The sequence below is a fragment of the Lolium rigidum genome, chromosome 1, assembly GCF_022539505.1.
Source record: "Lolium rigidum isolate FL_2022 chromosome 1, APGP_CSIRO_Lrig_0.1, whole genome shotgun sequence".
Classification (NCBI taxonomy): domain Eukaryota; kingdom Viridiplantae; phylum Streptophyta; class Magnoliopsida; order Poales; family Poaceae; genus Lolium; species Lolium rigidum.
The window spans coordinates 351,811,340-351,883,211 of NC_061508.1; the positions used below are offsets into that span (position 1 = coordinate 351,811,340).

The 71,872-nt window shown below is 46.0% G+C and overlaps 3 protein-coding genes and 1 pseudogene across 3 annotated transcripts in view; 3 read left to right on the forward strand and 1 right to left on the reverse strand.

The window, feature by feature from the left end:
• Positions 1-8,271, forward strand: part of LOC124665146 — a 9,602-nt gene extending 1,331 nt beyond the window's left edge. Inside the window, exons 2-17 of the mRNA XM_047202552.1 lie at positions 1-133; positions 234-498; positions 832-1,057; positions 1,150-1,321; positions 1,389-1,562; positions 1,796-2,065; positions 3,834-4,261; positions 4,703-4,709; positions 5,174-5,251; positions 5,337-5,410; positions 5,518-5,572; positions 6,269-6,643; positions 6,757-6,888; positions 6,969-7,114; positions 7,337-7,408; positions 7,572-8,271. The exon at positions 1-133 is cut by the window's left edge and continues 19 nt beyond it. Of these exons, the coding sequence (XP_047058508.1) occupies positions 1-133; positions 234-498; positions 832-1,057; positions 1,150-1,321; positions 1,389-1,562; positions 1,796-2,065; positions 3,834-4,261; positions 4,703-4,709; positions 5,174-5,251; positions 5,337-5,410; positions 5,518-5,572; positions 6,269-6,643; positions 6,757-6,888; positions 6,969-7,114; positions 7,337-7,408; positions 7,572-7,668 (2,704 nt within the window). The 3' untranslated portion in view covers positions 7,669-8,271. The remainder of the gene's footprint in view (positions 134-233; positions 499-831; positions 1,058-1,149; positions 1,322-1,388; positions 1,563-1,795; positions 2,066-3,833; positions 4,262-4,702; positions 4,710-5,173; positions 5,252-5,336; positions 5,411-5,517; positions 5,573-6,268; positions 6,644-6,756; positions 6,889-6,968; positions 7,115-7,336; positions 7,409-7,571) is intronic.
• Positions 8,272-14,433: 6,162 nt separating this feature from the next.
• On the forward strand, positions 14,434-28,647 carry LOC124665155 (annotated as a pseudogene).
• Positions 28,648-34,327: 5,680 nt separating this feature from the next.
• On the forward strand, positions 34,328-48,177 carry LOC124665165 (serine/threonine-protein kinase ATR-like). Its single transcript, XM_047202569.1, is given in 17 exon segments — positions 34,328-34,484; positions 34,569-34,713; positions 35,145-35,248; positions 35,365-35,678; positions 35,762-35,886; positions 36,773-36,917; positions 36,981-37,031; positions 37,131-37,547; positions 37,637-37,712; positions 38,241-38,577; positions 38,802-40,055; positions 40,152-43,458; positions 43,537-43,783; positions 43,786-44,102; positions 45,716-46,342; positions 46,459-46,653; positions 46,769-48,177. Coding segments are annotated over 17 exon segments (7,986 nt in total). The 3' UTR covers positions 46,937-48,177.
• A 340-nt stretch (positions 48,178-48,517) lies between these two features.
• On the reverse strand, positions 48,518-49,942 carry LOC124701920 (transcription factor BHLH3-like). The gene is made up of 3 exons (XM_047234022.1): positions 49,376-49,942; positions 48,902-49,258; positions 48,518-48,801 (listed from the first exon to the last, which is right to left on the reverse strand). The coding sequence occupies exons 1-3, from the start codon at positions 49,940-49,942 to the stop codon at positions 48,721-48,723; spliced, it is 1,005 nt and encodes a 334-aa protein (XP_047089978.1). The 3' UTR covers positions 48,518-48,720.
• Positions 49,943-71,872: the final 21,930 nt, after the last annotated feature.

Sequence of the window (71,872 nt, forward strand, 5' to 3'; positions counted from 1 at the left end):
TGAATTGGAGAAGAAACTGCAAGATCCAAATGCAACACCAATGTCTCTTCCACTAGAATTTTTGAAAATAATCACATGCGATTTTTCCACCGAGTCAGAACTCGGTAGAGGTGGTTATGGAGTGGTCTACAAGGTATGGCCAATTCTCTTATCTCCACTATTAACTGTAAGCAGCAGTGATCACTAAAGGACAGATGTACATGTTATGATGAAAGATTTAACTTACAATACAGGGAGTTCTTCGGAGTGGGAAAATTATTGCTGTCAAGAAGCTGTTCGAAACACTTTTAAAACATGAGGCGTTCCAGAATGAGATCAGTTTTCTTATGGGGATTAAGCACCAGAATGTAGTGCAGTTTGTAGGTTACTGTGCAGAATCAAAATGGGAAGCGATTGAGCAACCAAGTGGGAGTGGGAGACATATTTTGGCTGAAATACAGAAAAGGTTGCTCTGCTTCGAATATGTATCCAACAAAAGCCTCGACAGACATATTGCTGGTACCGTCAATGAACACACTACACATTGTTTATTTCTCTCCGTGTGTCATTTGTAAGACACTTTGTTAGAACAATATTTGTTTTAGCTACTAGCCTAAGGGCGACCGGTCTATATATTGGTACAATACAAACTACATAGCATTTTATTTCACCACTATCAGTTGGCACAATTACACCATATAGAAATGGAGAGAATAGAACATGAAGAGACAAGGAATCTTTTGTTATGGGATGTTATGTCGGCATCTCTTTTTATAGGAAGGAAACACAACCGAAATATTAATTCCGAATGTATTCATAATTTTTTTTTCTTTTGTTTATCAACCTCTACAGATAGATCTTTGGACCTTGAGTGGAATATTAGATACAAGATAATCATTGGGATTTGTAACGGTTTGCATTTCCTTCATGAGAAATGTCGTATCATTCATTTAGATCTCAAGCCTGAAAATATATTGATGGACTCTAATATGAAACCTAAAATTGCGGATTTTGGTCTATCACGGCTCTTTGGGGAACAACAATCGAAAGTTTTCACTGATAATCACGTGGGAACACGGTAAGCTACACCTCTTGCACCTATATTGTTTTCCCTTTTCTCAGCTACTTGTTTACATTTGTAGTGCTTCTCACATAAAATTTCTGTTACAGTGGATATATGGCACCCGAATACATAAACCAAGGCCTAATCACTAAGAAGGCAGACATCTTCAGCCTGGGTGTTATAATTATAGAGATAGTCACAGGTCATAGGGACTACCCAAATTTCCAGCTCGATAGTCCCGAGAGTATTGCTACATCTTGCCAGCATTTCATGGAGGAAGTATGTTGAATTAATCCAGCCTTTGCATATGTCCCATCATTCCATCTCAATGGTTGCAAATATGTAGGTACTTGGTAGTTGGAGGTATAAATTCGAATCCACAGTGAAGTATATAGCAATGGAAAAACTTAACCAGCAAGTAAAGGAATGTATCAGCATAGCCCTAAAATGTGTGGACCCTGTTATGGAGAAAAGACCTACATTGAAGAATGTAATTCAAGTGCTTAATGCAGTATACCAGGTATGATTAGCATTTTATATGATCTCCTAAACTAATTTTATGAAAAGCTTTTACAGGAATACTTCACGCTATACAGTTCTTGTATGTCTATTTCATACTGTATTATGTTCCATCTTTTTCTTGCTATGAAAAACAGTCCAGATTCACAAATATCAAATAAAAAAGTAACTTATTTAAAAGAATCTTAATTTCATTTGTTGAAATGTCTCACTAGTTGTGTCCGTATTACATAGATGGAAGCGAGTAAAGACTTGCCTTCAGAAATGCAGTGCATGGACAAGTCGCAGGTTCTAGACACTAATGCAAGCAACGAACTCATACTGCATAGTATCACTGCAGACATGTCCAACATTAAGACAGGTGATACAGTGGGGAAAGTGAAGAAATCCCAGGAGTGTTTGCTGCCAACGCCGTTGTGGACGTCAAGCACCAGCAGTCAGAATCATCAAGAGGCAGCGAAGGAGTCTAGTGAGCCACAGCAATCAAGTGACAAAACCAGTGAGGTGAGCCAACTAATAATACTAACTTGCCAAAAATGAGTATCTGATTAGTGGTCAGCGCAAATTTTCTTTGTTTGTAGTCAAGTACCAGTAATTGAAAAATATTGTGAGTTAATTATGTAATGATTAATACTATAATATAATTTACATTGTAGTAATCCTATAATATGTAGATTAGACTAGCTTAAGCTTCTTTTTTCTGCACTTATAAATTATCTCCAATTTTCTAGCTCTCTGTCTGAGATTTGAATCACCTAGGTTGATCCTTCTGCAGTCAAGATTAGATTTGTCCTATTCTTCTCCACCATCATCGAGCCAATTTCTCAAGTAGTTTCTCAGAGAAGCACTAACACTAGTTATATTGAGCGGCGTAACAGTACAGGAGTCAGACTTCTCCCTGATAGCACACCAAGCCCAGAATACACCGCCGCTTACACTTGAACTGCTCCACATGGGCCATCACTACAAAGAGATTTGTAGACAAGCTGCTGCTGTCTCCAAACTACTGCAGCCCCATAGGACCGTCACTACAAAGAGATTCAAGGCCACCGTCTGGACACCCAACCACCTTCCACAGCCTGCACCCCCGTGTCTGCTACCCTCAACCACAGAGCCAACAACCAACCGCGGCGAACCCGTCACACCGCAAGGGTCAAGAGATTCAAGGCGACGCCTCCAACAAGGTAGTGACGCTTCCATCACGGCCGCGTGCTCCCGATGAATCTTAGGTTTTTATCCGGAGAATTTGAAGCCACTTGCGTTGGTTGGGATTGAAACTCCACCGCTGCAGCTCACGCAGCGGCGAATGCCCTGCCTGGCCGTGCCCAAAGCTACAGTCGCTGCTCTGGGGCCGACGCCCCAGCATCCTCGCCCGCATCAGAAGCATGCCAGCCGTAGGAGGATCTCCCCAAACCAGCAGCCACCATCCCCTGCATCTCCTCTCAGCATAGGGCCTCCTTGCGCCCGGCCCTGCATCTCCGCACAGCAGAGGGCCTCCTCGTGTCCGCCCCTGCATCCTCACCCTTGAACCTGGCTGAGACTGCTGCTCCCGCTCCGCCAGACGCAGGGCCTGCCTCCTCCAGCGCCAGGTCCAACCGCCCAGCTGCAAAGACAGCCGCCCAGCAACAGCAACTGTAGCCACACCCGGCCCAAGCCGAGCCAGACCGGGCCCGCATTGCCGCCGCAAGACTCCTCCACCGCGGCCTCCATCGTTGTCGTCCCCAGCGCCGCATCCTGCTCCTTCAACCATGGGAACTCGAGCTGCATCCCGCCGCCGTGGGTTCCCCAATCCCGTGAGCAAGCCACTGAGAAGAAACGGGTCCTGCCGCTGCTGGCTCTGTGTGGGCTTTGCCCGGCGGAGCCCACCGGCGATGGCAGAGGAGGAGGTAGGTGGTGGTAGCCGGACGGGATTTCTGCGCCGCCCGTGTTGCCAGGGGAGGGAGCGAAGCAGGGGCTTGTTCGGGATTGTTTTTGAATTATGCTAAGTTGCTAGTATTCTTTTCAGCGAACATGTCCTCTTTTTCTATATCTATAACTTAATGAGATTTATGGATATTTCCCTTGTATTTTGCAACGCACACACATGTCTACATGTGTGGGGCTGTGTTGTGTGTATATGTATACTGTCTTTCTTGTACTTGCAATAGATTTCCATTTCAAATGTTGAAAAGGGCAACTACCGTGCAGAATCAATCATGTTTACACATTAAATTAATAGGAAATTTGCAGGAAATATGCTGGGGTGTTGACAACGTAAACTTTTTTTTTGCAGCTAATCCCGGACTCCAGCATGATTCTTGACATCCACCCGCTTGAGCTCTGGTTTTTTTTTGAAAAATATAAGATTATCCCATGCTCACTTGACATAACAAACAATACAGATGAAAAAATGGCATTTGCGCTTAAAGAGAAGAGCAGTGAAGAGACGTGCTTCTTAAGGAGATGGCCAACGTTTGGCGTCGTGGACCCGAGGACCACTTACACTCTCGTACTGATAATGGAGAAACACTGGGAGCTACCACAACAAAGAAATGTTGATTTAATCCTGCACACCAGTACATATTGCGAATCTTCTTGCGACGAAAATACGTGCATACAACATTTTCAGAATGCGGAACGGTTGGGGATCACTGTGCATCAGGTGACTCTAAAATGTGTTTGTGCGCCTCCTCGAGGAGTGCCAATATTTGAGGTGAGCTTGTTCTAGTAAATTTGTTTTTTGCGATAATTAAAGTATTGGTTACTACGATTGTTCAAACCTTGTTAGGGCAAAACTGCATTAAACACGTAGAGTAAACATGATTGAGTATGTACTGTCTTCCATCGTAATGGCCCCACTGAACACTAAACTGTACATATACCTTGTAGTGCACCAGAATAATGCTCGAACTACTGAAATTGGTCAAGATATAGGATGCTACGGAATACGATTTCTTCAGTATATGTTTTACCTAATAAAACGGAATCTTTCAGCCGGTATCAGAACAAAATTGATATAACCATGTATAGATGAACTGGTGAAGTATGTTTACAAATCAAGCGCCTGCCAATAATCCATGACAAACATAACTGGTCTTAGATAGAAACAAAAGAGGTAGGAGTGTATGGCTTACTATAAATACTTCTTTCTCGTCAATTTAGAAACAAGGTACTTAGTGATTATAGGTCAAACAACTTAGAAATAGTTATTTCTCATCAATTTAGAAATAGTTATTTCCTAGTCGACATTGATAGCCGTCGGATTGAGATCTTAGAGGTTCTCGTTTTCATATTAGATGGTTCTTAGAGGTGACCTAGAAATAGTTATTCTCGGCCACGTCATAAATGGCATATTGTTGGGTATAGAATAATGTACTTTTGGAGTAGAGATGCTTTTACTGAAAGGAAACAACACTGCCAATTTTTTTTGTACCAATCAGTCCAGAAAGTATTCAATACTATTTCTAATCTTAGCAAGTTATTCACAAAGCCATGGTGAATGAGAAAAGTTAATAATATTCTAGTATATTAGATAGTAGAGGATTCAAGGCTATCGAGAAAGATGTCCCAGCTAAATTCATTTTTTTTGGTTGATTGTGTCGTGGCATTGAATTGAAATAATGCTGCTTCAAGGATGAGTTGATATGTACTAATGCTTCCTTTCGTTTCATGCATGGACGATGTAGCAGCCAAATCCCACCTTCAATAAAGGCATGGTTTTGCTTCTTTTTTCTTCCCTGGATCTTCTATCTTTGAGGTGGTTTTTCTAATGTTGACAAGAATATTGTTTGGTCAGATCATATCGATGGCAGATTATTCCACATTTGGACGTATGATCGAGTCCGTGGATGCAAATCAGACTGAGCCATTGTGAGTGTGTAGCGTACAATGAGCAATCATCAGATATTAGTAGCTCTGTTTTCAAGTGAGTGCATTGTATGCGATTATCCCGCACTAAATACCTTCTCTTTGTACAGGATTGCAACAGCTGTTTATACTGGGTATGTTTACATATGGAACTGTGACACGCAGGCAAGTTACCCCATACTGTCTCAGCAGTTATTCAATACTATCTCTTGATTCCCAAGTACCAAGAAAAACCTATGGTTGTTTATGGTAGACGGAAGCCATAACATAAACCTATGTCAGAAGTATTGAACTTCTTTTTGCAGCTATTAGGTCATGTTCAATAGTTTAGACAGCCATCGACTGTAGCACCCTCCAGATCATCTATAGATGGTTCTGTAGACTGCTTGTACAGTGGGGCTGTATTTTCAGGTGTCTGTAAAAGCAACTGACGACTGAGTTCATGGAGCACGATTGAGACACTACTAGTACCGACAGTCTATGGTATAACGAGGAAACAACCGTCGATAGGGAGCGCTTTTCACGCCTATCGACCGTCTGCCGAGTTGCAGACGACCTGGGTCTCTCTCCTCGTTTTTCCACCTCCACCTCAACCAAAATCTTACGTGGATGCTCTTATAGACAGCTGATGTTGGATCATTGTACATGCCCTTAAAGCCTCCTCTGCTCATGGTATAGTTCTAGAATTGCTTCTTACCGCACATTTCAGGGAAACCACCGCAACCATTTTCAGTTAGTAGTGTTATAACTACCGTGGGTAATGCAAATTGTTGTCACAAAAAGCTCAATTTGCATTGAAAAAATGTACAATTATTTGGTTTACGTTGGACTAACAGAAGACTCGTTTATATCTACTGGCAGAAATATGTGGGTTCTATTAAAATCAAAGAGGCACATACTGCAGTTCGGTCTTTTAAATTTATTGCACGTAAGGGATGGCTTGTGGTTGGAACTACCGATGGTTTCATCCGTGTGTACAATTATAAAAAGGAAATGCAAGAAACGACGAGTTTCAAAGCGGGCGATGAAGTGCAGTCACTAGCCATTCATCCAACCAAGGCATTTGTGTTGTCAGCATCTACTACTGGAATAAAGCTTTGGGACTGGGACGGGGGATGGTTCGGCTGGAAATGCATGCGAACTTTTCAGGAACACTCAGGCTCTGTCCGTGCAGTTGCATTTAACCCACAGGACCACAACAGTTTTGCTAGTGCATCTCGAGATTGCACAATAAAGGTTTTGCTTTTTCTCTCTTCTTTCTCCGCTAAGGAAAATTTGACGTAATGAAGATGGAGTATGCATCGTTTTCTACCATGCCTTGATTGCAAGCTCTTACGACTGGTGTTCAGGTTTGGAGTCTTGATTCTCCCAAATCCAAGTATACTCTATATGGGCATTCTAGCTGCGTGTATTCCCTGGATTTCTTCACACGTGATGGTCAGCAGTATTTGATTACTGGCTCAGGGGACAAGACTGCCAAGGTATTCTATTTCATTCAAAATAATATTTATACACTTCGTTTATAACATTATAATAATGTGTGCCTTATTTTTCTAACAAGGTATGGGACATGCACAAGAAAGAGTGTGCCGGTACACTACCTCATAACTCTGCAGTTATCTATGTCCTTTCCCATCCCACACTTCCAGTTCTAGTAACAGGTACAGAACATGGTCATGTTCACTTGTGGAACTCCATTACTTTCAGGTAATCACCAGAGTACGTTATTATGAAAAATGCCTCATAACCCCTTTAGAAGTTTTCTTCCTTACATCTCACTGCACATATTGGAACTAATACTAGTATCATGACTGTGTTACTGAATGTTACAATGAGTGCATGTTTGACAAGCTTTGCTTGCAAACAATTTTTTTCCATGTGATGTATTTACTTTTTATGGTATCTTAGTGACTGCTTCACATTCCCCAGGCTCAAGAGAATACTTGCCATTGGGAGCCCTTCACGGATTGATGGTCTCGCATGTTTCAACGAGTCAGGAAGGTAATCAGTATTTACTGTTCTTCTTGTTTTTTTTTCCTTTTATTGTCTAATAGTAAGATGATTCCCTCATTGTGACCTTAGCTATATCCATGTTGTAGTCATTTACATCATAATTGTTTTCTATGATTCTGGACTAGTAAATCACGTGCTCTTTATCTATTAGGGTTGTGGTTGCACATGATATGGCACTATCAGTGATAGAAATTCAGGATGAAGAAGAACAAGGTGGTAGCAGTGGGCCACGACATCGGCTTCATTAAGCTCTTTATGGGTTGTCGATCTGATAAAGAACAAGGTAGCGATGATGAAGAAGAAGAACAAGTGGTAGCAGCGGCAATGACATCCCCTCTGTTAAGCTACATACGAGAAGAACAAGTGACCCGTAAGTTCGCGTCATAGGTGTTTCCGCCACTACTGACCCGCTACCTGTAGCTTGGTCGACCGATCGAGTTTGGGCATGCATTTTGTCACTCGGGTCAGTGTGTAGCGCTGAGTAGTGCCACATCGAGGAGTGCTGTGTGGAAATACGAGTACTAAGATCAACATACAGTGCCGTCGGTTGATCTGCCGGGGTTTACTCGATCGATTGACACCTTCATTCTCGTCCATGCATGTGTGCACGCTATAAAAATTCCTTGTACAGCAACTAGCGGCTCACCTCCACAGAGAAACGTCAGCGCATCAATATACTCTCTTTTGTGACAATAGTGTATCATATACTTGGTCCGCTTCGCACATGAGTCAAATTGCGAAGACTATGTGTGTTACTCCACGATCACACACAAGTCCGATGATAACTAGCAAAAGTAGCTATTTTATAGTCAACATTGATATTCATCCGATCGAAATCTTCTTGTTCTTTATGCGACACGGATCTCATTTTCATATTGGATCGTTCTTAGCACTGACCTAGCAGCATAATGTTGGGTATATATTAATGTACTCCCTCAGTTCCGCCAAAAATGTCTTAGATATATCCGAATTTAGACAAATTTTAGACAATTTTTTTTTTAAGGTGGACGGGGGACAAACCCCACCGCTTGTTATTATTACCCAAAAAGGCCAAGCAGCCGGTATGTATATACAAGATCAGTGGCGGAGGGTGACGCAAAACAAAGGGAGGGCCAATTGCTTGTTTTCCTAAATAATCACATACATGTCTTGCAAAAAAATGTAACCTCTAAATCAACCGAGAATTTCCATATACAGTTCATGATAATATACATAATTTGTTCACATAAGACCATGTTAGAGCCAAATATCCCAAATAGAGTAAAGAATCTGAATTAATGTGTATGCGTAGCCAAAATAAAAACTTTAAATATCCCAACCAACATAGAATAATCAGGGAATCAAATGTGCAGCCAAGGAATCCAACAGTCTAACTTTATAACGCTTTTTTTCTATTTCGATCACTACATAGCATGAGAATTGAACACTCCATGACTTGATTTCTTCCATAGCATGCTCAATCTGATGTTCCATGACCAGTGTCAATGGAGGCGAACGGCCCCATTGCCATATGCTGACCATAACGATCTGAAATTGCTGCAGCTTCAGGTTAAATGCTTGACGTTACATGGGCCATCTATTTTGGCTGGTTTGAACCAGCGGGCGAAGAATAAAGTGCATGGCCATGGGAATTGGAAGGAAGAAGGAAGACTTTAGATATCGGGAATTTGGGGGATTAGAGAACTGGAGGAGACAGAGCCACACGCATGACACGTACAAGGACGAGGAGGCAAACATCAGTCGTAATAACTCACCAGATGACCAGATGGGCTTAGGCCACATACCCTAGTAAAACATAATTTTCAGTTTGAGAAGACTGGGCCGGAGCCCAGTATGGCCTCCAAGAAGCGCCACCCAGTGTACAAGATGAGAGAAACATGGGGGGAGGGGAGAGAGAAAGTCATACTATAACACGAGAGAGGATGAAGGACCGCAACACGTTGAGGGGCGCTCGATCGGTGAGGCGGAGTCACCACCGCCAAAGGGAGAGGTCATCGCACACCCTCCTCAACGTCGAACTCGTGGAGTGGGTCTCGCCGTTGAAGACGAGGTCGTTGCGGGACTTCCAGGTGGACCAGAGAATCGCCACAATCCCAACACGCCAATTGCTGGCAGGGACAAGGGGGGCGCCTGAAGATCCCATATGGAGAAGCTTCCCGCTAGGATTGGGACGTCCAGACGGGACCAAGTCGTCGCAGAGAGGTGGCAGTCGAAGAATAAGTGCATGCATGTCCACATGCAACACATGTCGGAGGGGGAGCAGCTCTTGTGGAAGAGGTTTGCGCGCCGTGCTCAAGTGGCCGATGGTAGCCAAGTACACGAAGATCTTGATCTTCGTAGGGATCCAGAGGGGCCAGGACACAGAAGCAGAAACATCGGGCGGGCATGCCGACGTGAGGGAGCGGCAGGCCTCACGTGAGCAAAAGCGGGGCGCCGAAGGAGAGTCGATGGAACGTCGATCAGGGCCACCCAGGAGCGAGGTGCAGTCGGTGAGGCGGCGGACCATGTGGAGCTCCGTCTCCGCAACAGCAGTGTGGAGAACCTGTAGGTCCAGGCCCAGGGTGACCACAGAGGCCACGGTGGCGTGCCGGCGGATGCTGTGGGAAAAAAAGGGCGGGGAAGCGCGTCGCAAGCGGCTCGCCGAGCATCCACTTGTCGAGCCAGAAGGACGTGGAGGGGCCGTCCACCACCGCCACCCTGGTGATGGCGTGGTAGTGGGGAAGGCACTCATCGACGATCTTCTCGAGGAACGAGAGGGAAGCGGAGAATTCCCCCAAATCATGAACTGTGTGAGAGTAGAACAAATTCTTCCAAGGCAGTGGGACAATTTTGGTGAGACAAAAGGAGTACTTTTAGAGAAACTATTCATTTATAGAAAAGAAATCAACAGGGCCAAAGCTTGTTGGACCATGCATCTTTTTAATACGGAGGCTGGAGGTCTTAATCTTTTTTCGAAAAAAAAATCAGTCCGGAGACGACTCAATACTCTTTTGAATCTTAGCAAGTCATTCACAAAGCCATGCTAAATAATAAGAAATTAATAGTATTCTATATTGGATAGTAGAGGATTCAAGATTATCTTTTTTTATTTCACTCAATTCTATATTGGATAGTAGAGAATTCAAGATTATCAATAAAGATATCACAGCTAAATTCATTTCACTAGTAGAAAACTGGTCTTCCGTGCAGGTATTTTGTCCCGGCAAAGTCTGGAGCCGGGACAAACAGGCCAGCCACGTCGCCCCGAAATCACCGAGAAGTTACGGGGCCTTTTGTCGCGGTTCTTTAAGGCCTTTTGTCCTGGTTGCAGCCTCCAACCGGGACAAAAGGGTCTGAGGCCTTTTGAGTCTTGCTGGCAGTCCTTTTGTCCCGGATGGAGACACGAGCCGGAACATAAGGTCCGACGGTTCGTTCCTGTGTGGAAATCGATCGTCTCGGCATTACTGCACACGGAAATAGAGAGGAAGCAGAACGATCGCCGCGCCGGAATTTGCATCCCCGCCCATGGGCGGATCCAACCTATAGTCAAGGGGGGCAGCTTCCCCCACTCAATTTTTATTTACCTTGTAATATGCTAAGCTAAAAACTGATTTGCCCCCACTTATAAATATTATTTGCACAAGTTATCATATTTTTGCCCCCTCTCAAAAATTGTCATGGATCCGCCCTTGTCACCGCCGGCGCCATGACCGGCCTTTTCACCTCCCGCTCCCCTATGTACATGCCTTGTTCTTCCTCAGATCTACATAGTCACCAAAACTGCACCATTAGCCCCGTCCGGCCCTCATGGAACCCGAAATGGTCAAGCTCGCGCGCCCTCGACTTCCCTCGATCTGAAGTCTACTACGATGTCATGGAGAAGATGAGGTCACGTACACCCTCCGTGCGAAGAGGGTGGAGAGGTGGATCCCCGTCGTCAAGAGGGATTTCCTCGACGCCGCGGAAATCAAGGTTAGTTTTCCATGGCTTTTGTTATCAAAAGATATGTAGATTAAAATTTAGATAGATCATAAAGCATCCAAAATCCCAATGGCAATTTTTTTCTGTGTTTGAAGGTCGTGGGCTTGGACTGCGAGTTCACCGACCCTTGCAAGGGTAACCAACGCACCGATGTCCTGTAACTCTCCATCGCGCAACATACTCTGGTCTTCCATATTGTGCATGCCGATGAAGTGCCACAACTGCTCATCAATTTCCTTGCGGACAAGAATATCGGATTCTGTGGCGCGGCAATCCACAATGATGTGGATATGTTGCAGACCTACGGAATTATTATTCCGTCTACGATCAACCTGCAGCAGATTCTCCAGAACCCCGTCCCAAGAAAGCAGACTCCGAGTTTGTATGATTTGGCAAATCATTATATTGGGACGGGTCTCGAGCATAAGAAGTTTAATTATAAAAAGAACAAGCCGCCGAAGATCGGAATTAGAAGAAGCAGCACTGATTTTTGGATGTGGCGATTTTCCCTTGAGCCATAAGGAACTGCAGTATGCCGCTCTCGACGCTCGCCTCGGCTTCGAGCTGGGTAGGAGGCATTTCCGGGCACTTGGCTACAATAGCCATATGGATCGCCTCGGACTAATATTTATGAGTAGATGCATGGTGGTGTGATGTGTCGTGTCGTGTGTGCCTTCTATGTATGAATCATCGCGATCAATATATTAAATCTTTCTATTATATAGTTATTTAAATTCCTCGCATATAGTACTGCGGGTATAACCAATCAATTTCAAACTAAGTTCATATATTGCACTTTACTATACTGATACAATGTTAAATATGGAGAAAGAAATATTATTTGATAAGATCTTTCTGAAGTGTTACTTCTTCTTAACACTTGATAATAATGCCATATTATATGAATAATGCATATATTATTTGATAATAATATTAATAAATGAATAAAAATAAAATTATCCCATATTCAAATTCCTCACACTTTTCTAATAGTTATGCATATATTATTTGTCCACTTGTAGTTTAAAGATTGAAAGAAATTCAAATTCCTCACATTGGAATGCTATATTATTATTTTATGGTAGTATTTACAACAAGGTACAACCACATTCGCTGGAGAAAATGAAAAATAAAAAATTAAAAATTAAAAATTAAAAATTTAAAAAACCTTTTGTCTCGGTTGTTATTACGAGCCGGGACAAAAGATCCTCCAACCCAAACACCTGCATCGCAGCCACGTGGTGGACTTTATGTCCCAGCTGGTAACTAGGCCGGGACAAAAGGGTTGACCTTTTGTCCCGCCTCCGTTGTCCCGGGTGGCCGACCGGGACAAAAGCCTCTAACGGCCCGCGACAATAGGCCTATTTTCCACTAACGCGTCTTTTCAAAGGTTAAAGGTCTTGCATGTTTGATAGCTTGTGGAAGGTAATCAGCATTTCATGTTCTTATATTTTTTTCTTTACTGTCTAAGATCATTATTGCTATTGCCTTCTTAGTTATATCCATGTTGTAGTCATTTACATCATAAACTAGTAAATCACGTGCACTTTATCTATTAGGGTTGTGGTTGCACATGAGAATGCACTATCAGTGATTGAAATTAATGATGAATAAGAACAAGGCGTCAACAAGGAGAATTATGTACCATCGGCAGATTAGAGCAATTCAAAGCCAATTGTGGACTGCGAGTACTTTGGTAAAACACATTTTCTTCTTAAAAGCGGCACATATAGAGCATCTATGCAGTTGATCATTGCTTCTGCGTTTTATTTGGTACAACACTTCTACCTTATTAAGACCATGTCTACCGGCGCCCCTCAAATAGGCGTCTCGGCAGCTGCTCTCTACTTAGGAAGAGTTGTCCCATACCGGCGACTCTAAACCGGCGCCCCCAATAGCAACCAAAACAATCCCGGAAGAGTTGTCCCATACCGGCACTCTAAACCGGCGCCCCCAATAGCAACCAAAACAATCCCAAAATTAAAACTAGGCAGATTTCATTAATATTTGTACAAAGTTTGACATTAAAAAAAAAAGGTAAAACCTAATCTAATGAGGGTCATCGAACGCGCTGAGTCTAGGCTATCGGCGCCGTCACCACTGTTGCCTTCGGAGGACAATATATGTGCAAACAACTAAGTTGTTGTTAGGGACTTATTCTTATGTGCCCACCTATGTAGTAAGCTATGGGCAAGTTGTTTTCAGGTTTGTTCTTCGTTGTAGTATTCAACTGGGTGTCTGGATGCAACTAAATTTTCTGCGGACAGTTGTATTTATTTTGCTTCGTGGACCTGTGATTTTTTTTTTTTGCTACAAATCTATCTAAATTGCTTCAGTGTTCCATTGGTGTTCAGGACCTAGGGGTTTCATGGGGTGATGGAGGGGAGGGAGAGGGAAAGGACATGGGGTTGCATTTGGTTTCCTTGGGAGCCCTCAGTTTTTGTGCTTTCATGTCTTCATTTGTTCAGGTGGTGACGATCAATCAATGAGCTAGGAATCCGTTGTGATACTTATATATAGGAGGCAGAAAAGTTGTACGTATGGAGGCTCGCAGCAGACCAACCTTGGCCTAGGTGAGGGGCCGGGGTGGGCTGGGATTGGATGATGAAAACCTGTTTTTGCGTACCAAGAAGGTGGACGTCAGACACGAAAGGGAAGTGAGCACCATGTGGAATGCTTTTTTGGAGCAGCAGGAAGCGCGCCGGCGAAAAACCTGCCCGGACAAACGAGCACCGCCGGAGGCCGGCCGGCAAGACCAGGCCTGGGCTAGACGCGTCCTAATCCTAAAATAATGGAGAGTGGGAGGACGGGATTACAGGCCGGGGATCCAAAGCTGTAGCTGCTAAATTATGCCCATTTGGCATATCCTGCGCGCCTTCGATTGCTTGCTTAGTTAGCTTCAGATTCAGGTTAAAACCCATATCATTCCGTGGTGCCAATAACACGTAGACGAAGGTCCTGACACTGCCATGGCCCTCCGCTGCCTGAGCACCACTGAGGCGTGCTCACACTACATCGACAGGGTCCTCTTTCCAGTCCAATCCATGGAGAAAGACAGGAAGGACACCGGCCCCCCGCCGGTGTCGTGGGTGGAGAGTTCACTTGAGGCGGCGCGCCCGTACGCGATGCTCGCTCGTCTGGACAAGCCCATCGGCACCTGGCTCTTCGCTTGGCCCTGCATGTGGTATGCTTACTAGTTAACTACACTACCAGTGCTGCTGATATTACTATCTGTGAACACCGTTTTTCAATAGAATTGGGGTCACGCTTGAAAACGCAAATATCTGACCCAACCGGCAAAGAGGAAGGACAGTAAGGACGCCGCTAAAACTACCTACAATGAGTGTATCATATGTAGTTTCATGCATTTCCTGCATGCAAAAAAGCTAACATGGCATAGCAATTGATAATAGTAGTACTCGTAGATAGATACCGTATCATGATACGTAGAACTACAAAATTCAATATCAAATAGATCTTCTACGTACATATGTATTGAGATTCTATAAATTAATAATGAGTATATGATATCATGCATTGTAGAGTATCATGTGCATGATATTAATGATACTAGTATTTGATACAACCCATTGTGACCGGTCTAAGAATCCTCCGGGGCTCAACACTTCCAAGATCAGTCCCAGTTGTTTGATCAAATCGTTTTGGGCCGTTTGATCAGTTTCTATGTCTATTTTGTCTCAAATTCCGCTTTTGCTACACTGTAGGAAAAAAATAACTTGCTTTTGCTGCATTGAAGAAAAAACGGTTCGACTAAAAGTAAAAAGAAGAAGACCCATCGGACAAGGGATTTCACTGGAGACCTTTTTGCAAAAAACAATTATTCTGTTGTAGCAAACCCGATCTCATCGAGACTTCGCTGGAGACCTTTTAGCAAAACATTTATGGTACTATAGCAAACCCGATGTCATTGGAGAATCGACAGACACCTCGTAGAAAAATTCATGTACTAAAGTACTCCGATGTCTCTAACGAGTAGCAAAACAGCAAAACGAATTTTGTTACGATGTCTCTAACGAGGTCCTTGCTATTGTAGCAAAATAAACATTATACTAATACACCAAAAGCTCGCAGCAAGAAATTTTATACTAATATAGCAAAACTACATAACAGCTGTAGCAAAAAATATATAGTACATGCGATGCAAATCCACATGATGTATATATGGCGAATAACATAGAATAGTTGTAGAAAAAGAATCCTTCATATGATGCAAGAACAAAGAATTGTTGTAGCACAAAACTTTCCCCTATGATGCAAATCCACAGAGTTGTGGTAGCAACACCGACTCCCGCTCGCAACACCCGGCTCCGTTAGGCGCATGGGTGTGTTGGCCGTTGTCCTTGGGGTCATCGAGGGGAGCATAGCCGACATCGGTCAGTGCAGGTGTAGCCCATGGCCAGCAGCAGCCAGAAATCCTCGCATGCGGCGAGGGTGTCCACGTAGACCTCGGGTGCGAGGGAGGGGATGAGCTCAACGGTGCCTGGACGGATCCTCTCCTTGCCGATGTTGTGCGCCTTAACGGTCTGAGAAAGGGAGATGTGTGATAGGGGAGATGCAGGTGGACCTCGCGGCTGCAGCCCACAAATGATTCGGTAGGCGACGCCATGGCCGCACCTCGCATCGGCGTGTGGAGTACAAGACGTAGAGTGCACCGGGATGAGCTCGTGAGCCTCGTTTCCTCCTGGAGGAAGCTCCGGCCGGGGGAGCATCGGCGTCGGCCAAAACTCTCCTCTCCCCGTGTCTAGCCAAGCCTACGCCCCGTGTGTGAACCTCGCGATGGAGATAAACAAAAGAAAGAAGATAGAAGTGTCCGGACGTATCCTCCGAGGCTGCTCTAAGAGCAGCTCCAGTCGCGTCCCCCAAACAACGTTCGAAAAAATGATGGATCCAGCGTTTGGGGGATACCGCAAGGTGCTGTCGCTTTTGGAGGACGTCTGTTTCCAGCCGCATCCCCCAAACGAGGCCCCAAAACAATTAAAGAGTAGGAAAATAAAAAATAAAAATTTATTATGTTTTACAACTTCGAATGAAATTACCAGTTGATCTACCCTAGCCTACTCGTCGTCCTTCGGGGCACTCGATGGCCCCGCCCCGTTGTCACCTTCTCCTATGCGCCGAACTTGATGAGATCCCATTTCCCACAGGTGTGCCACCTGGAGCTGCCACCTGGAGCTAGACGCACATCACCATCGCCCACTCCATGTAATTTGTTAGGGTGAGCGTCAGGTACTAGGCACTACCCGAGCTTTCCCGCATGACTATCTTGCCGCCACCCGCGAAGCTGTGGCCACTCCATTGGGAAGAAGACACGGAGGGACGTCGACACTGGTTCACCGGCAGTTGCGAGTCTGGGAGCCGCTCCCCTTGTCAAATGCCGCCTTCACTTTTTCCGATAGTGTCCTTGACATAATGCTCTAATACCAGATGATGTTGCCAAAAAATACATGCACTCGCTCGCACTGTCTCTAATCTCAACCGCACACGATGGACACGATGGAGTTTTTTGTGCTGCGTGCAGTAATGCATCTTTTCTATATCATTCACCTTATTTTTGCGGTCAAGGAATGACCCGACAAAACGAACTTATCGGGCGTGCCATCCCACGTCCACTCGCCATGCTGGCTACACCTGGATATAAGTTCTAGAACATTACTTCTTAAAATACATTGTTGATTGCTCTTGCTAATTGTTTGGTTGCACTTTCATACAGGAGCAATAGAGCCTGCTGTCCTTTTTACTATTTATTCTTACCATGTTGTACATTACCAAGTAACAAGAGAAATCATCTAAATGTTTCATAACTCAAAACATGGTACCATCTTATGGTTTGTTAAAGCTTCATAGGAGACATTTTTAATGCATTTTGGCATTTTTTGTACATTTAGTTCAAACCAGATTTGTCTCCTGATTTGAAAAGCTCCTATAACCTTTGCTTTGTAGGTCAATAACAATCGCGGCAATGCCGGGGGAGCTCCCTGACTTGAAAATGCTCGCACTCTTCGGATGTTTAGCTATCCCCATGAGGGGAGCTGGTTGCACAGTCAATGATCTTCTCGACCGCGACATTGATAAGAAGGTTATTTGTGTATCTCCTTTATAATTTCTTCTAGTTGCATACAACACCCTTCAGAATTTCCCTGTTATTGGAAATACATTGAAGTTTTTCGAACCATGGATATACATAAAAGGATCAAATGCAGCTATAAATGTATTATATGATTACTTTTGAACTAATAATTTAGCACAATTAAGTGTCATATGTCATGATAAATAGGTTAAGTAATAGACTAAACAAAAAACTTAGTTAAACTCGTATAGAGAAATATTCTAACCAAGGTTCAAAAAATATTGGATATATTCTATGGAGATGCAAGTAGGTCACCATTAAGTACCCTGTACCCTAATGAGCTGTGAAAAATAAAGTAACTTTTCCAAAGTGATCATTTGATGGCATAAGTTAGCTCAATTTTTTAAACTGAAGTTGATAGAAGGTACTCTAACGATGACCCACTTGCATATATAAATGTCTCTACGTTGCATTACTTCACTCAAGTGGCTCAAGCGAAGAAGTGATGATGGACATGTTCCTCTTGTAGGTTGAGCGCACCAAAATCAGGCCTCTTGCATCAGGCGTTCTAACTCCTTCTCAAGGATTGTGCTTCCTCGGATATCAGCTACTACTTGTATTGGGTTTTGTTCTCCAACTGAACAACTTTAGGTAATCCCTTCTCCTTGCTCGTGCGAATGGAATGAAATTTATCTATTCCGAATGATCCAAAGTCCACCTAAGAAACAATCTATCATATGGCATTGTGTGGAATTCATATAAAGAAGCCCTACAAGTCTAATGTATGTCTACTGATCCATTTGGACATACTGATTTCCAAAAAAATCCAATGAAATGATAGTTTGTCAGATACATTTTGCTTCTATAATTATACAATACCACCTCAAAATTTGTCACGTTTCCTATGTAGCCGTGTTCTCTGGCTATCTTGGCTTCCATTGGTGTTTTCATATCCCTTGATGAAGAGGTTCACATTTTGGGTATGTGATAAGGTTTTACTAATGTAATGTTGCTTACAGAGAGTGAACACTTAAATTACTTCCAATGCAATTTCTAACAGCCTCAGGCATATCTCGGCTTCACATTCAACTGGGGAGCTTTGTTAGGATGGGCTGCTATCAAAGATAGTTTAGAGCCCACTGTCATCCTTCCATTGTACATTGCTGGGATATGTTGGACATTGGTGTACGATACCATATATGCACACCAGGTGTTCTTCCATATCAAATTGAGCAAACACATCTTATTTGGTTGACGTGGTATCTTATCATCATATGATAATGCATGTCAGGACAAACAAGATGACCTCAAACTAGGAGTTAAATCCACAGCCTTATGGTTTGGAGATTCAACCAAGCACTGGATTAGCCTCTTTGGTACTGCATTGATTGGTGGTTTAGCACTTAGTGGCTATAATGCCGAACTTGGTTAGTGATCATTATCAGACTGGTATTTATTTTATTTTTAAGTAACATGTATTGACTTCTTACATTAATCATGTTCCACAGCTTGGCCATACTACTATTTTCTGACAGCTGCAGCACTTACGGTTGGCATGGCAGATTTCAACTGTTGACTTATCTAACCGCGCAGATTGCAACATGAAGTATGATTTTCTAAATTGAAATCATTGTGATTTAGAACAAATGATATGACAATTGCTTTCTTACACCGCTCTGATGTTCTTGACCTGACTAAGTTGCATCCTTACTATGCAGATTTGTCTCAAATAAGTGGTTCGGAGCCTTGGTATTCAGTGGGATAGTTTTCGGTCGACTTGCATCATTCTCGATACATCAGGCGTGATGTGCTGCTAAGTGCAGTGTGTGGTCCAAAATGAGCATTTCTAAGTTCACCATTTAATAACATCGAAGTAAAGAAGATTTGTCAAAATTTACGGCATTTGGCTATCCACTTCTCCCCGAAAGAAGCACGTCGTCCGATGCCTGCCCGAGAGGTAGCGGCGGAGTTACAGCAAAATGGTCCAGGGTGCACAACATTTCTAGGTACAAGAAATGCAAAAAAAAAAATTTGTAAAGTAGGCAAAAACTTGAGAGCATACGGTTTCATAAAAAGAAGGAGTCAATGAAATTGTATCAGAACAGAGAAGTGGAAAGCAAAGTACTAATAAAATAGAGAGTTCACTTGCATTCGATGATTACGGTAAAATAGGAAACTAAAGTTAACATTGACTAACAAAATATGACTTGGTGCTGCCAGCATGCAGCATGGCTTCCTTCACACAAAAATATCATATGTCTGTCTCAGTTATCCCAGTAACCTATAAACTGAACAAACATGGAAAAACTTCAGCAAAAACTCTAGATAGTACATGTACAATGAGCAAATTAATTTACTCAAGTGGATGTGTTACCTTTTATAATTTACGACCTCTCAATTTCATGAAGCGATCAACTACCGGATCATTGGTGACTTTCTTCATTTCTTCTTTATCCACATAGCAAATAAGGTTATCACTCAAACTACCATCATTGAGATTTTCACAATCTTCATTGCCAAGAAGCATCTCTCAACTGTGGCAGTGGCAACAGGCAATACTAGTACAAGCTTCAATAGCCGGTTAACCAAAGGATGGCATAAATGCTTTCTTGTTTCAACTAATATACGGGAAAGCTCAACAAATATGATGACTAACATCCCTCAATTCTCCGGAATCAAAATCTTTGGGGTAGAGTTTGGCCAAACTCATCAAATTATCTGAATTAAAAATCATGGAATGAGTCTCTTGGACTCAAAGATGTGGACCAAACAAGCAATTTAGAAGTTGTCTCATTGAAGCGACCATCAAGCTCTTGAACTAGCCAGTCAAGAACGTCATTGAAACAATCCACTTGAAAATGGTGCTTGTTGGTAATTCCAGTTCTTTGCCTTTTGTTCTTTGGGTTAACATACGCTTCTTCCATTTCCAACTTCTCAAGATCATATATATTCATCACAAAATGCAAACACTTCATCAAGGAGAGGTCCCCATCCGTGTCCTCTAAGCTCACATAAGTGACTTCTTGTTGATTTCACGCACTTCATTGCATTCACTATGTCTTGATCTTTACGCTGGAGTGCTTGTGGCAAGATGTTTGTTACTATCAAAATAGTCAACATGAGCTGCAAATAGAACACAAAATCAAATGACTGAAAGTACACTAAAAGGCTCAATGCTTGGTCTCTATTTGTTCTGTCCGTGTCCTCCTCTTCCACAAATTTTAACACTTTGACAATTGTTGGGAACAAGTCGACCAAGCTTTTAAGTGTTTTATAATGAGAGCTCCAATGAGTGTCCCCTGGCCTTTTAAGGTATTGCTCTTGGTTTATGTTGAAATATTGGGCCTACACTTAATGGCCCATACTAGATTTCAGATTTTCCTATAAATCTCAAAGTCCACATAGTGGAAGCCTTGTGAGTTTGAGCCCAAGTTGGTGGCAGCTCACTAGGGAGTGGCAAGAGGTGGGAAGTTTAGTCCCACATGGAAAGTTGGGAGGAAGTTAGACCACCTTATAAGGTGGGTTGTTCCACCACTAGTAAGTGAGTGAGAATAGGAGTGCTACACGCGCGCGCTCCTCCTCCTCCTCGCTCGTCTCGACTCGACGCGACGCGACGCGACGCGCGCGCCGCGCTCGTGGTGAGTGGATTGAGCCTCGAGCCGATACTTTCCTTACTTTTTGCAGCTCAGGAAAACGAACAGAGTCCTAGACGGACGCGTCGCAGTTAGTCGGTTCGGGTCGCTCCCGGATCGTGGGCTATCTGTAACCGACTCGAAACGTTCATAATCTCCTGCCCGGCTACCGCATAATAACATCCGATACACGAGTTAGGGTTTCCACCTCTCTCTGCTTGCGCCGCCACCATAGCCTACTCCATCCCGCGCGCCGACGTGCATCGGCGAACGGGAGAGCAGGTCTCCGGAACCGCTCGTCCTTGCGATCCTGTACGGGAGAGGGCGAATTAGGTTTTTGGGAAGCGCTCTGCGCGACTGCTCAAACTCTTCATCACGGGTCGCCTTCCGTCCAAGTCGGGCGGTGCTGCCTACCGCCGTCTTCAACGCCGTCTACTACGACCCGTTGTTCCCGTCATCAACAACGTTGTCATCAACAACGTTACTGCTGCAACATCGTCTGCTACACCTTCACCGCCACCTCCACCAGATCGGTACGTGCGACATATCTCGATCTGTTTAGCGATGGATGTTGTACTGTTTGCTCTGCTACTGTTCATGTTGATCACTGCATCTAGTATGTTCGAGTTTCACATGTTAGTAGTTATTGTTGTCATGCTTAATATTCTGGAATTAATCATGGAAATTGTACCTAATTATCCAACAATCCAAAAACCTAATTGTAGGCAATTTCCTGAGTTAACAATGGCTGGTTTTTCCGATGCACTGAGGCCGGATAAGTTTACCGGTGTGCACTTTAAGAGGTGGCAGGTTAAGGCCATGCTCTGGCTTACTCATCTGAAAGTGTTTGAAGTTACTGATGGTTTACCTGAAGGAACTATATCTGACCAAGATCAGAACAAGTTCAAGGAAAACAATACTCTCTTCGTCGGATGCGTTCTGAGTATTCTTGCAGATCGTCTGTGTGATGTGTACATGCACATAACAGACGGTAAAGAGCTATGGGATGCACTCGAATGCTAAATTCGGTGCAACCGATGCAGGCAGTGAACTGTACATCATGGAGAGCTTCCATGACATCAGGATGGTAAACAACCGTTCGGTAGTCGAACAAGCTCATGAGATACAATGCATTGCGAAAGAGCTTGAACTCCTTAAGTGTGCCTTACCTGACAAGTTTGTGGCTGGATGCATCATCGCTAAGTTGCCCCCTTCATGGAGGAACTTTGCCACAACTCTCAAACACAAGAGACAAGAGATATCAGTTGAAAATCTGATAGCGTCTCTTGATGTTGAGGAGAAAGCTCGGGCTAAGGATAATACCGAGAAAGGAGAGGGTCGAGTCTAGCGCCAACATGGTGCGGAAGAAACCCTACAGCAAGAACAAAGGGAATAACAAGCCCTCCTTCAATAAGCCTATGAAGACTACAACCTTCAAGAAGAAGAAGATGATAAACAAAGCAGATCTGAGCTGCTTTACCTGTGGAGAGACTGGCCACTTTTCTAAGGACTGTCCAGAGAGGGTAGACCGCAAGAAAAAGGCGAGGCAAGTCAACACGGTGACCGCTAGCAATGCTGATGGGTACGGTAATCTCTTACTGTTCCTTCGGTATTTCAATCTCCATGTTGGTGGATTGATACAGGTGCTAATGTTCATGTGTGTGCTGACATATCCATGTTCACTTCTTACCAGGTCGCCCGGGATTCTTCCGTCTTGATGGGGAATGGGTCACATGCTTCGTTCGTGGTGTTGGCACGGTAGATCCGAAGTTCACTTCGGGGAAGATCGTGCAGTCGAGGAACGTGCAGCATGTCCCTACTATGAACAAGAATCTCGTTAGCGGCTCCCTTCTATGCGAGAGATGGGTTTAAGGTTGTTTTAGAGTCGAATAAAGTAGTTGTTTCCAACTTTGGACAATTTATTGGTAAAGGCTATGAGTGCGGAGGCTTGTTCCGCTTTTCGCTTTCGATTTCAGTAATAAGTCCGTGAACCATATTTGTGGCAATGTTAGTGATGATACCGGTGTTTGGCATTCTCGTTTATGTCACATTAATTTTGGTTTAATGTCTCGGCTATCCAGTTTAAGTTTAATTCCGAATTTCACCATTGCCAAAGGTTCTAAGTGCCATAGTTGTGTGCAATCAAAGCAACCTCGGAAGCCTCACAAGGCGGCCGAGGACGAAACTTGGCACCTCTAGAACTCATACATTCCGATCTATGCGAGATGAATGGTGTGTTGACAAAAGGTGGAAAGAGATATTTCATGACATTGATTGATGATGCGACTAGATTTTGCTATGTTTATTTGTTGCGAACTAAAGATGAAGCTTTAGACTACTTTAAAATTTAGAAGGCCGAAGTTGAAAATCAACTAGAGAGAAAGATCAAGCGTCTTAGGTCGGATCGTGGTGGCGAATATTTTCCTAAAATCTTTGATGAATTCTGTGAGGAACATGGCATTATTCATGAGAGGACGCCTCCCTATTCACCCCAATCAAACGGGGTTGCCGAGAGGAAAAACCGCACGCTGACCGACTTGGTGAATTCCATGTTAGCCACTCGCTGGTTTATCTAAGGCATGGTGGGGGAGGCTTTATTGACTTCATGTCATGTCCTGAATAGAGTTCCTAACAAGAATAAAGATAAAACCCCTTACGAGGAGTGGGCTGGGAGAAAACCATCACTTTCGTATTTGCGCACATGGGGATGTTTGGCGAAAGTCAATATTCCAATTACTAAGAAGCGCAAACTTGGACCAAAGACAGTGGATTGTATCTTTCTAGGTTATGCTCCTCGGAGTGTAGGATATAGATTTTTAGTAGTTCAATCCGAGGTACCCGATATGCATGTTGATACTATTATGGAATCTCGTGATGCAACATTTTTTGAGAATATGTTTCCTATGAAAGATATGTTTCCTTGAGATAATTCCCGAGTCTAGTACATCTAATGAGTATTTTGAACAATCACATGAGAATGTTACTGAGAAGGATGACAATGAAGCTCCTAAACGGAGCAAGAGACGAAGGATTGAAAAATCCTTTGGTGATGATTTCATTGTGTACCTTGTGGATGATACTCCCACGTCCATTGCGGAGGCATATGCATCTCCGGATGCGGATGATCTGGAAAGAAGTCTGTCCATAATGAGATGGACTCGATTCTTTCTAATGGAACTTGGGAGCTATCGGAACGACCCCATGGATGCAAGCCTGTGGGCTGCAAATGGGTGTTCAAGAAGAAGCTAAGACCCGATGGTACTATTGAGAAGTACAAGGCGCGGCTTGTAGCTAAAGGCTACACACGAGAGAGAAGGCGAAGATTACTTCGATACCTATTCACCTGTCGCTAGACTTACCACCATTCGAGTATTACCGTCCATGGCTGCCTCCTATGGTCTTATCGTTCATCAAATGGACGTAAAGACAGCCTTTTCTTAATGGAGAGTTGGAAGATGAAATCTATATGGATCAGCTTCGATGGGTTTGTAGTAAAAGGTGAAGAAAGAAAGGTGTGCAAGTTGCTGAAATCTTTATATGGCCTCGAAACAAGCACCTAAGCAATGGCATGAGAAGTTTGACGTAACTTTGACTTCGTAGGCTTTGTTGTCAATGAGGCTGACAAGTGCGTTTACTATCGCTATGGTGGGGGCGAAGGTGTTATACTCGTGTTTGTATGTGGATGATATTCTGATATTTGGTACAAACATGAAAGTAATACACGAGGTCAAGTCTTTCTTGTCAAAGTGCTTTGATATGAAAGATCCGGGAGAAGCCGATGTGATTACGAACATCAAGCTTATTAAGAACGAGAGTGGGATTACTCTAACACAATCCCATTATGTTGAGAAGATCTTGAGCCGGTTCGGCTATATTGATAGCAAGTCTTCTCCAACACCTTATGATCCCGAGTGTGACATTACGCAAGAACCGGAGGATTGCCGTAGATCAACCGAGATACTCTCGATTGTTGGCTCACTCATGTACTTAGCGAGCGCGACTAGACCGGACATCTCTTTTGCTGTTAGCAAGTTGAGTAGGTTCATGTCAAACCCGGGTACTGATCATTGGCATGCACTTGATAGGGTCATGCGCTATCTATGTGGTAAATGAGTTATGGGATTCACTATTCAGGGCACCCAGCTGTGCTTGAAGGATATAGTGATTCAAATTGGATCTCAGATGTAGCTGATCTGTACGCCACAAGTGGGTATGTATTTACCTTTGGAGGTGGCGCAGTATCATGGAGATCTTGCAAGCAAACCATATTGACGAGGTCAACTATGGAAGCAGAACTTCATTGCTTTAGACACAACCACTCGTTGAATCGGAATGGTTGCGTGAGCTCTTGATGGACTTGCTCGTGGTTGAAAAACCTGTTCCGGCAATCCTTTTGAATTGTGACAATCAAACCGTAATTGTCAAAGTGAACAATTCTAAGGATAACGCGAAGTCATCAAGACACGTCAAGAGACGTTTGAAGTCCGTCGGAAATTGCGAAACTCCGGAGTAATAACTGTTACATATATTCAAACAGACAAAAACCTGGCAGATCCCTTTACAAAGGGACTATCACGTAATGTGATAGAAAGTGCATCGAGGAGATGGGTTTGAGACCCGTTGATGTTACACCATAGTGGTAACCCAACCTTTGTGATCGGAGATCCCGTGAATTAGGACCTAGGAAGAACAAACTAATGGTTTAATTGAGGAGAGTATTATGTAACCCTCTCTATGTGAAGATGCACAACTCTCAATTGCTGTAAGGCAGGTTGGTAAAAGCCTTAATGTGTTTATGTTGGCTATTTTAGCAAAGATGTTGTCCTACTGAGCATTCTTGAAATAACACACCTATATGAGTCCGATTGTTAAACGTCGCAATCTATGAGATTTGGGTGATCTCTAGTAAACTCATGAAGAGACCACGAAGTATGACGCATATGCTTCACCCGCGGGGTAGGCTACTGGCAGCCATGTACTGGTCATGACTTTGAGTGAAACCTTGTTCACGCAAAACTTGCAATTCAAGGCTTAGTCCATTGTTCAAGTGTGAATGGATGTAGCTTAAGGTTCTAGGCGGAAGTTCAACTTAACGGTCTCCGCTGAAACACCTGGTATATAAACAAGCGAGTGAGTATTGGTAAATCTCTAAATGGGGATTTGAGATCCGGTGGGGGATTGTTGAAATATTGGGCCTACACTTAATGGCCCATACTAGATTTCAGATTTTCCTATAAATCTCAAAGCCCACATAGTGGAAGCCTTGTGAGTTTGAGCCCAAGTTGGTGGCAGCTCACTAGGGAGTGGCATGAGGTGGGAAGTTTAGTCCCACATGGAAAGTTGGGAGGAAGTTAGACCACCTTATAAGGTGGGTTGTTCCACCACTAGTAAGTGAGTGAGAATAGGAGTGCTACACGCGCGCGCTCCTCCTCCTCCTCGCTCGCTCGTCTCGACTCGACTCGACTCGACACGACGCGCGCGCCGCGCTCGTGGTGAGTGGATTGAGCCTCGTGGGCTATCTGTAACCGACTCGAAACGTTCGTGCGACGTGGGCGTGGCCCACGTTGCCTAGGGTTTCCCGAGCCTATATAATCTCCTGCCCGGCTACCGCATAATAACATCCGATACACGAGTTAGGGTTTCCACCTCTCTCTGCTTGCGCCGACACCATAGCCTACTCCATCCCGCGCGCCGACGTGCATCGGCGAACGGGAGAGCAGGTCTCCGGAACCGCTCGTCCTTGCGATCCTGTACGGGAGAGGGCGAATTAGGTTTTTGGGAAGCGCTCTGCGCGACTGTTCAAACTCTTCATCACGGGTCGCCTTCCGTCCAAGTCGGGCGGTGCTGCCTACCGCCGTCTTCAACGCCGTCTACTACGACCCGTTGTTCCCGTCATCAACAACGTTGTCATCAACAACGTTACTGCTGCAACATCGTCGCTACACCTTCACCGCCACCTCCACCGGATCGGTACGTGCGACATATCTCGATCCGTTTAGCGATGGATGTTGTACTTGTTTGCTCTGCTCATTGTTCATGTTGATCACTGCATCTAGTATGTTCGAGTTTCACATGTTAGTAGTTACTGTCGTCATGCTTAATATTCTGGAATTAATCATGGAAATTGTACCTAATTATCCAACAATCCAAAAACCTAATTGTAGGCAATTTCCTGAGTTAACAATGGCTGGTTTTTCCGATGCACTGAGGCCGGATAAGTTTACCGGTGTGCACTTTAAGAGGTGGCAGGTTAAGGCCATGCTCTGGCTTACTCATCTGAAAGTGTTTGAAGTTACTGATGGTTTACCTGAAGGAACTATATCTGACCAAGATCAGAACATGTTTGCTGACTCATGCGTGGAACATTTGGTGTCACCAGTATCTGATCATTGTCCAGTGCTTATTCGTTTGATGCAGGAGAACAAGGAAAAGGCGCGCCAACCCCGACGACACTATGAGGTATGGTGGGAGAGGGATGCTGAGTTACCAGAGCTGATTGTAAAGGCATGGGACGAGTCAGGTGAGAAACGTGACCTGGGGAGCATACGTAAGAGCCTGGACAATATTATGGTGTGCTTCAAGCATGGAGCAAAAAGAAATTTGGCAACCTTATACATGAGCTCGGTAAATGCAGGAAGGAGCTAGAGACACTCATGCGTACAAACGGGGACCGAGATGACATTAGGAAAGTATCAGATCATATGAATGAACTTCTATATCGCGAAGAGATGTTGTGGCTGCAAAGGTCACGGATTAACTGGTTAAAGGAAGGCGACCGCAATACAAAATATTTTCACCAAAAAGCTGTTTGGCGAGCAAGGAAAAATAAAATTAAGCGGCTTAAAGATGCGGATGGAGTATGGCAGGAAGTTCCATCAGATATGGAAAGAATGGCAACATCATATTTTAAAGAGCTTTTCACTCGAGACCCTAACTTAAACTTTGATGAATTGCTTGGCTTGCTGCAGGAACGGGTGACAGGAGATATGAATGACAGCCTATGCAAAGAGTTCTCTGAGGAGGAGATTGGAGATGCCTTATTCCAAATAGGGCCTCTAAAAGCTCCTGGTATCGATGGCTTTCCAGCGTGTTTTTATCAACGAAACTGGGATACCATGAAGGCTGAGGTGGTGAATGCAGTTAGACTCTTCTTCCTAACAGGTCAAATGCCTGAGGAGGTAAACGATACAGCCATTGTGTTAATTCCTAAAACTGAACACCCTGAAACCCTGAAGGATTTCCGGCCTATTAGTTTATGTTCAGTTCTCTATAAGATCATCGCCAAGTGTTTAGTTAATAGGCTGCGACCAATTTTGGGCGACATCATCTCCATTAACCAAAGTGCCTTTGTTCCGGGGCGACTTATTACGGATAATGCACTGGTAGCTTTCGAGTGTATTCATTTCATTGAGAACAACAATAACCAGGAGAATAATTTTTGCGCCTACAAGTTGGACCTGTCCAAAGCTTATGATAGGGTCGACTGGGGTTTTCTCAGGAAAGCGATGGAAAGAATGGGTTTTGCTCACGGTGGGTGGACTGGATAATGTCATGCGTCACCACCTGTGAAGTACTCGGTGAAATTCAATGGGACCCTTCTGGATTCGTTTTCCCCTTCTCGAGGTCTTCGACAAGGTGACCCCCTCTCTCCCTTCTTATTTCTTTTTGTCGCTGATGGTCTTTCGGCCTTGTTGCAAAGGGAAGTACAGGACCAACACATCCGACCGCTCCGGGTTTGTAGGCGAGCACTGGTGTCTCACATCTCCTCTTTGCGGATGATAGCTTATTGTTTTTCCGTGCAAATGCGGAGGAGGCGACGAGGGTCGGCATGGTTCTGTCCAAATATGCTAATAGCACCGGGCAACCGATTAACCCAAGTAAATGCTCCATCCTTTTTGGAGATTCATGTGGCCGGGCCGTGAGAGAGGAAGTAAAGCAAGTGTTACGGGTGACACAAGAGACTTTTGAGACTAAATACCTTGGGCTGCCAACACCGGAGGGACGAATGAATAAAGGGAAATTCAAGAGCTTGCAAGAAAAGTTACTCGAAGCGTCGATACAAGTGGGCTGAAAATTATTTGTCACAAGGAGGCAAAGAAGTTCTGATTAAAGCAATAGCGCAAGCTATACCGTGTATGTTATGGGTATCTTCAAGCTTCCCTTTGGCTTGCTAGATGAACTCACGAAAATGATACGTAACTTCCGGTGGGGAGCGGAAAAGGGAAGCGAAAGACACACTCGGATTTCATGGGACGAGTATGTTGCGACCCAAGGACCAAGGAGGAATCGGGTTTAAGGACATGCGTCTTTTTAACCAAGCGCTCTTGGCTCGACGAGCTCGGGAGGCTGTTACAGCAGCCGGATACTCTCTGTGCGCAGGTCCTCAAAGCAAAATACTTCCCACAGGGGCTTCTCACGGATACGGTCTTCCCAGGCAATGCCTCTGCAACATGGCGTGCCATCGAGTATGGCTTGGAGCTGCTGAAGAAAGGCACAATCTGGAGAATTTGTAATGGAGCGAGTGTGCGAGCATGGCGCCAACCTTGGATCCCGCGGGAATCACACCTGCGGCCTATCACAAGGCAAGGGAGATGCAGGCTGCGGTGGGTATCCGATTTTTTGAGTCCTGACGGAACATGGAATATAGAGCTCCTTCAACGTTGGTTCTTACCAATTGATGTCCATGAGATTCTGAAAATTCGGCCGTCCACCAGAAACGAAGCAGATTTCATAGCCTGGAACCCTGAGAAGTCTGGGGTTTTCACCTGTAAGAAGTGCCTATCGTTTAGGGCTGGAGGAAATGCTTCGGATGGATGGACGTCAAACGACGAGTGTACGGCCGCGCGGGACTGTGCTGACTGGAAGTTGATATGGCAATGCCCAATTCCACCAAAGGTCCGTATTTTCGCTTGGAAACTAGCGAGAAATGCACTCGCAACGCAACTGAATATGCATAAAAGGGGTATGGAGACACCTGGACACCTGTTTGATATGCGGCATCGAACCTGAAAGCACTTTCCATGCCATGATCAAATGCCCACATGCACGACAACTCTGGGGAGCCATGAGTGAAGTGTGGGATATGCCAGGAAAGGAAGTGCTGTTTGAGCACAACCCGGACTGGTTCCTCCATGCCCTCAAACTTTCCAATGACAACCAGAGAGCTCCTCTCTTGATGACCTTGTGGCGTATATGGCATATACACAATGAGATTACGCACAACAAGAAACCTGCACCGACTGAAGCGTCCAAGCGATTCCTTCTGAGCTATATGGACTCTCTGAAACTTATTGAGCAACACCCGGTAATAGATGTTGTTAAGGGGAAACAGGTTATTGACCAGGGGAAAGGACCTGTGAGGCGACCGCGGTGCGAGCAGGTGCATACCTCTGTCAAACATCGATGGCGGCCACCTGAGGAGGGTTATGTCAAGCTCAATGTGGACGGTGCATTCTCACCAGATGGAAAGGCTGGGGCAGGTATGATACTCCGGAATGCTGAAGGAAGGGTGCTCTTCGCAGCTTGCGGACAGCTGCGTCCATGCGCGGATGCACTAGATGCGGAGCTGGCCGCCATGGAGGAGGGTTTGGGCTTCGCGCTGAACCGGACAACCGAACCTATCATCGTGGAGACAGATCGCGCCGAGGCGATCAAGCTAATCTCTTCCGGGTCTCCGAACCTGTCGATGTATGCCAATAGAGTTAGTGTTATTAGGGAGAGAGTTAAGGAAAGAGAGATAGGAATAAAGAAGATTAATCGCGAGGCAAACCAGGCAAGCCACGGATTAGCTTCGATAGGGAAAGGACAGAATAGAACTGAATTTTGGTTCCAGAACTTCCCGCCAGAAATCGCTGATGCGATTAAGGCTGACTGTAATATTCCTACATAATCAATAAAATCTCTTTTTCCCCGCAAAAAAAAAACGAGAGCTTTATTCCGGTTCAACCTTGGCGGAGAGCCTCCAGCCTGGGAAGGTGAGTTCAGGTTGCTCGCCACATACACCATGTGGTTTATCTTTTCGTGGGAAGGTGAGTTCTAGAGGGAACGAGGGGTACGATCGGAATACATGACTCTTTTTTTTTTTTGAGAAAAACTCTAACCCCCTTTATTCATTTCTACCCAGAATGTTTACAGGAAATGAAAGAAACAGAGGTATAACTCCCAACCAAACATGGCGACCTGCTGCAAGCGACGTTGCCGAACGCGCTAGACTATGAGCTTCGCCATTCGACCGCCGGCTCTCATGACGGAAACAGAAACCTCCCCGCTGTTCAGCCGACGTCTTGATCTCCTTGAGCACATGACTAAAGAGGCTCAGGTTATTGCTCTTCAGGCCTTGAATCACTTCCATGCAGTCCGAAGCCACCGTGACCCCTTCCACTCCCAGGTCCGCCGTGAGCGCCAAGGCCTCGCGACAAGCCATAGCTTCGAGGCAGCCAGGATGTGTAATCTCCTCAAAAACCACCGTCGAGGCACCGAGATAAACACCTGCATGGGAGCGGCAGACAGCCGCCACAGCTCCTCTATTTGATATCTTTGCAACAGCGCCGACCGTATTCACCTTGCTCTGGTTCAACGGAGGAGGGATCCATCTTGGTGCCACCGGAGGGTGCACCTTCGCTGCAACCCTAGCTCTCAAGTATAATAAGCAAGTTGGGCTTCACAATTGTGGGCTGCAGGCCATCTCAGTGGTGGACACGTATTGGGCTCAGGGGTGCACACACGGTGGAAAATAGCTGACCACCAAGGAACTTTTTGCACGACCCGGGGTTACAATGTATTGGGCTGCCGGAAAACGTCACAGATGGGCGTGACATTTCAGAATTTCGTTACGCCCAACCAAACCAGCCCAGCACAGGCTCGGTCACCCATGACATACTTTTTTTTTAATCACGGATAACATCACGGCAGACGCACCACGTGGTGAACAACATCGCGGCAATCGTTAGCATTGTTTTCTTACATCACATGTTCTGTAACTAACATCATCAAGATCGTCACAGATGTCGTTATAACCATAGGCTGCCGCCATCACGTCTGCAACAAATTGTTTTCGTCACCATTAAGAGGAAGGTTAAACCATTAAAATAACTGGGTTTTGCAGTTTTTATTGAAAAAATGGCCGCGGACAGATCCCTTAAAATCGCCTGACCCTTAGATATTTTTAAAGGGCATCGTGAACACATGCCTGAGGCCTTGTATCTAAAGTTGCGGAGGCAAATGTGTCGGTACCATTTATACCAGTCAACGCTAGTGGTTAGCAAATTTCAGCTCACGCCCCATTGTGGAACTCGTTGGACATTCGCTAGAACCTGGTCAACTTCAATGCGGTGGCAAAAATTCTCCCAAATTCACATCGAGCTTGTCCACGGTCACGCACGGTTGGAGCTCGTCCTCGACCATGCACATCGGGAGCTCATCCCCAACCACGGGCAGCGGGAGCTAGTCCTAGTTTACGCGCGGGAGGCCGTCCTCGTCCAAGCCATGCGCCCAGAATGCTCGTCCACGTCCACGTGCGGCATTCCATTCTCGTCCTTTTCCACGACCATGGAGGGCGCTCGTCCTCGTCCTCGACCATGCAACTGTGATGGAGAGTGTCGGAGGCTGGCGCAAGGGCAAGGGCGCGAAGGTGGCAAGAGGTAGGGAAGGCGGGCACCATAGATAGGGGCCGATGGGGGCAAGTTGGTGGTTGGCGGTGAATTGGACACGGAGAAGATGGGAGGAAATATGAGAGAGAGAACAAAAAACAAAATGCTCTTTTTCGTTTACAATCCAGTTTTTGGGTATCAGTTCTGGCAAGTCTATTTGAGACAGTAAAAAAAGTATATAGTGCTATGTATAGACGTTTTTAAAGGTCCAATTTTTAACGGGTATGAGGGAGTTGCTCTAACTGTCCGTGGACCAATCAAAGACAGCCATTGGACCAATCATATGGTGAAACATGGACCAATCAGAGACGAACATGTGGACCAACTAGAGGACGACAAATGTACCAATCAAAGATATACATATGCGTCAACCAGGGGAATACACGTGTCCTTCGTTTTTTTTTTCATTTCTTTTAGTCATTGGTGCTAACCAATGATTTGACGCCATGGGATCCTGTCCGGGACGTTTTACTATGAAGTTTTCCTTTTCTTTACAGTGGCTAACCGATGACTAAGTGTCTGAGACGTTTTTACCGTGCTGCATTTCTTTTTTGTCGGTTGCCACATGTCTTTTACCTAGGATGTTTTCACTGTGATGTTTTCTTTTTCGTCATGGTGGCTAACCAATGATTGCTTGACGTGTGTCTCGTATGCACGGCGTTTTCACCGTAAAGATTTCTTGTTGGTCACAGTGGCTAACCAATGATGACATTTCTTGCTCATCTCATAGCACTACTAGGGAAAGGCCTACCGCCGACGAACCAAGATTCCCTACCACTGCCACCACCTAGGTATGCCGGCGGTAGCTAGTTTTCCATCGACGTACCACCCTGGTGCGCTGGTAATAGCACCCTGGTGTGCAGGTATCTCCTACAGCCAGTGGCGCACATGCGTGCACTGACAATATCTACTCTGGTGAGCTGATGGTATTTTTATCTGATATTTTAGACATTTCTATGTATTTATCCTAAAACCTATTAATGTGGGATATAATTTTGAAGATCTCGATGCGATAGTCTCAAAAGTGAAAGTGGTTCGTAATTTAGACTCACCATTCTCAAGATATTTCATAAAAAAAAAAAAAGGAAAACTGAGACAACTCACCCTACCCTCCACATGTCCTCTTTCCTCCGGTATCCCCACCTTCCTTCCCCGTGCGACATGTGGCAAGCAGGACCACCCCTTCTCAGAAATTTTTCTAACATCACAGTACCATATGTCGCGTATGCGAAGTTCGGTCTTTTTTTCTAAGAATTCGTCGGATTTTTTTTTGAGGGGAAATAATTCGTCGGATATATTGGAAGGTTGTCCGTTGCTAGTCTTTGTATTGGGCCACTCGTTTAGCCCAACATTAGGAGCTGACAAAAGCCCACAAACGACGGAAACTCTCCGAAAAAAAAGAAAAAGGAAAGAAAAAAAAAGAAGAAAGCAAAGACGGCTGCGCTCCGCTGCCGTTCTCGGAATCCGTTTCGAAATTAGGGAGGGAAAACGGCGGAGCGCCGCCGCCGCCGCCGCCGCCGCCGAACCCTCTCCTCTCCCGCCGCCCCGGCCGCTCCGGCGGCTGCAACCACCGCCCGCCATGTCGAACTTCTCGAGCCACATCAAGGAGCTCCGGGAGCTCATCGCGGGCTCCTCCTCCTCCGCCGCCGCCGGCCCGGCCTCCGCGCACTTCGAGGCCAAGCTCCGGGAGGTGCTCCCCAGCCTCCTCCGCGACCACGTCCTCCCCTCCCCCACCGGTCCGTCTCCCCCCTCCCCGTTCCATTCCCGTCGCTCGCATGACGGCGGCGATGGGGCCGACTGACATTCTGTGGTCGATGCAGCGAACGAGAGGGAGACCACTGCGGTGCTGAAGCTGCTCACGTACACGGCGCGCCGGTTCCCCGGGGTCTTCTTCAACGGCCGCCCCGCCGAGGTCGTCCGTGTCATCGGCCGCATCCTCCCCTTCTTCGCGGACCCCGACTACCAGTAAGCACTTCCTCCCCCCTTTCCCCTATAAACCCTAGCCCAATAGCCCCCGACACTGAAAATTACAAGGATTTTAGGATTTGATTGCGAGGTTCTGTTGTAGCCACATGTTAGAGATTCGTTGCTTGGTTCCATATGTGTGAGACATGGGGGTGAATTTAGTTGGTGCCGTGTTCAAGTGAAACCCGTTGGGCCTGGGTTGTTTCTTCGCAGGGGAAAATGCTGGCTGCTTGAACAACCGATAGATGTGTCGATCTAGTAATGTTGGGTGTCTTCAAGGGATAATTGGGACCTGCACATTTAGTTTGCTTAGTTTATTTGTCCTAATGGTGCTAGTTTTCAGGGCATTCGTGTAAATCACGAGCATGCATATCACTTATGTCACATGCTACATGTTGTTTACATCTGGATGGTCTCTTCCACTGTTGCAGGTCAATCATATTCGACACGGTTTGGTCTCTTCTCTCACTTCTCCGCACGGGTGACAGAGAAGCATACAGGCAGTTCTTCTTGGATTTGATGATTGCAGTTGAAGGCCTGTGTTTCTGTTCCCTTAATTAGTTACAACTGTCAATGTAATAAATTGTACGATTTCAGCTTGTTAGGTTATGCAGAGAGGATTGAAATTGAATTTCTTGTCAATTGTAACAGATCTAGAATACGTAGCATCAAATAACACAGAGAGTGGATGTCTTGTTAAGTGCCTCTGTGGATCCTTCTCAGATATTTTGGACTCCCCTGCGATTTTTAGTGAGCTCCCAGACAGGTTCCAGCCTAAAAATGGGCCTGGCGTGCTGGTTGACCTGTCAGGTGACATGAGGTGGTGTCCATTTGCCACTTCGCTGATGAGACTCATCAACAAATGCCTTACAGATGGTACCCTGCATGTTGAAGGGCTTGTTACCATGCCATTTGTTTCCGCTGCTTGGTCTATTCTCTGCTATGGGGATGAATCCCTGCACAAGGTTGGCAGTTAGCCTTGAGCCTTCGTATATTTGCAGTTAGATTTATGTAACTTTGACACTGATTAATCAGTTTGGCTTGACAGGTTTGTTTTGATTTTGTGCGGATCGTTGCAACGGTGACGACTGTTGAGATTCTTCCTATGGAAACTATCATTCGCTCAATCACTTGGATTCTAAGCCAAGATATTAATGAGCTTTCTAATGTCCGGTATGCTCCTGTCTTGATTATCGTACTCATTCAGTGATGTTATTTGGAGAAGTTAAAAGTTACATGGTGGTGAAGATATTCCTGACGTTGGTTTTACTATGTGAAAGGAATTTATGAGATAGTAATAGTTAGATGCTTTACTAGATCACTTTGTTCTGCTGATCTTGGCTTTTTTTTTGGTTTAGCATATTTACCAGCTGATATTTATCTTTTGAAATGCTTATAATACCTTAGTTCGAACTGTGTTTTCTTTATATTTCTTCAAATGAGATAAGAAGAACCAGTATGCAGGCATCCTAGGTTGTATTAGCTTATTATAATCCATTTTTATTCTATACGTACTTTTTCAATGTTTACCTAATTATAATCCATTTTTATTCTGTCACAGGTGAATATTTGATTTCATGAATCAGTCTCTAAATAGTTCATTAGTAATGTAGACAATGAATTTGTCACCTGGAAGAAACATAGAATGCAAATCTGTAATGCTGGATTATATTTGCACTTTTTTGGTCAAGAATTATGTACTCTTTTCCCTTCACTTTGTTACAACAATACTGATCTGTTTGCCTTCTCTGGATATGCTTCATACACAATAGCCTTTTTTTTTTGTGTCAAACTACATTTTTTTTCTCGAACACATGCCAAAGCATGCATCATAATATAGGCTTTCCAAAACTTTTGTTAGTCATAACGGGGGTATTCTCGAAAAGAGTCACAATTGAGGACCTTAAGATAAGAGCATACAATGCAACAAGCATTGTACTGGTTCCCTGTGCCTAATGTTAAAAGCCTCACTTTGATGTAGATTTTATTTTGTTCTGGATATTATTGGAATGTGCACAAACATTGTCAAGTAGCATTACAGTTTATTTCGTTTCTGCAGAGATGCAGATTATGACTTTTCAATGGGTGCCTGTCTTCATGCTCTGCATTCTTCGTGTCCTGGTTATATTGTTGAATCCACGGCTGCTGATATTGTCAATGTTTTTGCAAGAGCAGTACAGACCAGCAGAAGCTCAGAGCTTCAGGTTAACAACTATATCTCCCTGGTTTTTGTGGGTTCTTCCATGTACTAATGCTACCTTTTGCAGGCTGCGATGTGTAATGCATACAAGAGAATAGTAGAATTCTGCCCGCCACAAGTATGGAATCCAGAGATCCTTCTGAAGTTGCTGTACTTGCCCAAGCCTTATAGCAAACTAACTGAATGCATTTGGCTGGTTGTTGACAAATTCGGTCAGAGTTCTATATCTGTGGAGGACAGAGGTGATCGAGGCAGCTTTCATGAGAAATCTGAAATATCTGACCTGCCAAAAGCGGGCCAGAAAAGAATAGCTCGGAACCAGGAAAATATTTGTTACAAACGTCGAAAGGTTTCAGAATCACAATCGTCTGCTGATTCATCTATGACTAAATTATCTTCTGCTGGCATAAGACATAAACTAGCAAAAGATTATGCCTATGATCTTCAACTGTCACTAAGCTCATGCATCAAGTTCTTATCACCTGACAATCATAATGCTTATCCATTGGAGCCTGAGATTGCTATACAAGTGCTTAGTCTTCTCTGTCTTTCGCTCTGCGTAAACCCAAAGACAAGTCTGTTTATTAGAATTTCTAAGCAAGTTCTATCCTGGATCCCTTGGATCTGCAAGCAGGTAGGCAGAAATCATGAAGCTGCATGTAATTGATTTTAGTTTGTCATCGTTTGTTAACTTGACTTTCTAACCATTATTGACTGATGCAGACAACCGAGAAATGTTTGTTTTCCTTTGACGTATTACTATATTTCGAAGCTCTTCAGACTGTAATGCTTCTCCGATGTAAGGTTTTTCTCCTTTTGCATTTTTGACATGCCATGTTGCAACTCATGTGAAGTATATATGAGATCTTAGGTTGCTTTAGCTATAACAAATGCATTACTTCTTAATATCCCTTTTGAGGTTTTTGTAATCCTGTTTTGTGTTTACATCCTTGCTTGTGTAGCATAGGCTTATTCAATACAACTTCTTGGAATGACTTGGACACTATATAAGGTAGCTCACTAAATAATTTTGATGGGCTGTTTCTGTAAGCCCAGCTTATAGACCCTGCATGCTTACATCCCCAACAATCCATCCTTCCCTGAATCAAATCATCGAGAACATAGAGCAGCACTTGAACCTATCAGAATCAGAAGGTTATAAATATGAATAAGGGATCTACTGATGCCATTGTCCTAGGATAAGCTTATAAGCCTCGTAGCTTTGATCTTAGGCCAGACCTAACATTCATGGATACATGATGATGTAGTCATGTAGCTCTCTTTCTTTCAATTTTATTGTTCACTTCATGTCCGAATGTCTATGTAGCCTCTCATCCTGGAGATACTGGACTATTTGAAGATGAAGCTCGGTTGATTGGTGACACTGGTGAAGACTATGTTGATCTTGTTAATTTGCTGAAACGGATGTGGTCTGACAGTCATGCTTCCACTCAAGCATGTTTGGACTGGAAGTTAAAATGCCTTATGGTACAAGTTATTGCCAAGATTGGCGATAAACTGAATACTGAATGTTACCTTGAAGTCCTTGAACTGGCTACCCATAGTGAATCTGCGGAGGTTCAAAATGAGGCTCTTATGTCACTACCCATTATTGTAATGTACACTGGTCCTAGGATGCTCGGAGTGATGTTCAAGAAACTTGAGTAAGTAAATATGCTTCCTTTTCCTTGATTTCAGACTATGCATTTTATGAAACAAAACATGTTCTGGTTAGGTTATGGACTTATGGTTACCAAATATTATTGAAGGCATTCCCTTGGTCGAGGAATGTTAATTTATCTGCATTTGCTTCTAACAAAACTGCACTTAATTTGTTTTCCTAGTTCTGCAAGATCTGATAGCCTCGAGTTGGCTTGTGTTTCTTCAGGTTGTTTGGTGATTTAGGATCTGAGCAAGTGTGGAAATGTATTGCCTTTTCACTTGGCCTCCTCTCTTGTTTAAATGGAACCACTAATGTTACTGACAAAGCAGGGAGCAGTTGCAAGCTGTTCGTGGACAAGAAGGCAAAGCAACCAGTCTCAACATTAGATCTTCTCTTAAAAGGTTTCTGTTGCCCTCAGTGTGATATCAATACTGTCAATGCTAAAGAGCAAATTTCTGTTGTGGACATGGCAGTAATGCAAGCTGAAAATGTTGGCTTGAAAAGTAACATATTGAAGGCCCACATACTTTTCTTCAAGTTCCTCTATGCACAGACTTCCAAAGAATGTATCATTTCTATGGTTGAAGTTTTGCCACGAGTATTGCGACATTCTAGCAGAGAGGTTCTCCTTGAGATGAAAATTAAGTGGCTAAAATGTATTGATTTTCTACTGCTTAATGGAATGAAAGATGTCAGAGATGCATTTTCTCTTGTAGTATGCTGCTTCTTGGAAAACAGAGTTATGGACATTCTGTTCTCAGATGAAGTGGAAATGAAGGGGGGGACCAAAGAAGTCAACTTCATGGACAAAATAAAGCATGCTTTCGCACAAGCTGGAGAATCTCACGTTCTACTGACTCTTTTGGAATCAACTGCTACAGTTATGCAAGCTAGTGATACTCAAGGAGAAGTGTTTTTCTGCTCATTTGTATTGCTTATTGCTCAGCTTGATAACCCCGATCCCATTGTAAGGAAGACCGCATCGAGATTACTTCGCAGATGCTGTACTTACTGTTTCAAAGGAGGAATAGAACTTTTCCTCTCGAAGAACTTCCGTGTTAGAGATAATTTATATGATTATCTGTCATCTAGACTTGTGAGTCATCCTGCAGTGATCAGTGAATTTGCTGAGGCTGTTTTTGGGATTAAGACTGAAGAGCTGATTAGGAGAATGGTTCCATCAGTCATACCAAAGCTTATTGTGTCTCACCCAAAGAGCGACCAAGCAGTTATTACTCTGCATGAACTGGCAAACCATCTAAACACTGAACTAGTACCATTGATTGTTAATTCATTACCTAAAGTGCTCTCCTTCGCTCTATTTTATGAAGATGGGAAGCATTTGCCATCTGTTCTACAGTTTTATCATACTGAAACTGGAACTGATAGCAAAGAGATATTTGCAGCTGCTTTGCCAACACTGCTTGATGAGATCATATGTTTTCCTGGAGAATCTGATCACACTGAGACAGATAGAAGGTAACTTCTCTTTTCATCATAGACACAGCTGTCCACATACTTCTCTCACAATTAGGCATAATGTTGAACGAGTTGTAATGTAGTTTTGATTTTCAGGACAACAAAAATCTCGCCAACAATACAGAATATTGCAAGAATTTTGACAGGCAATGACACCCTTCCTGAGTTCTTGAAGAATGATTTTGTCAGACTTCTCAATAGCATTGACAAGAAGATGCTTCATTCTGATGACACAAAAATTCAAAAACAAGCTCTCCAGCGTATACGGAAGTTAGTTGAGATGATGGGCCCTTATCTGAGTACACATGCACCAAAGATTATGGTTCTGTTGATTTTTGCCACTGATAAGGAAGCTCTTCAAATGGATGGTCTTGATGTGCTACATTTTTTTATAAAGCAATTGGCTGAGGTATCACCGACGAGTATCAAGTATGTTATGTCCCAAGTTGTAGCTGCTTTCATTCCATCTCTGGAAAGGTGCAAAGAACGTGCTTCTGTGCACCTGAGCAAAACTGTTGAAATCCTGGAAGAACTTATTGTGAAAAACAACAAGTTGCTTAAACAGCACATACGTGAATTGCCGTTGTTGCCTAGCTTACCATCTTTGTCGGAGGTAAACAAAGTAATACAGGAAGCCAGAGGATCAATGACTTTGCAAGATCATCTAAAGGATGCTGTTGATGGTCTTAATCATGAGAGCTTGAATGTAAGGTACATGGTAGCATGTGAGTTGAGTAAATTATTCAAGGCCAAACGGGAGAATATTACCGCCCTTATAATTGGTGAAGATATTTCTGATTTGGATGTAATTAGCGCTTTGATTACGGCTTTACTTAAAGGATGTGCTGAGGAATCAAGGACAATTGTTGGCCAGAGATTGAAATTAGTTTGTGCTGATTGTCTTGGTGCACTGGGTGCAGTTGATCCTGCTAAGTTCAAGGTGATTTCGTGTGAGCGCTTTAAGATTGAATGTTCAGATGATGATCTTATATTTGAGTTGATCCACAAGCATCTTGCAAGGGCATTCAGAGCTGCTTCTGACACTACAGTACAAGATTCTGCTGCCTTGGCTATTCAAGAGCTACTGAAATTGGCTGGCTGTCAATCTTTACCCAACGAAGATAATGGGAAGGATTCAAGTAGTTGTGAAATGAGCAAAAGGGGCCAGAAGTTGTGGGGACGTTTTTCTAGTTATGTTAAGGAAATAATTGCACCGTGCTTGACATCAAGATTTCATCTTCCTAACGTGAGTGATGCTGCTCTACTCGGCCCAATATACCGTCCAACCATGTCTTTTAGAAGATGGATATATTATTGGATTAGAAAGTTGACATCACACGCAACTGGATCGCGTTATGGTATTTTCAGTGCATGTCGGGGAATTGTTCGGCATGACATGCCAACTGCACTCTATCTTCTACCCTACTTGGTTTTAAATGCTGTTTGCTATGGAACCCCAGAGGCTCGGCAAAGTATCACCGATGAAATTTTGTCTGTTCTCAATGCAGCTGCTTCAGAAAGTAGTGGGGCTACTGTTCATGGTATTACTGGGGGACAGAGTGAGGTTTGTGTTCAGGCGATCTTCACTTTACTTGATAATCTTGGGCAATGGGTTGATGATCTCAAACAGGAAATCGCTCTATCCCAGTCTAGTCATGCCATGGCTGGGAAGCATGCAGGTAAACTGAAAAATGATGGCCAAGATCAATTGCTGGTGCAGTGTAGCAATGTTGCGGAGCTGCTGGCTGCTATACCTAAAGTTACTCTAGCTAAGACATCTTTTAGATGTCAAGCTCATGCTCGTGCTCTAGCATATTTTGAATCTCATGTCCGAGAGATGTCTGGTTCCTCTAATCCAGCTGCAGAGTATAGTGGCACTTTTTCAGATGATGACATCTCTTTTCTCATGGAAATATATGGAGGATTGGATGAGCCCGATGGTCTATTAGGTTTAGCTAATCTGAGGAAATCATCAAGTCTACAAGATCAATTAATCATCAATGAGAAAACTGGAAACTGGGCTGAAGTGCTAACACTATGTGAACATGCTTTGCAAATGGAACCTGATTCTGTCCACAGACATTGTGATGTTCTCAACTGTTCGCTGAACATGTGCCACCTTCAAGCCATGATTGCACATGTAGATGGTTTGGTGTGCAGAATACCTCAGTATAAGAAAACTTGGTGCATGCAAGGAGTGCAAGCAGCTTGGAGATTAGGGAGATGGGATCTCATGGATGAGTACCTACCTGAGGCAGACAAAGGTCTTGTGTGCAGCAGTTCTGAGAATAGTGCTTCGTTTGACATAGGTCTTGCTAAGATATTCAAGGCAATGATGAACAAAGACCAGTTTATGGTTGCTGAAAAGATTGCCCAGTCCAAGCAAGCATTGCTTGTTCCATTGGCTGCAGCAGGCATGGACTCATACATGCGTGCATATCCCTACATTGTAAAGCTCCACATGCTGTGCGAGTTGGAAGACTTCAACTCGCTGCTGGGAGACGAGTCATTTCTCGATAAATCGTTCAGTGCAGATGATCCAAATTTTCTGAAATTAACAACAGACTGGGATAACCGTCTTAGATGTACACAATCATCTCTGTGGGCAAGGGAGCCTTTGCTTGCTTTCCGGCGGATGGTTTATAATCTGAGTCATATGAATTCTCAAGTTGGGAACTGCTGGCTTCAGTACGCTAAGCTCTGCCGTTCGGCTGGTCACTATGAAACAGCCCACCGTGCAATACTGGAAGCAGACGCATCGGGTGCTCCTAACGTTCACATGGAGAAGGCAAAGCACCTCTGGAATATACGGAAATCTGATAGTGCTATAGCTGAACTTCAGCAAACACTTCTGAACATGCCTGCGGAGGTTTTGGGAAATGTTGTCCTTTCCTCCCTTTGCAGCCTTTCTCTCGCATTGCCAAATGCACCTTTCTCTGCAACACAAGCATCAAAAGAGAATCCAGATGTGTCTAAAACCCTTCTTCTTTATACTAGATGGATCCACAATACAGGGCAAAAACAGAGCGAGGAAATCAGATGTCTCTACAATAGAGTAGCAGAATTGCGGCCAAAATGGGAAAAAGGTTTCTTTTGCATGGCAAAGTTTTTGGATGATTTACTTGTTGATGCTAGGAAACGCCAGGAAGATAAGAAATTCACAGGTGGAGTTGGATCTGTCACTCCTAGCTCTGCTGGCCCTTTAAGTACCCAAGCTCAAGAGAAGCCTTGGTGGGAATTGCTTCCAACAGTCTCACTATGTTATGCAAAAGGACTTCACAAAGGACACAAGAATCTTTTTCAAGCATTACCACGGTTGCTTACTCTTTATTTCGAATTTGGAAACATATACATCAGAGATGACAATTCCTCCAATGGAGGAATGGTAACCGTTCATAATAGGGTAAAATTTTTTTCACATGTAAATTTTCCTCATTATTTTGAATTTTTTAAAAGATCTGATCATCCCATCTAATTGCAGATGTTAAGCATCATTCGTGGGTCCTCGAGGGATCTACCAACTTATCAGTGGCTGACTGTGCTCTCCCAATTGATATCCCGCATTTGTCATCAGAATGGTGATGTTGTCAAAACTGTCAGATACATTATCACGTGTGTGTTACAGGCATACCCTCAGCAAGCACTTTGGATGATGGCTGCGGTGTCAAAGTCAACAGTTTCTGCAAGACGAGAAGCAGCTACTCATATATTAAACTCAGCAAAGAAGGGCTGTCGGAAGGGGGCAATGTTGCACTGTTTAATCAGTTTCCTTCTCTAATAGAACATCTGATTAAGCTGTGCTTTCATCCAGGGCAGGCCAAGGCTAAGGCAATAAATATCTCAACTGAGTTCAGTTCCTTGAAAAGAATGATGCCACTAGGAATTATCTTACCTGTCCAGCAGTCTCTAACCGTGACTCTGCCATCGTACGATTCAAATATGTCAGGTCAATCTACTTTTCACCCGTTTTCGGTATCTGAGCATCCTACTATAGCTGGAATAGCGGATGAGGCAGAGATCCTTTCTTCTCTTCAGAAACCAAAGAAGGTATGCACATCCATATATATTTAATACTGCCTTGATAATTACACATGTTTGAGGAGCAGCAGCTGTCTATACATAGTGAAGTTTGTGTAGGAAAGTAGTCCTAGATTCCTTTAGAGCTCGTTTGGTATCTAGGCATTCCTTATAAAATCGTGGAATTCATTTGGCAATTCCAATGATAACCTGTTTGGCTGCCGAGAAATTGTAGCGTCATTTCATTTGACAATTCCTCTGAAATGACGCCATGCGTTAGGTCGATTCCCGTTCTCAACCTGTCTTTTGTGTGGAAATCTCCTCCTGAACAACCGAACAAAATAGAAACCCCACATCGCTGCCTTGGATCTTGCTGCCCTGCCGGTGACACTCGCCATGGATCCTCCCCAACTCGCGGGAAGAGGACGTCTAGGAAGGGCAGCGTGCGGATCTGCAAGCCACAGGGGGTGTTCCAGTGGCCGGAGCTGCGCCGCCATCGTCGCCGGTGACCTCGAGAGTAGCCATGGACGAGGAAGCTCCTGCTCCTCCCTGACCCGGACTCACCGGTCCAGCCACAGCCGCCGCCCTCGGCCACCTGCAGCCCCAGGGACGGCGACGTCTAGACTCCTCATTCCGGCCCTGATCTGCAGCACCGGCACACGGCGCAGGATGCGTCGTCCCTGCCGTGCGTCTCCACCACTGGCCTGCCAGAAGGGACGACGACGACGGCGTTTTGCGTGGGTTAGCGAGCCCTGGCCACTCCCTTCTACTGACTGAACCCCCAATCAATTTTTCCCAATCGTAACAAGATACTGAACAATTCCTCAAAAAAAAAAGATACTGAACAGGATAGAAGATGTTCAAGAGGAAGACAGATAGATCACCACTACTGATCAGCTTAGATGTTTACTTCTCCAGTACCAAGATTTTCTTTCTGTATGCTTGCTGCCATCGGTGAGATTCTGAGGTTGATTTTGTAGCTCACCTTAGCTGCTGTTTGATGTCGTAGCCCACTGAAGGTGTTGCATGATTCAGACACAATTTGCATTTGCAGAGCAGTAGTCACTTAATTAGTAGTCTATGTGATTATTAGTTGATCTTGTGAATCACATGTGCTTGATCTTGTAAGTTTGTGTGTGTTTATTCTTTGTTTTTTGGAAAATATCCAACTTGACTTTATTTCTCTAGATTAACTTGGATTTTCTCCCTGGCATCATTTCAAGAATTGAAACCATGTATATTTTTTAAGGAAAAGATCATGTTTTTAATATGCATCAGTTTCATATGGAATTCAGTTCATTTACAAATCTATGTGGCAGCCAAACAAGTATGTAGTATTGGAATCTCAATGTAAATGAAATGAATTCCTAAGTTCATTTCATTTATACAAAATGAATTGAATACCTAGATGTCAAACGAACTCTTATGGATGGTGGACATCATGGGATTGTGGGTGCAAGTCGTTGTTTGGATATTGTGTGGGAGAATGGGAGCTATCCAGGGTCCAGATCGTTTCTTTGCACTCATTTAATCACACTTTTGCCCGTTTATGATTTGTTTTCATTTTGAAGGGTCAAAACTAGCTAGTCATACTTCACTAGGTTTTAATGGTAACTGACAAGCATGATCATACTGGATGCCAGGTCGTGTTCCTTGGAAGTGATGGAGTCGCTCGCCCCTTTTTATGCAAACCGAAGGATGATCTTAGGAAGGATTCACGTATGATGGAGTTCAATGCCGTGATCAACCGTCTCCTCTCCAAAGTTCCTGAGAGCCGCAGGAGAAAGCTTTATATCAGAACCTTTGCAGTGGTTCCACTTACAGAAGATTGTGGACTAGTAGAATGGGTGCCCAACACGCGTGGTCTTCGGCATATTCTTCAGGACATATACATAACTTGCGGGAAGTACGATAGGATGAAAACAACCTCGCAAATCAAGAGGCTATATGATGAATGCCATGCTAGCAAAATGGCTGAAGACGTGATGCTGAAAACAAAAATTCTTCCACTGTTCCCCCCAGTTTTCCACAAGTGGTTCTTGATGACATTCTCTGAACCAGCTGCATGGTTTCGTGCCAGATTAGCATATGCACATACTGCTGCAGTCTGGTCGATGGTTGGGCACATTGTTGGGCTTGGTGACAGGCACGGTGAAAACATCCTTATTGATGCGACAACCGGGGACTGTGTGCATGTCGATTTCAGCTGCCTGTTTGATAAGGGTTTGCAGCTTGAGAAGCCAGAGGTGGTGCCGTTTAGGCTTACGCAGGTAAGCAATAAAACCTTGTCTTGCAGTTTCTTTCTAGCAGCAGCTTATCCAACACACTGAATCTGATTTTTGTTACAAGTATTATTAACATGGGCATGCTAACTTTGCAATTCCAGAACATGATCGACGGCTTGGGCATCACCGGATACGAAGGCGTCTTTCTGAAGGTCTGCGAAATCACTCTGTCGGTTCTCAGGGGTCACAAGGAGGCGCTCATGACCGTCCTCGAGACCTTCATCCACGACCCGCTTGTAGAGTGGACCAAAACCAGCAAATCCAGCGGAGGCGAGGTCCGCAACCCACAGGCGCAGGTATTACTGACATCGCACATTAGCACCGATGCCACTGATATATGTACATACTTGTGCACTGGTAAACAAACCGTGTCGCTCTTCTGACACTGCCTCTCGCTTCGAATGATTGCAGAGGGCCATCGCGAACATCACCGCTAGGCTCCAGGGAGTCGTGGTGGGCGTCAATGCTGCCCCCTCGCTGCCGCTCTCCGTGGAAGGCCAGGCACGCCGCCTGATCGCCGAGGCGGTCTCCCACAAAAACCTCGGCAAGATGTACATCTGGTGGATGCCCTGGTTCTAACACTCTAACAGGTCCCTCCTCACCCTCCACACGCTGCTAATGTATGTCTTCTCCCTGACCTTGGATGAAATGGAGGTAGATATAGGTTTAAAAGGCAGCTAGCGGCATTTTGTCACTGACCCTTTAGCTGGCTTGGTTAGGCTGTCAGCTACTGAACATACTCATACAAGGAGACATTTTTGGGTCTTAATATTTGCAAAAAAGTTTCACCATTGTCATGCTATTTGTAGCGATTATTTTGGGCTTGGTGACATTTGACAGTTAACACGTGCATGTATTTCTCTGTTGGGGTCATGGCCTGTTGATGGGCACTACCAATGCAGCCATGCCACCAACTGAAGAGATCCAAAGCAGTTGTCATGGGCGTCAAACTGCCAGCCGCATCTCAAGCAGCGGAATATCATGGGCAAAGCTGAGCAACCGCCCATCCATGACCATGATCCATCTCCATCCCGTTGCAAACAGTTGCATTCTCCTTTTTTTTTTTTTGAGGGAACCTGGCATTCTCTTCTTACTTCTGAAGTATCTTTTAATACTGGAACCTGGCATTGTTATCCGATTATTGATGTTCTGATGAAAGGGTTGCTGCTCTTGTTCTTGGCCTGGAACAAGAGTACAAACTCTGGAGTTTAGATTGGCCGACTTTCTGCATGAGTCTGAAGAGAAGAGCCAAACAGAACTTTTTTGTTAAAAAAGAAGTGGTAGTCGGTGGTGCCCTGCAAAAAGTGCTTCCTCTAGGGCATTACAAAACCATGATAGCTGACCCTTGGCGCATTACAAAATTCAGACCCCCTTTTTTTGTAAGGGCAACTAGAAATCGCTGAAGGAAGAAAACTGGGCAGGCAGGTTGGCAGGCTGCTAACGGACACGATCTTTGTCTGCTCGGCCGGTCTACTATAGGGTTGTAGATAGATTAGGGGTCAATGGTGGGTAGCTCCAGCTCGAGGATTATGCTTAACTAATCGGCGGTCCCGGCCCTCTTTGTGGGAACAAGGCCAAGAGATACGACAAAGAGGCACTGATCCGCTTAGGTGGTGAATCTTTTTGCTCATCTCACACATATAGAAGGAAAATTGACAAAAAAAAACTTGCCTTCTCTATCAAATACGTATGTCCCAATCTACCTGTCATCCATGTCTTCATCATCAGTGAAGATGTCCTTATTTTTTACATGATGATTATCAGTTGGTGCTAACTATACATGTCTTCATCATCAGTGAAGATGTTCTAATACTTTTACATGATGATTGGTTATCAGTTGGTGCTAATCTTACATGTCTTCATCATCAGTGAAGACGTGTTTATTTTTACACGATGATTGAGTATCAGTTTGTGCTAACCATATACATGTCTTCATCATCGTCAGCAGTGAAGATTTGAGGAATGCAAAGCAAGGGATGTTGCTGTGAGAACTGGTAGTGTGTTTTTTACATGATGATTCAGCATCAGTTGGTGCCCAGCATTACCCATGTCAAAGAACATCATGAGCATTGACTTGAAGCTGAGATGCACGATGCTTTCGCTTTCTCTGATAGAGCAGGAGATGCAGCAACATGGCTCGTAAAGGAAAAGTGCAGCAAAGGCGATGGATAATCAATCATTCATCAGAAAGGCGCCGATCTTTGTTAACAGGAGAGGAAGAGAGTCTTGATCACGGCGACATTGTTATGATTTGCTAAAAAGGTCGATCCTTTCTCGCTGCTGCTGCTGCTGCTGCTAGTGCTAACCCTACTGCTACTTTATTATCATCATTGTTCTTGCTGCTGCTTAAACTGCATCTTGGTCTACAAGCAGCCGCCTCCGTAGCCGGCGTTCTTGAAGAGCTGCTGCTTGATGGCGTCTGCGCTGAGCATCTCCCTCTGCATCTGCAAGCAAAAACCAGTTGGAATCAGTTAACTGATTCTTGGACAGCTGAAGAAGAATGAATGCACGGCCATGGCGGCTGCTGAATTTACTGTGGAGTACCTCGGAGCAGGAAGCGTGCATGGCGAAGTCGCTGAAGCAGCTGACGACGCACTGCTGGATGTCGAGCCCCAGCACGTCGAGGGTGTTGACGGTGGAGAGCAGCAGCCCCGGCTTGGCGGCGCAGTAGATCTCCACCCGGGTGTCCTGGCCGTCCTCCTTGCGCTCCACCTCGAACTTGGGCGTGTTCCTGGCCAGCATCTCGCTCGGGTTGAGCTCCCGGAACACGCTCAGCAGCGCCGGCGCCGGCGTGTCTGCGTCAGGCTGCTGCTCCTCCAGCTCCTCCTGCAGCCGCCGGATCCGCTCCAGCAGCTCCTTCATGTAGTCGATGGTGTCCCCCAGGATCGACGTCCTGTCCATCTGCTCCAAATCCACACCAAGAACAGGTTCAGATTTCTCAACGATGCTCTAGTTCTTGCCCCCGCTGTGCAAGATTGATGGATTGCTGAACAAAAAAAAGGAATGCGCTTTCAGTACCTTGCTGATCTTGGGCACGACGGAGCGGAGCATGGAGAGGCGGTCGTTGAGGCGCTTGCGGCGGCGGCGCTCGGCCATGAGGTTCTTGGACGGCATGCCCTCGACCCGCTTCTTCCTGGACGCGGGGGCCGCCGCCGCCGGCATCCCGAACCCGTCCGCCGCCGCCGCCAGCAGCCCGGGCTCCACCTTGCAGGCGCCGAGCCCGCCGTCCGCCGCCTTGGACTCCAGCGCGTCGAGGAACCCCATCTCGCCGCCGCCGTACCCGACGGCATTGAAGGGGACGACGCCGCCGCCGTAGACCTCGCTGAGGCAGTCGAAGCCCGGCCCCGGCGCTTGCTGATGCTGCTGCTGCTGGTGGTGCGGAGCGTGGTCGTAGGAGGCAGTGAAGGTCGGCAGGACGCTGACGGTGGCCTGGTGCCGCTCCTGGAAGCAGTCAGCCATGGCGGCTCCCCCGCCGCAGGCCGGGGAGAAGAAGTCCCCCATGGCATTGCACTCCCCCCACGCGCCGGCCTGGTCCCTCCTCACGGAGAAGAGCTCCTCCAAGAATGCCTGCTCATCCAGCTCCATTCCTTCCTCCTCCAAGCTTTCTTCCCCTTCTTGCTTAATAATGGATTGGGAGAGGGAAGTTGTGTGCCTGGTCCGTCTCTGAGAGATAGAGAGAGAGATGGGAGGGGAAGAAGGTGGTGCTGTCAATGGTGAGGGAGAATCAGGTATCAGGGGGATTAATATATGGGAGGAAGGGGGGACAATTATTCCCTGTAATGAATGGTGAACAGTGGTGTTAAGGTAGGTTTTGTGGTTCCATTAGGGAGTGCATGCATGCAGTTACAGCCTAGGGATGTGATTGGATTGGAAAGGAATCATGCCTTTCCACTCTTCTCATCCATCTGCCTTAATCTTTGTTTAATCCTCTAGGCCCTTGCTCACTGTCAATCACACAACTCAGGTCTTGTAGTGTTGTGACCTGTGAGCTAGTGGTACTACCTGGGTAGTGATGAAGGATAACAGTGATAGGGTTCAGGGAATCAGGGTTAGCATAGTCCCCATTGCTCTTCTCGTGTGTAATGAGAAGCGATTACGCGGCTGTGGCCTGTGGGGAATAGGCAGAAAGGGTGACAGGAGATTGAGAGATATGATGTCTCTGTTGGACGTAAAGGCCGGCTAATTATGGCGTCGGAGAAAAACATTGCACCAGGTGCTGTGTGTGTGTGTTTTGTTCCTGAAAGAATGCAAGGCAAGACTCATGTGAACATGCAGAGGCCTCATGAATCATGATGAAACGATCCCAAGATTTGCTTCTCCATGGTTCGCAGCTCATAAACGGCCTGGCCCATCTGTGATACAAAATGTTTCCGTTTTGGTTTATTTACATTGGTTCACGGATACAAGTTCGGCTATGCCTTCCGCTTGTCCTCTTGGTGACCCAACGGCAAAACTCATTTTTGATTAAAAATATATATATTACAAGGTTAATTTACATAGTGCAAATGGAAAAGAAAGGATACTAAACTAAAAAAAAAAAGAACTAGATAGCTCTATCTAGGGTTTGCAGCGGACGCGCCGCCTACTCGTCACCTCCTTGGTCAGGTCGACGAGATCTGGCTCTTGCCACGAGTAAGGCCAATACAGGTCTGTTGGTGGCGCCGAAGGGACCAGTGCAGATGCGGCCCATTAATCCCATGGTGACGCTGCAGGTGGGGCCGGTGCAGAAGGAGTTTGCGCATGAGGGGCTCAAGCTATGGAGTCCCCGACGGCGTGGCAGGACGTCGGTGTGCGAGCTCAGACTCCCGTAGAAGCGGAGATGGCCAGCCTTAGAGCGTCGTCCATATCACAGAAGACTAGCGAGAGTAGAAGGTGAAGTGGGTGCGCATACGTTGCCATGCGGAAGTGGGCGGACACGCGCGGGGCTTGCGGCGCATCCGCGCTGACGCATTCCGACAATAAATATGGGCTACGATTGGATCGGTGAGCATACCCCGGTCCATTTACATCGGCCCATCAGATGAGCTTTTGTGTACGTCTTTCTATCTTCACGGAGCAAAACAAACCATCTCGATATGTTTGCGCCGTTTGCGCCACGCCGCTGGAGAAATGGCCCCGAAAAGGTTGGCGCACAAGGCATGGCTGACGAAACTTGTGAAAAAGATTGTATCCTGGAGCCGTCAATCTAGCACCGTCACTTACTTTAGTAACATGCCATGCGTGCAGGGTTAAAGGTAGCAAATGTCATCGTTACCGATGTGATTCTTGGATGAGGTTAGTGGAGGTAGGAGTCACCGGGAAAGATCCAAAACAATCTTTCTGGGATGGCCATCGCAGGACGCAGACTTTCACTCCCTTGGAAAGGGCCTTACCGCACTTGATGATCATCCTCCCTGAACTTGAACTGAAATATAGAACCAGTGCTGTAGGATAAAGTTTGTGCACGGACGACCCTATGTGTGATCAAACTTGTGACAAAGATTGTTACTCATCCTCAGAATGAATCTGTAGAGATGTTAATCCGGCCGTGCCACTTAGATTAGCATGCCACGTATGGAGGGGGGGGGGCAAGGTACTTACGTAGCAATTGTTTTTACCAGCCTGATTCTTGGATGAGGTTAGGGGAGGTAGGAGTCACCGGGAAGGTCCAAAACTATCTTTCTGGGACGGTCATTGCATTGCGGGGCACAGACTTTGATCCCCTTGAAAAGGGGCTCAGCTCAGCAACACGCTTGATGACACTTTCTCTCCCTAAACTCCACCTTATAAAATTATGCTAGTTGTGAGTAATATAAAGTTGCTCCTCATTGTCAGTCCTAGTCTAGTAGACTACTAGTACTCCATTTTATCAGTGACCACACCGGTTAGTAAAAAAATTGGCGATAGCAGCGGCGGTAGAGCTGAGGTGGGATCTTGTGTGGGTGAGCTGAAGCTGTGCCCCTGAGGTCATCTCCAGCGGCGCGACGCAAACGGTGACGCAAATGGATCGTTTGCCCGCCGGGCCTTAAATGCGTCTGATACCACCTCTAGCGACGCGACACAAAGTGATCGCAGAGACGCAAACCTGACCCAAATATGCGCCTCGGATGCGTCTTTGCAGACGCTGCGCAGATGCGGAAAGTGTCCGCTCGCGTCTGGCGGATGTTTCGTCTGGCCAGCCTGGCAGTGACCCAGCGTCGATGCGTCTTCTCCGCCAGTACTGGCGCCGAGCGTCGCTTCGGCAGTCTGCAGTACCATAAATGGCGATGCCTCGCGTGGCGCGCGGCTGTCGCCTACTCTGTGCACGAAGTAATGGAGATGCCACGCGTGTCGCGGCCGTCTCCCTGCCTCCGATCTATATAAACAGGGGCGCGAGCATCTCATCTCCTCCCACTAAACCGTAGCCGCCGCACAACCTCCACCCTAGTGCCGCTATCGCTCAGACTCCGCCGGAGCCACCATGAGCAGCGCCGGCCGCGGCCAGGCTGCCGCGCCTCCACCTCCACCTCCCACGGCCTCGAGCTTCGACGAGGAGTCGAACTCCGACGACAGCACCGACCTCCTCCACCCGGTCAGGGACGCCGCGGCCCTTGCTGAAGCGGAGAAGGAAGCAGAGGAGGAGCGGGCGGCCCATGCGGCGGTTGACGCCGAGCTGGAGCAGCGCAGGGTGGCGGCCGCCGCTGCCACGGAGGACTCCGACTCCGACATATCATGGTCTTCCGACGACCCAGATGCGCCTACCCCGGAGGAGAGGGCGGCGAAGCAAAGAGCTATGGTCGAGTCCTTCGAGACGCTCAAGGACGACGTCGCCAACGCGAGGCTGGAGCAGAGCTTGCAAGAGGACGCGGCGGCGCACCAAGCCATAGCGGCCGCACGGGAGGCGGCGGAGAAGCAGGCGAGGGAGCGAGCAACGACGCAGCCGGCCCGTCAGGCGGCAAGTAGTTTAGATTTTACTTTCTATATTTTCTATGCGATCAAATGTACTACTATATTTACTTTCAAATATGTTGCAAATCTAAAAATAGGTCGCCTCGGTGGACGGACACCTAGACGCAAACGGACGCGTGGACAAAATATATCCACGGGACGACGCAAACTGACGCTAGCGACCACTTTTGGGCGTCCGAAATGCGTCGCCCTGCTGGAGAGTCCACTCGGATTGTGGAGGTTGCTGGGTTCTGGGCCGCATGGGATCCATGGCTGACATAGGGGGCCCCACGGGTGCGTGGCGAGAGGTTTGACCCACAGGGTTCTGAATGGAATCGAAAACGGCTTTGGGGAGGCATCAAGCGACTGTGTCAGGGCTCTGCCTCCTTGCTCATGGGTACATCATGTACATTGCAATGGGCCTCCCCTGTGTGCTGTGTTGTGCTGTGCACCTCACGTGTCCTCCCTCGCTGCCGTGGCCCATCCGTGGTGGCGTCCACCTGTCATTCTGTGCTGGGTTGCGTGGCGGGGCCGACCTCGGTCCACCACCTCAGCTCGTGGACCTACTTCCCAAAAATATACACTGGTGGACCTGGCGGCGGTTACTTAACACATAACAGGAACCAATCATTGGATAAACCGAGTCGCCACTTGCTAATCTCCCTGACGTGTGTGTATGTTTTTTGTGGACCATCCATCGAGAGGTGTAGATGAGCACACGTCCTACCTAATCGGATAGCTAAGTGATTACACTGACAATCCTGCGCTAGATTTGTTACACTAGTTAATTTTAATCGTAGGAGCTGATTGCAGCAGCGGCAGAGCAGATTCATCGAACCCCTATTATCCGTGTGTGAACTCGATCGCGATGTAGTTTGCATTGGCGAATCGATCAGAAACAGCGGCGACCTGCCAGTCATCATCATGGCCGAACACAGCCGGAGGCCTGGTCTAGCTGGGGCCGGGGTCGGCCCTTGTGACGCGCGCGTTCTTGTTCATGTCTCTCATTTTTTATACCCAAATTAGAGAGTATGAGTTTTAGGCAATCACAATTTTTAGATGAACAGCATGAAGGGCAATCACCCTTTCTGAAATTTCCGTGACTTAGAGATCGGGACAACTATGCAACTTACTACGAGAGCAAGTTCAATATTGTTCCGCTGAACCCAGGTCCCAAAAACCCTCCTATCATTCACTAGTGTAACAAAAATCTATGTACTAGTGCAGGATGGTCAGCTTAATTTTTTTTAGCGAATGATGCATGGTCAGCGTAATTACTTAGCTATCTGTTAGGTAGGATTTGTGCTCATCTACAGCTCTCCCTTTTCGCCTGTCGGGCCCTTGATGTTCCACATTAGGACCACGAAAGCATACTAGTACTAATACACGAATCCCCTCCCTAGCAAAGCAATCGATTTTTGTGGCGCGGAAGCGCTCGCGGAGCGAGTCAATTCTCTTTTTGTCACGTAGTGTTTTAATTGCGTTCACACGTGTTCACACTAACAGCTTGTATTATTACTTTGCAAGTTGCATGCAACTAACAACGTTATCACATCTGCATGTATCGTATACGTACAGAGCATCTCACTGGATTTCAGATTTAACGAGCCAACTTTTCAAAGACGCTTTCATAAGTTGTTGCATGCATACACATAAGCATCTCACTCTTTTTCTTCAAGACGAGACAGACTCTCAATTCTCTTTTTGCAATTCCTTTTTGCAATTTCCTTTTTGGGTTTTATTTTTCGTACGTAATTCATGTTTAAGGGGTCCTTTTGCAATTCCCTTTTTCGGCAAGTGGTTTTTAAGGGTGAAAATAACGGGTGGGAAGATCCACTCGCAACTCAAATGAACTACCACTTGCTACTCAAATTAAGTACTCGTTTTTAAGTTGTAAACTAACAAAAGTTTGCTAAAATATTCTAAATGAAATTTACTTTTTAGGGTTGCTACGTATTTATATTTACCGTTGATAAATAACGGGGCACCGGGTTGATAACTTGTAAACAAAAAAAAGGCGCTACATATTTTAAATTAAATTAAATTTTTAGGGTTGATATTTACTTATATTTACCATTGATAAATAGCGGGTCACCGGGTTGATAGCTTGTAAATTAAAAGAGAGTCGCTAAAATATTCTAAATGAAATACTTTTTAGGATTATTATTTATTGATATTTACAGTTGATAAATAACGAGGCACCGGGTTGATAGCTTGTAAAATAAAAAATGTTCGCTAAAATATTCTAAATGAAATACTTTTTAGGGTTGGTAGTTTTTTTTATAATTACCATTGATAAATAACGGAGCACCGGGTTGATAACTTGTAAACTAAAAAGAGTCGTCAAAATATTCGAAATGAAGTTAGATTTTTAGGGTTGGTAGTTATTTATATTTACCGTTGATAAATAACAGGACACCGGGTTGATAGCTTCTAAACTAAAAAATATTCGGTAAAATGTTTAAAGTAAAATTAACTTTCGGGTTGATAATTTTATACATTTACCATTGATCACTCAAGTACGAAGGGGTTGATTATTCTAATAGGAGAGGGTTGATAACTTTTAGCCAGAAAAAAGTTTCTCGAAACATATCAACATGGGTGCTAGTTTTGAAGATCTCGTCGAGACGAATTTATTGGTGAAAGCGGATCTTAATTTGGAGTTGTCGTTTGAAAGTTAAAACGTTTTGAATTTTGAAATTTGAAAAAGATTCCGCTGACATCAGCAGATTCGTCTATTTGTGCATGCATACGTAACTTTCCTCAATACCCTGCACCGGGTTGATAATTTTATACATTTACCGTTGATCACTTAAGTACGGAGGGTTGATTATTCGAATAGGAGAGGGTTGATAACTTTTAGCCGGAAAAAGTTTCTCGAAACATATCAACATGGGTGCTAGTTTTGAAGATCTCGTCGAGACGGATTTATTGGTGAAAGCGGATCTTAATTTGGAGTTGTCGTTTGAAAGTTAAAACGTTTTGAATTTTGAAATTTGGAAAAGATTCCGCTGACATCGCAGATTCGTCTATTTGTGCGTACATACGGAACTTTCCCTCAATACCTCGCACTGGGTTGATAATTTTATACATTTACCGTTGATCACTCAAGTACGGAGGGGTTGATTATTCGAATAGGAGAGGGTTGATAACTTTTAGCCAGAAAAAAAGTTTCTCGAAACATATCAACATGTGTGCTAGTTTTGAAGATCTCGTCGAGACGGATTTATTGGTGAAACCGGATCTTAATTTGGAGTTGTCGTTTGAAAGTTAAAACGTTTTAAATTTTGAAATTTGGAAAAGATTCCGCTGACATCAGCAGATTCGTCTGTTTCTACATGCATGCAGAACTTTCCCTCAATAGCCTCCACTACAGTCCAAAATTTGCCAAAAATGGAAAGAAAAAAATTGGTTAGAAACCGATCGCTCATTCTCTCCCTAGCAATCGTTCGCTAGCTAGGGGAGCCCCACTCTAGGGGATTAGAGCATCTCCACCGGCAGCCTCCAAATAGGCGCCGGTAGGGCGCTGACACCTCCGTTTGGGGGACGTCGATACTGCATCCTCTATTTGGGGAGCTGTTTCCACACCGACATCCAAACATGCGGTCCCGATAGAAGTTTTTTTTTACACAAACTACATATTTATGCTTAGATTTCATTTTAATGTCATTCAGGATCGATGAATGAATAATATTTTCGGGTAAATCCGAGTAAAACATTAGTCACTCCTCGACCCCGGATGACATTTGAAACATGCTTATCTCTAGGCTACTACCTACTGGCCACCCAACTCTGTGGAGGTGGACGATCGATCAGAGCTCTCTACCCTGCTCGTCCGTCGTTGATCCCCCGCTGCTATCTCCGCCACGAACGTCAAGTAGGAGGCTCTATCCGCGGCCACCGCCTCCTGACGCAGCAGCTGCTCCAGCTCCTCCCGCCGCCGACGCTGCCACCGCCGCAGCGCAAACTCCTCCCACCCCTTCTGCCGTCGCGCCTCCTGCCGCTCCCGCGCCTCCTGAAATTCCAGCCGCTCCGCCTCCTCGAGCGCCAGTCGGTTCTCCTCCTCCCGCTGTCGCCGCTCCGCCTCCCGCCGCGCCTCTCCGCGCTCCCGCCGCTCCCGCCGCTCCGCCTCCTGGCGCTGCCGCTCGCCAGCGTCGTAGGCATCTACGGCCGCCTCTAGCGCCGCCTCCTCCCACGCCTCGTACTCTGCGAGCTGCGGGTCCACCTCCAACACTTCTACGGCCGCCTCTAGCACCGCCTCCTCCCACGCCTCGTACTCTGCGAGCTGCGGGTCCACCTCCAACACTTCTACGGCCGCCTCTAGCACCGCCTCCTCCCACGCCTCGTACTCTGCGAGCTGCGGGTCCGCCTCCAACACTTCTACGGCCGCCTCTAGCGCCGCCTCGTCCCACGAATCCCACATTGTGCTTTTTTCTAGGTTTTTTTGCAGCAATAGCGGGGGAGGAGGAATAATATAGACCCCCGGCGAGGCGGGAAACATCCCGCGCGGTGTCGTGGCGGGAGACTTTCCCGCGCGACACCGTGGCGGGAGAGTTTCCGGCTAGGCGTCGTGGCGGTAAAATATCCCGCGCGGCGCCCTGGCGTCACTAACAGGCGGCTCCCACGCCCAAAATTTTCATCCTCGTAAGGCGCCGGCGCGCCCGATTCGCGCCCTTGGCGAAGCGGCCGGCATGGGGTTATCGGCGATTCTATTGGGCTCGAAAATTGACCGACGCCGTTTGGGACGCGCCGGTGCAAACTATCGCTCCCGGCCCCCAAATCGCTATCGGGGCCCCTATCGGAGGCGTCGGTGGAGATGCTCTTAACAAATGATAGTTCGGTTTATCCGAGCTCCAAATCCATATAGTATCATACTATCATGTACTATGCACCGAGTTGCCGGTTCCCTCCCTCCGGCCAAGTGGCTTCAGAGAATTCAGGTGGCAGTAGTAGTTTTGTAGTGTTTCTTCAGGGGTTGGGAAGTGCAATGTGCTGTCAAGTTTTCTGCAGCCCAAAAAAGTTTGTTCAGTCACAGTGCCTCTGATTTTGTGCGTGCACATCGCTAGCTCTTCATTTGGGGAACAAAATATGCGCTTGATTATTGTTTCGATCCATGTAGGTTTCCGCACCCAACAGTCACACTAAAATATTTAAAGGAGTATTTTCCGTTACTATAGAAGTTCTCGAATTTGTTTGAATACGGAGCTATATAGACATATTTTAGTTTTAAATATATCTGTATTTAAAAAAGATAAAGTTCAATGGCTTTTTTTCTTTGAGACTCGCACATGGTTTAATTTGGCTGCAAGCGCATGCATGTTTGATGTTTATTTCTATCCGACTTCTGGGGACACAACAATCATCAAAAGTAGTGCAAAAGTCTATGAAAGTGAAAAAAAAATTACAAACAGTTTCTTGAACCACCCATCAAAGATTACAAGCAATAGGCCAAGCGATGCGCAATCACAAAACAAGTACTCGTGCTAAGGGATTTCATGGCTTGTTGTATACAACAAACAAGAAGTAGTCGTGCTAAGAGCTTAAAGGACCAGTGCATCACACCAGCAACCATCGCCAATGATTAGAACCATAGATTGGAAGGGTCAAACATATAACCACACCAACTAGCACAGGTGCCAGTCGTGTCAAGGAGATCCGCCGAGAAGATGACCCCACACGTCCTCCACCAGCACCAGACGCACCCCTGGAACGAGGACATGCAGGCAGGGAGAACCTTATTATAGTAGTAGCCACCACCTCATCATACTAAAGAAAACAATACAAATACCTAAAACACAAGAACGGAAACAACATAGGCTAGGCATGTCGTCGATGAACTCTAGATTGGTTTTTTTGGAACAATACCGCCTCCTCTATCAGCTTAGGGATTTACCGTCGATAAAAACAATTTTTAGAATACACTGCCACATTCGGTTGTGCTTGCTATGTTTTAAAATAATTGTCACAGTTTTGACTAGGTACATAAACTGCGACAATTATTTTGGAACAAAGCAAGTATGTATAAAGCCACTCAACGTGTAGGGAAAAAACAAGTCATTCTTATCCTCTATCTTCTCTCTCTTTTGAAAATAGTAACTCAGAATTCCCTTGTTAGTTCCGGACTAAACCGAGGTCCTTCCTGTCAGCGATGTCGCCTAGGATGGCTGAGGGGAGGCTTCGGCCCTAGTTTTGTACATCACAGTATTAGGCTTAGGTGTAGTTGGTCCTGCATGCCGTCTGGTAGTAGTGCTACATGTTTCTTCGGCAGGATCTCGGCATGTGCAAGTTCTTCATCATTGCAGTGTGTTGTTGTGCGTTGTGGCTGGCGAGGGAGGCGACATGGATCTCCCCTAATAAGGTTAGTGTCATGAGCTTGCCCGTCCTAGTGCTCCGGCGTAGCGCCGGGATCCCGATCGTGGAACTCTCTGTTCCGCTACCATGGAGCAAGTGGGGTGGACTTGGTTGGGGGCGAACTCCATAAATAAGCGCTGTCATCTCTGGAGGTGCGACTGCGCAATTCTAATCTTCCTCTTGGCCGACCGTGGCGACGAGGGAGAGGAGAGTGGTGTTGCTGGTGTTGCGGCGTCCTGGAAATGGGGGGTTGGAGACACTGATGTTGCGTCTGCTAGGAGCGACATCTCGACGACAGCATTGATGTTGACTACATCAGCTGAAGGGCAGCCACTCCTTGTGCCCGGGAGTTCATCTTCGGAAGCTCCTCGTCGACGGCTTGAGGCCGTCCAGCTGTCGAGCTTCGAGGCTGGAGGGCAGCCATTCCCTCCCTACTGGTTGTTAGGACGGTGAAAGGTGATATTCCTCCAGGCTTGGATGCCTATATGGAGGTTCTTCTGCTCCAAGTCGACGCGCTCCCGCTGCTCCACCCCAAGTGACCTAGTCCCCGGAGGTGAAGCAGCTGTCAGCGCTTGGTTGCATTGTCGCTGCGATGGAGATGGGGCTAGACGAAGCCCTGTCCTTGATTGCTTTTGCAATTGGAGTTTCAGTGTCTTTACTGCAAATATTCTGGGCCTTGCTGTAATTTTCTACTTACTTGAGGTCCCTCTTGTAAAATGTACTCCACCGACGCTATCTTAATGCAGCATCGGGGTCTTTCCAGACCCCTCTTGTGTTAAAAAAAAACTTGTAGGGATAAAAGATATAGTACTTCCTTTGTTCTAGAATAAGCGAGACCATGCGCATGAATATCGATCATTTTTTCCGAATTGCATGCATGTCAAACTTCACTTTACCATGCATCCATGTGTATATACCGCAGCCTTTACCAAGCTACTTACCTACTAATTTTTATTTTGTGAAGCATAATACAGAGTCAGATGCTCACAAATCCACATGCGCTCGGACACATACCCTACCCTCACCCTACCCAGTAAGCACGTCCGAAAAATTGAGTCTAAGAAACTAATTCAACGGGGGTTAAGATTGAAAATTCACCACAGACATCTCGTTATCGATGGAAACATCGCCTCGCACTAAAAAATATTTCGCTGATACAAGACACCGAAATGATAAGCCTGAGGTTTCAACTCTTGTGTATTAAGGCCATTACGCTTCTAGCCATTCAGCCACACTAATTATTACTACAACGTGCACGTACGTATGTACTCGCGGTATGTATGTACATACCCAGCCTTTACCAAGCTACTTACCTACTAATTTTTATTTTGTGAAGCACAATACAGAGTCAGACGCTCACAAATCTACACGCGCTCGCACACATATCCTACGCTATAAGCATGTCCGAAAAATTGAGTCTAAAAAACTAATTCAACGGGGGTTCAGATTGAAAATTTCACCACAGTCGTCTCGCTATCGACGGAAACATCGCCTCGCACGGAAGAATATTTTGCTGTTACGAGACCCCGAAGTGATAAGCTTGAGGTTTCAACTCTTGTGTATTAAGGCCACTACGCTTCTAGCCATTCAGCCACACTAATTATTACTACGACGTGCACGTACGTATGTACTCGCGGTATGTATGTACCGCGGGGATTGATGGGTCGATGGAGCCAAGGATTTTTCTTTTTTTGCGAATCTATGGAGCCCAGGATTGATGGGGAGAAAAAGCCACGCATATTGATATCCACATGCACACGTATACATGGCCCCTTCCTCTCGCATCTGGTCGTTCCCTCGCATATTCCTCTTTCGCTTTCTCGGCCCTATGTAGGAGCACTATTATTTTGTTCCATAATAAAGATTCTTCGCGCAATTCTCCAAGAATTATATATGCCGGTGGCCGGTGGGCATCGGAGCAGTACTTGCATAATAGCGTTGTTTCGTAGCCTGCTAATTTGTTCATTTCTGAATCTTTTTCTCTCTTGTACAATGGTGTTTTGCAGCTCGCTAATTTGTTCGTTCCTTCTGCATTCTCTCTCTCTTGATTGAGTCGTGTGCCATGTCTCTCTCTGGGCAAGCGTCCAAACACGTCGAATGGTGGCGAAACCAGAAACCGTAGTGGTTTTGGTACTAGCTGCACACAGCTCGGCTTTTGCCTTGTCTCTTGTGCGCCTGCTGCGCCCACAATATTTTCTCGCTTCGATGCTCGATCGCTGTCTTGTGTCGTGTTTGGGGCAGCGCGAGATCCCCCCGCAGCCTTTTCTTTCTCCCTTCTCCGGTCGACGTAAAGTATTTGCATCCCCCTTTTTTGTATTTAAATATTCGTTCCTTTTTTCGAATTCCCATTTATTTTAAAGTAGTGTGATCTTTTATGTACCCATGCTTATTTTGTTTCGAACCCTCTGAATTTTTACCTTTGAGCTGTATGAACATGGTTTTGAACATGTGAACAATATTTTAAAATTGTGCAACCATCTTCTTAAATGGTTTGGATTTATTTCACTTGTGAGTAATTAGTTTGAACCTTTGGAGATTTTATTTTGAACCCCGGAACAATTGTTGTGAACCGCATAAATAATTTGCCCGGCATTTTATTTCACTTGTGAATAAGACATTTTAAGTTGTGCAACCATCTTCTCAAATGGTTTGGATTTATTTCACTTGCGAATAATAATTAGTTTGAACCTTTGGAGAAATTATTTTGAACCTCGGAACAATTGTTGTGAACCACGCTTGTCCGCTCTAGATTGTGTTGTGCCGGCACATCAGGGATGGGTTCCACTCGCAAACACTTTTGGTCTTCTTCAATGAAGATTGTGGTTCTCGTAGGACCCCACTCTAGTTCCCACTCACTAGCCCTCGAAGCTTCCCACCGACCCAAAACCCCACCTAAACCGTAGCTCGAGGCCATGGCGAAGGGCGACGGCTAGTTCCGGCTGAGCGGCAACAACCAAGAGGCCACCGGGTCTTGCTCCCGCGGCGGTGACGAGAATGGAGGCCGCCACTTCTTCTATGCGTCCGTGCAGAGACCACCGCGGCCACCTCATGTGCTGCACTGGGAGTGGCGCGTCTACGTCGAGGTGAGGACGGGGTGGCAGTTCTCGGAGGTCATCGTGCCTATGCCCTAGCCGGATGTCCACCTCCCGGATGGGTGGCTTCCGAACTTGCCGCATGTTCTAGTTTCCTCTATCCCTATGCGCGGCCCTTTTCGCGATCCTATAGGATGGTGGGCCTACATGCCGCGGGATCTGCGGCAAAACCCGGCCTACATCTTCGACTCGCCGCTCTAGACTTGGTGGTTCGAGGCCGAGCATGAGGAGCGGCGGGCGAGCATCAAGGCGCACCTCGAAGGACTCGAGGACAACATCGTGTTCTATGAGGGCAGGCGCACTCGGAGCAGGCCACGCTGCCCGAGACACCGTCGCAAATGGCCTTTACAAAGGAGGAGGAGGATTCGCGGGTGGAGGAGGATGAGTGGCCCGGCTACGCCTTTTCCCCATGTTGTGCCTGGGCCGCCCCGACTGGTCGCAGTACCACATGATTGATACCCATTACATGGAGTCGCTCCCGTGGGTGTCGGCGTACTACCAGGCCAGTCCCGTGGAAGGGCTCATCGAGGATCTGCCGGAGGACGATGACGACCTCGACTACGAGCCGATGGAGGCCGAGCTCACGGAGGAAGAGGCAGTGACGCGCGCCATGGACATCTCCGAGGCGAAGGAGCGTGCCAAGTGGGCTAGCCTCGAGGAGGCCATCCAACGCTCGCAGCAGGAGGCCGCGCCGACGCCGACAGCGCCATCACCAGAGGACCTGCCACCTGCTCCTCCGTCGGTCAATGTGTGGCCATCGCTGCAGGTCTTCATCAACCTCGGCGACGAGGACTAGGACCAGCCAGCAGCACTGACTACGCGGCCGCATTATCCTTTTCATTTTTCTTTGCAATGTAAAAAAGAGTAGTTTTGTGTCCTAAAATATATGTAAGTTTTTTTTTGCGAATTCAGAGAGCTTTATTGATTACTGATAGGAGTACAATCACTCGTAAGAGTATTTGTGAGAAAACCTGGGTTATAATTGATCCACAGACATCTCCTATCAACACTAGCTTGCTTAGCACATAAGTGGGCAACCATATTTGCATCACGGCCAACTGAAACAATGCTAAAACTAGAAAAGGCTCTCCTAATCTCCCTAATCTCTTGGCATATGGACATAATTTCCGATCTATCTTGATCAATCCTATTACAGAAATTGATAGCTAGCTGAGAATCACTCTCAATAATTACCTGGTTATAGTTTCTCTCCATGGCTAGTCTTGCACCATCAAGGATAGCCCTTGCCTCCATAATAAGAGCACTAGCAGCATCCCCATACCAGATAGCTTGTCCTCTAATCAAACTGCGCCGGTGGTCACGAACAACCAAACCGGTGCCCCCAGACATTGTAGCTTCAAGGAAACTAGCATATGTGTTGATTTTGATCACTCCTTCATCGGGTGCCTTCCAGCGATCTTTTTTCTTTGGGGGTCTCTTCGGATTCCCACTTCCAACCCGAGCCAGGTCGACCGTGGTCTGCATCACCCACCTGACCGACTCTGTAACCGATCGGCCCCCTCTCCATGCTTTCGAGCATTTCGCTCCTTCCAGGAAGCCCAACATCCGCATAAGATCAAGCTGGTGTGCTCTTCCGACAAACCACTACCATCAATTAGGTCCATCGCCCATGATCTTGGGTGTAGTAACGGGATTTTGATGCTCGCCATACTTCTAAGTTCTGACCAGAATATTTTTGCCCATGTACAATCAAAGAGGGCATGCTGTTTACCATCTATAAACGGCATTGCCACTTTCGTGTCCGCGGGCTACCTTATACGAACTAATTTCGTATCTGTTTTACCGTGGCCCGTTGAAGATGGCCTAATAAGAAGGAAACATTCCGAAACAGATCCATGTGGCATGCACGCGTATGGCTACAAACGTAACCTGGTGCTCACACGAGGCTGACTTGTCCCATGCATATGCGTCAAGTTGGCTGGTGACTCATTCATGTCGATCGATCTGCTCCTGCAGCCTACACAGAGATGTACTACGACAACATGTTTCCTCGGAACGTACACGTACGGTACGGTACGTACACATGCATGCATGCACAGACAGAGAGCCAGGCCTGCAGATTGCTCCCTTGTACGTACGTACGTACGCGCTGCGCGCGGTATCTGCTGAATTTATTGTACGTTGTCGTGTACTGTGTATATATAGACACGTACGTATATACTTCTGTCTGTGTTGGGACAGATATGATACAAGTACGCGTTCTATCACCTTTGGCTCTCCGTGCAGCTCATGTCACGTTCAGATAGAAAACGGAGGCATGCTCTCCCGTGACGGACGGACGGACGTGCGTGTATGCCGTCGTCTTTCGCCGCCCGACGTCGTCCCCGAGCCGCGGTCGGTACATGGCTTGGCGTTGCATTGCATTGCAGTGCAGTGCATGCATTCCATCATGGCTTGAGAAACGAACACGCGATGGAGCTGGGACGGTGAGACTGCAGGCTTTAGCTAGGTAGCCAAGGAGAAGCAGGAGGACAAGCGGTAGATGCCACGGCTGCCTCCCTCGGGAAACGCGACTGTCTCTAGACCTAGGGCCCTAGAATGCAAGCTCGGACACGTGAGGAACGGACTGAGACGGACCATGCATGATGCATACACCGAACCGAGGACCGCACTTAGCAAGATTAGCCGGACCGACCCAAAACTAGGGTTTGCGCCGACGTCGCCTACCCGTCCTCGTCGTTGTTAATCTAGATGACGACTGGGGGAACCATGGCCATGGTGGCGCATGCATCGGAGGCCAGTACGTCACCTGCTGCGGTAATGCGGTTACGATGTAGGAGGTGGAGACGTTGGCGCAGGGACCTGCCACCTAGGTGCAGGCTGAGGAAAAGGCGCGAGCCACGTCGCATATGGTAACATCTGGCGCAGTGGAGTCACCGGCGACGCGGTAGGAAACCCTTGCCCTAGCGGCGGAGTCCTGAAGGAGAAAGGCGAGGCCGTCCGAATTGGCTAGGTCCTCCAACTCGGACTTGGTGATGGCCACCATCAAGGTTTCCTTGTCAGTTAAATCCAGCGGCTAGCTGTGGAACTTCTCTTCCTATTTGACGGCCGTCGCATGCTCTCACATACGTGAGGAGGCCGAGGTAGTCGAGGGTGTTGTCGCGGGGCACCTCACTAGGGTGGCATCGTCGCCAACCTGAAGCTCCACCGTCATCCTGGTCCTGCTCCTACATGTCATTGCCTAGGAAGGTGGTGTGTCGCCGCCGGTTGACCTACCATTGGGGGAACGTGAACCATGACATCGAGTTTGGAGCGAATGCGAGATCCCTACCACGGATCAGCAGGGCGTAGATATCTCCTTCGTCGGATTTCTTGGTGCCGCACCTACCCTGCCCGTGGTATGGGAGGTATCGAGACCGTCGATGTGTTGAGGTGCAATGTGGACGTTGAGCCGCGCCAATCGTCTCATCGGTTTCCATAGCGCGTGGGCCACCTCCACAAGGACATACTGGTGGTTGCTCCGTTGAGGAACCAAGCTCCTGGTCGCTGCGGCCTCCTTCCTCCACGGCCACAATCCCTTGCTCATTGGTGGTGTGTGCTTCGCCGCCGGTGTTTTAGGGAGCAAACGTGCCTCGAACTGGCAATGGCAATGTCAATAGTTTGTGGGAGCTAGCCGGAGAACACGCGGGCAGCCCACGCAGACGCATTTCCGGTCCATAGAGCCATAAATTGGTTGGTCCGGGATATCTTGGCTAGTTTACACCGCGTCTGTGGTTCATGTTTTTCGTGTCCTACTGTCTACACGAACCAAAACAAGTTGGCTCGGTCCATTTAGGTTGCATTCGTTGGAGATTCCCTTACTGCGGATGCACATAGACTAGCTAAGGTTTAGCGCGTAGGGTTAGCAGGAATGTTTCGTGCTCTTGCTGCTACGTCCCTTCGCTCGCTGCACACTACACCGCGCGCATCTGCATGCATACGCACATGGCCAAGGCGCGCGGTCCTGGAGGTTGCATGGATGTATGCGTGAATGAACGTATCAGCTGCCGTTTTTTGGCCCCCACGACCACCAAGCAACGAAACAGGCCAAGGAAAGGACCAATTCACCGCACTGTCCACTGTGAATACCAGCCATCCCGTGACATCTATATCATGGATGCATGTACTAGTACGTAACACCCACCGGCCGTTGTTTTGCACCTGTGTGTATAGTGTTTTGGTCGAGCTGAAAAACGTCGCATGCGCGCGTAGAGCTGTCGAGCTAGCTAGGTCGACTACCGATAGCCAGCTTGGCTACTTGTTTTGACAGTTTGTCACGACAGATAATGGTTCATGGTTGAGTTATGTTGTTGTTGAAAACCGCCATCAGCCAAAGCAAAACCATCAAACGTTGGGAGTTTTAGGGCTTGCTGCTACGTTGGGAGTTGCCTAAGTCTTCTTTTTCTTCGCTGAGGAGCAAAATATCTACTCTCCAATCGATAATAAAGGTAATAGTTTCACATAAAGTTGTAATAATTTTGAAGTAAGTCTCCGACAATTATTATGGATCGAAGTGGTATATTAATGAAAGTATCATACGTCAACATCACAAGAAAAGCCCTAAAACAAAAGGTTAATTGCATTCAGTCTACGACTAGTCCTACATCTTCCTCAACCCGCGTAGGCCGATGATGTTGCGGCCATCCGAGTTCCGCACCGTTGTCGGCCAGAACAAGACAGTAATGTCCACTTCGATTCTGAAGGATCTACGACCCGGAGAAGAAAGTGACACTAGGTTGACACGTAGACGTTCACCATAGCCTCAAGGAGGTATTAGGCCTTTCACACATGTAACATGTTATCCAAGATTTACCTCCGATCACAAACTTTTGCTATAAATTATCGTTGTTGCTAATTCTTAGTCCACTGAGAATCGAGTGACAATTTTTTACTTGCAAATGAGGTACAACTGAGAAACAATGTCCAGATGTTGGATTGTCTTGCTAGTCATGACTTGCAATACGGGTTGCCACTACTCTGGACCATAGGTTTGTATCGTGGTTCATGATACTTATAGTTTCAACTGAAATTTGATGACATCACCTCAGTTGACAGGATTAGTTTAATTCTCAGTCGACTGAGAATTACTAACACCCATAAAATATGCATAAAGACAAGAAAATATTGTTTATAAATATGTAATTTTGGAGAAAAATTTAAATAAAACTTTCACAAGTTCCAATCCAAATAATTGTTGTAATATTTAGGGTCAAAATTTTAAAAGGTTGGCTTCAGACATGTAAACGTTCGTCTTTGTTTAGATGGGGTAAAACTTAGGGCGAATCTCCAAGGATGATAACCCACCTTTCAAAATTAACTTTTTTTTTTCCTTTTGATTAGTATGATTCATCTTCTCAATTTTTTAATATGCTCCCAAGATCAGAATGGGCCAGGGCAGCGCGGTGTGTGGCGTGGCTCAATCATGGAGAAGGGAGATCGGCACGCAGACGCGAGCTGCTCCGGCGGCAGGGGACACATGCATGGACGCTCCATGAGGAACGTACCGCTGCCGCTCCTGCTCTCATTTCAGCATCACAAGATCGAAAGGAAAGTACGTGCAGGTGCAGGTACACAATCTCATGTCACCGGATCCTATGCACTGTATCGTCACCCGACGAAACCGCGTGCATCAGTGCATGGTGCACTACACAAGCACAACGCTAGCTCATTTTCTTCTATTTCCCACCGATTTATTAACTTCCACACGACGCGAGCTAATCTTTTTCTCCAAAATGATGTCTAGAAGAAAACACACGATGCTAGAGGTTTTCTGGCCGGACAGACAGGCACCCTCGGGATCAATCCCTCGGCCGTCGCTAACTCGCTACGGCACCCTCAGGCGTAAGGGAGGTGACTCGCCATTCGTCCCATCTCCTTGGTACAGTAGGTATCGGTGTCGACAGAACCTCGATACGATGATAATGGTCGTGACATTGTCACCCGACTCAAATCCCATCTCGGCGGCGTCTGCCATGGTGTCACCGTGCTTCTTGCACATGCTTCAATTGTTAAACTTATCAACGTTCCGTTACGGGTGAGAGCTATAATGGTACAACGATGATGAGTTTGGCTGTGAGTTCGCAAAAAAATTGAGGCATAAGATCCTAGCCTTATTGGGATCATCATTAACATGTCTATGTGTCCAATTACAACCGATTATCTGGTCGTATAAAAAAATATTTGAAGCCAGACTCGATTTCAAAAGAAGCCTTTGTTTTGTATTTTAAAGAAAACGAAATGTAAACTGAGCTGGATCTTTTATTGTCCTGTTCGAAAACGGCAACAAAAAAAGAGTTAAGATCTTTGGTTGGGACGATGCAGACAGACGATTAATGGGACATCACTACCCTGGAGCAGCTAGGCGGCATCATGATCGCCATGATATATACGCTGGGTACAGGATGGAATCTCTCCTTTTGCCCCGCTTCTCTCCTCTCCACGCAAATCTCACATGAGAGAAATAGATTTCAGGACGCTTTAATGATGAGATGCCTACGGAGCAACAAACAGACGGGTTCAAACACAACAACAAAAAATGCTTGGCCAGTCGGCCAGTCCAGAATCCCCGTGTACTACTGTGGGTGGAGACGGAGGTGGGGAGATATGCACCAGCAACATCTCCTTCAGTAAGTCCAGCAGCCCTCCAGATCTGGATTTAGAGGCTTCAGGCTGTGCAGGTGACTCTCGACCAGTGGCGGAGGCAGGAAGAAATTTAAGGTGTGGCGGAATCGATAAATTAAAAATGCAAAACTCCACTAAATAAATATTACTTTGTGTTTTGTGTTCAACATGTACAATTTAATTTTGTAATGTCAAAAGAAAATATGGCGCCCAAAATGTCTCATAAAATGAAATTACATGAAGTGCAATTTCAGTCCACAAGCACGATATCAACTTCAAGTATGAACCTCGCCGGCCGGCTCGTTGGTTTCTGTCGGGCATTGCCGTCTCCGCTCCACGCACAATCTCAACTTCAGGATCATGAGGTCTCCGGCATTTCAGAATTAGGCAGTTACCGGCCGGCCGGATTGTACATATACTACGCGTATCTTTGTTGGGAATGAATTATAAGTAACCACGTACAACCCTAGGAGCGTTGGCGAAGAGGCTTGGCCCATCAGTCCATCACAACACTCGGTATAGTAGTACTTGCGTACACATTTAGGTATGGCTGCTGCCAAACCACGCCAGATAGCTGGCTCCGCCCCTGCTCTCGACTAGGGTTCTTTCTCTCCTACGGCCATCAAGGTGATGGAGGAAGGGGGCGATGGAGCGCTGTTCTGGGTCGATTTGCATGGCACGGTTCTACATTTGCTCTTTTCCGTAAACGAGCAACAGCAGCCGGTAAGCGGCTCTCCAAGACTAAGATCTATTGATTTATCAACCTTATGGCAGCACGGAGGCCCTTCAACTCCGGCCGAAGACCAAAAACCAACTGAAGACCACAAAGAGAGGCTGCACCAAGTGGATCGTCCCCGGCGATGGCATCACTGCTCCGGCTCTTGAGTTCTGCGTGTGCTGCGGTGGAGAAGGTCCCGAAAGTCTTGATTGTGTTTTTCTTTTTCTTCTTGGGGTCCTTGTGTAAAAGTGGAGATCCTTTTTGTAATTTCCTCTTATACTTGAATCTTACTGTAATGTGTAATCCCAACGCTATAATATAAGCAGCTCAGAGTCCTTCGGAACCCAACCCTTGTTCAAAAAAAAAAATCAGACTTACCATCACGACTAAGCATATTCCGTATCTTGGTTTCTCGCATTCGGCAGATTCACATTATGGCCATGCCGACCAAGCTTGCGATGTGGTAACTTATATTCATCGGTGAAGGCAAAGGAGAACTCGAGGAAGAAGAGCAAGTAGCCCTACCGCTCCCACCATTGCCATGGCCACTGTCGTCGACTATAGTTTGGTGCGTCGCTTACCTAATCTAGGGCCAGTGATGGAGGTCAAAAAGCAGGAGGGGAATGGAGAGTTTGAAATCACATGTTAAGAGTGGTTGGTATTCGGCGGGAGGTGGCAGATCCTCCCCGCCCACCTTTTCCCTTCTTGTTGCAGCCCGCACGGGCCGTGCTCGTGCAGTCAATGCCCTTTTGCATTGGTAGAGCGCGAGACGGTGGTGGCCTTCAAGGGAACAGCTGATTCGGCAGTTCCACATGAGCTAGTCCCAACACTGGTGTGAGAGCCGCGTTGGACACAACAAGAAGGTATCCGGGCAACCAATATGTCTATTATCTGCTCCACCAGGCTAGGCTGGACCAAATGCATCCATTATCTGTTCTGCGGAACCATAGATTGTTTTGAGAATTATTGCAAACTGCTTTTACGCACATGCTCTTACGGTACGTGCTACAGATACTCTAAAGCGAACCCGTCCGACAGGCTAGAGAGAGATTTAGATGATCATAAGTATTACCTACTCCATCCGTCCATGGATAAGTGTACGGTTTTTTTTTGTAAGTCAACATTTTCAAATTTGACCTTTACACCAAAAATAGCAACATATGTGACACTAGATTACTATATTAGCATTGAACTACATGTTAAGATGAATCTAGCGATATGCCGATATTACTTTAGTACCATAAATGCTGCTACTGTTTTTAAAAAAATGTTAAAAGTTAATATAATTTGACTTATGATGGTACACTTATTCAAAAAGACAGAGGGTGTAAGATAACAATCTTGTCAGCCATGTCCTTGTAGATTCTAATCCTAACTTTTGGTACACTAAATAATCGAAGCTGATTGCAGCAGCTGCAGCAGATTCTTTGAACCCGTGCCTGGTACATGTGTGAACTCATAATGTGTTTTGCATTGCCGACCCGATCAGAAACGCTGGCTCTGGTTGCAACCTGCAAGTCATGATCATGGTTGCGGGCGGCTGAGAAAGAGACCCGGCCAGGCCTGGTCTGATTGGGATGCTTGTGAGTTGTGACAGAGTAAATTGCAGGAATCTACCACAATTGGGGCGAACATTACGAGTCAGTACCTGTTTTGGTAATTTTAACATGTCAGTACCTACATTGGGGCGAAGACAACCAGTTCGCGCAAAACCGTCCGAGACCGCGAAATTAGCACTTAGGCCCCACTGTCGGTGCCACCGGCCAAACGGCCGTTTCCGCCGGCGTTAGGGCACCGAGCCACTTAACGCCCCGGTCCGACCCGGTC

Excerpts from the sequence above, each read along its gene's own strand:
- LOC124701920 (XM_047234022.1), bottom strand. The coding sequence starts at position 49,942 with ATGGAGCTGGATGAGCAGGCATTCTTGGAGGAGCTCTTCTCCGTGAGG. Across the intron at positions 49,259-49,375 it reads TCGTGCCCAAGATCAGCAAG|ATGGACAGGACGTCGATCCT; the intron begins GTACTGAAAGCG and ends GATTTGGAGCAG. Across the intron at positions 48,802-48,901 it reads TGCACGCTTCCTGCTCCGAG|ATGCAGAGGGAGATGCTCAG; the intron begins GTACTCCACAGT and ends TTTTGCTTGCAG.